We start from the raw sequence: 72,089 nt of genomic DNA, 5'->3' as shown, positions 1-72,089 counted from the left end.
CAATAATGCATGAAAGATGACTCTTCTTTCATACGATACCAAACTGCATCATGTCAACTTCTCAAGTGGATGAGAAATAAAGTCATGTCAATTTCAAGAGGAAAAAGGGAAATTCCTACACGGTGTTGCTAATATTTATTCTCAATCAAAACTACTAAATAAAAATATCTGGTAATTTATCCCTGCATATTTGGGGTACTGTGTGCAGTTCTGGTCGCCCCAATGCAGGAACGCTGTTGAGGTTTTGAAAAGGGTGCAGAAGAGGTTTCCCAGAATGCTGCATGGATTAGAGAGTATTCACTATATAGAAAGGTGGGACAATCTTAGATTGTTTTAAATAGACAATAGGTGCAGGAGTAGGCCATTCAGCCCTTCGAGCCAGCACCGCCATTCAATGTGATCATGTCTGATCAACACAATTAGTACCCTGTTCCTGCCTTCTCCCCATATCCCCTGACTCCGCTATCTTTAAGCGCTGGAGCTTCGGAGGCTGAGGAGAGACCTGATAGAGGTTCACAAAATTATAAGAGGCATGGATAGGGTAGACATTCAGAACTTTTTATCCCAGGGTGGAAAAATCAAAGACTATTTCCGGGGAACTTTACAGTGAGAGGAGCAACTGTAAAGTGAGGAGTGAGAGGTACCTGCAACGCGCAGCCAGGGATGGTGGTGGTGACAGATACGATAGTGGCATCTAGGAGATAGGTATAAACATGCAGAAACAGATGGGTACGGAACATGTGGAGGCAAAGGGATCTAGTTTAATTTGGCATCATGTTCAGCACATACACTGTGGGCTGAAATGTAGAAATAGAAACATAGAAATTAGGTGCAGGAGTAGGCCATTCGGCCCTTCGAGCCTGCACCGCCATTCAATATGATCATGGCTGATCATCCAACTCAGTATCCCGTACCTGCCTTCTCTCCATACCCCCTGATCCCCTTAGCCACAAGGGCCACATCTAACTCCCTCTTAAATATAGCCAATGAACTGGTCTCAACTACCCTCTGTGGCAGAGAGTTCCAGAGATTCACCACTCTCTGTGTGAAAAAGGTTCTTCTCATCTCGGTTTTAAAGGATTTCCCCCTTATCCTTAAGCTGTGACCCCTTGTCCTGGACTTTCTTAACATCGGGAACAATCTTCCTGCATCTAGCCTGTCCAACCCCTTAAGAATTTTGTAAGTTTCTATAAGATCCCCTCTCAATCTCCTAAATTCTAGAGAGTATAAACCAAGTCTATCCAGTCTTTCTTCATAAGACAGTCCTGACATCCCAGGAATCAGTGTGGTGAACTGTCTCTGCACTCCCTCTATGGCAATAATGTCCTTCCTCAGATTTGGAGACCGAAACTGTATGCACTACTCCAGGTGTGGTCTCACCAAGACCCTGTACAACTGCAGTAGAACCTCCCTGCTCCTATACTCAAATCCTTTTGCAATGAAAGCTAACATACCATTCGCTTTCCTTACTGCCCGCTGCACCTGCATGGCTACCTTCAATGACTGGTGTACCATGACACCCAGGTCTCGCTGCATCTCCCCCTTTCCCAATCGGCCACCATTTAGATAATAGTCTGCTTTCCCGTTTTTGCCACCAAAATGGATAACCTCACATTTATCCACATTATACTGCATCTGCCAAACATTTGCCCACTCATCCAGCCTATCCAAGTCACCTTGCAGTCTCCTAGCATCCTCCTCACAGCTAACACTGCCCCCCAGCTTAGTGTCATCCGCAAACTTGGAGATATTGCCTTCAATTCCCTCATCCAGATCATTAAAATATATTGTAAATAGCTGGGGTCCAGGCACTGAGCCTTGCGGTACCCCACTAGTCACTACCTGCCATTGTGAAAAGGACCCGTTTACTCCTACTCTTTGCTTCCTGTTTGCCAGCCAGTTCTCTATCCACATCAATACTGAAACCCCAATGCCGTGTGCTTTAAGTTTGTATACTAATCTCTTATGTGGGACCTTGTCGAAAGCCTTCTGGAAGTCCAGATACACCACATCCACTGGTTCTCCCCTATCCACGCTACTAGTTACATCCTCGAAAAATTCTATAAGATTCGTCAGACATGATTTACCTTTCGTAAATCCATGCTGACTTTGTCCAATGATTTCACCACTTTCCAAATGTGCTGCTATCCCATCTTTAATAACTGACTCATGCAGTTTCCCCACTACCGACGTTAGACTAACTGGTCTGTAATTCCCCATTTTCTCTCTCCCTCCCTTCTTAAAAAGTGGGGTTACGTTTGCTACCCGCCAATCTTCAGGAACTACTACAGAATCTAAAGAGTTTTGAAAGATTATTACTAATGCATCCACTATTTCTGGAGCTGCTCCCTTAAGTACTCTGGGATGCAGCCTATCTGGCCCTGGGGATTTATCGGCCTTTAATCCATTCAATTTCCCCAACACCACTTCCCGGCTAACCTGGATTTCACTTAAATCCTCCAACTCCTTTGATCCGCGGTCCCCTGCTATTTCCGGCAAATTATTTATGTCTTCCTTAGTGAAGACGGAACCAAAGTAGTTATTCAATTGGTCCGCCATATCATTGTTCCCCATGATCAACTCACCTGTTTCTGACTGCAAGGGACCTACATTTGTTTTAACTAATCTCTTTCTTTTCACATATCTACTAATCTCTTTCTTTTCACATATCTACCAATCTCTTTCTTTTCACATATCTACTAATCTCTTTCTTTTCACATATCTGAAGGGCCGGTTCCTGTGCTGTACTGTTCTACATTCCATTAATCTTATTGTAGGTTCTGTGACCTTATCATACATAAAGAATTTGCTACATTTGCCTATAAGAAGGAAGAAACCATCTTTTCCAAAGTATGTCACTGTTTAAGACTGATGTTGCCGTAAGCAGTGAACTGGTCTTGCTTGGTGTTGACCTCAAAGAAGACTACCCACAAAGATATGTGGTGAGGATTTCAATCTTCTCACTTTAATTTCACTTTAATTGAAGCCGTATGTCACTTCACAAGTATCTGTGATATTCAGCAACAGCAACTTCATGTGATTTAATTATCGTCACACTAATTTTAGCCCAACAAAATTGATGTATTTTTCTCATTTTTCAACACAAAGTGCTGGAGGAACCAAGTGGAAGGAATGGACAGACAACATTTCAGGTCAGGAACTGTGCTCAGAATGATGGAGTAAAGGGGGGAAAGCTAAAAGAGAGAGTGGGGTCATGACACAGCCTGGCAAGTGATGGGTGGATACAGGTGAGGGGTGTTCAATTGACAGATGTGTGTCAGTGGCAAAGGCTGAAGTTGAAAAGACTGATTCCTGGGATGTCAGGACTTTCATATGAAGAAATACTGGATAGACTTGGCTTGTACACACTAGAATTTAGAAGATTGAGGGGGGATCTTATAGAAACTTACAAAATTCTTAAGGGGTTGGACAGGCTACATGCAGGAAGATTGTTCCCGATGTTGGGGAAGTCCAGAACGAGGGGTCACAGTTTAAGTATAAAGGGGAAATCTTTTACGACCGAGATGAGAAAAACATTTTTTACACAGAGGGTGGTGAATTTCTGGAATTCTCTGCCACAGAATGTAGTTGAGGCCAGTTCATTGGCTATATTTAAGAGGGAGTTAGATGTTTAGCCCTTGTGGCTAAAGGGATCAGGTGGTATGGAGAGAAGGCAGGTACAGGATACTGAGTTGGATGATCAGCCATGATCATATTGAGTGGCGGTGCAGGCTCGAAGGGCTGAATGGCCTACTCCTGCACCTATTTTATGTATTTCTACGTTTCTATGTTTCTAATAGGAAACAAAAGATAAGGAGAGAAATGGATCAGAGGCATGAAAAGTCAGAGAGAGGGATATGGATGGAAGGGGATGGGGAAAGAGAATACAATGGCATAGTGACTCGGGGATGGGAGTTGAACATACGGAGGAGATGAGAGGAGGGTGGCTGGGGGTGTTGGAGATGTGGGAAAAGTGTATGCCTGCCAGGGATGGGGCACAGAAAAGGGAGGGGGGTAGTACTTGAAATTGAAGAATTCAATGTTCATACAGTTGGGTTGCAAGCTGCCTATGTTGCAATCAAGTTTGCCTATGATTCTCACTCTGGCAATAAATGAGGCTACGTCCAGAAAGGTCGATATGGGAAGGGGAAGGGGATTTAAAATGATTTGCAGCCGAGAGATCCAGCAGGATTTGGCAGATTGAGCGCAAGGATTTGGCAAAATGTTTGCCTAGTTTACACTTGGTCTCGCCAATGTAAGAGGAGGCCACATCAGGAACACTGAGTGCAGTTGACAAGGTTGGAAGAGGCGCACCTGAACCTCTATCTCACCTGGAAGAGCTCCTAGGATTCCTGGGTGGAAGTGAGAGAGGAGGATTAGGGACAGGTGTTACATCACCTGCAGTTGCTGGGGAAGCGCTTGTTTGGGGTGGATGTTACTTCACCCCAAGTTATTTGCGTCCTGATTAATGAAGCATGATTTACATCCAACAGTGACAACCTCCTTCCTCTGTGTCATGTGTGACTCCAGCAAATGGAGTGTTTTCTCCTTCATTTCTACAGGCTCGCGTTTTACCGGGACTCCATAATCCCACACTCTATTAAATGCTATCTTGAAGTCAAGGAGTGGTCTTCACAGGAATGCAACTCTTTCATTCGCATTTCCACGGAATCCAAACCAAGCCTTGTTGTTCAGGTTCCTGCCGCAAAAGTGCAGCTTTAACACCACTGTTGATGGTCCCTACATTGCTCTTAGAAGATGAATAGGCAGATGGAGCAGCTGGATTAGAAACATAGAAACATAGAAATTAGGTGCAGGAGTAGGCCATTCGGCCCTTCGAGCCTGCACCGCCATTCAATATGATTATGGCTGATCATCCAACTCAGTATCCCGTACCTGCCTTCTCTCCATACCCCCTGATCCCCTTAGCCACAAGGGCCACATCTAACTCCCTCTTAAATATAGCCAATGAACTGGCCTCAACTACCCTCTGTGGCAGAGAGTTCCAGAGATTCACCACTCTCTGTGTGAAAAAAGTTCTTCTCATCTCGGTTTTAAAGGATTTCCCCCTTATCCTTAAGCTGTGACCCCTTGTCCTGGACTTCCCCAACATCAGGAACAATCTTCCTGCATCTAGCCTGTCCAACCCCTTAAGAATTTTGTAAGATTGGATTGGTCCTTCTCTTTGTAGACATATTGAACGTGATCAATTGTTTTTCGTTCTAGGCGGACTATATCAACATGTACTAAAGATGAAGGCCATCATTGTCTCAATGGAAAGGGGGTTCTGGTTAAAGTTCAATCACAAAAGGATAAGCATAGAGGTACCCATGACCATTAACACAAAGTAGAAGTTCTGGAAATATATAAACACCATGGAATGCCATATTCCCAAATGACGTTTTTAAAAACACAAATTTAAATGCTCTTTTTCTCCCTCAAGAAATCCACACTAATTTAACGCATAGGTTTTTCAATTTTAACTCCACTCTCTTCTTGCTTCCCTTTAATATTCCACATTTCCAACTTTGTATTTTGGCAGCAAACCACGCTAACTAATCAATGTGGATTCAGATTCTGTTGTAAAAGTTAGGTTATCCTGAGCGATAATAAGCCTCCTTGTAGACAACATTGCTATGTGGCATCGCATAGCAATCGGACACCCCCTTGTTTGATGCCAACTCAAACAAGTGGAGGTCTGCAGGCAAAGACATAGCAACATGTTTTCAAAGGTCTGTCAATAGATTTGCAGACTTTATATTATGAAGTGACACTCAGTTTATAATATTCTCCATTCCCTTTGTTCCTGGATGCCAGAGCACCTGCTCTGTGGCTTTTTTTTTAAAAGATGAAAGGCAGGCATTTATAAGTCATAAAAAAAAGACAAAATGAAAACTCTGGTCTTGTTTCTGGCGGCTCACAGGCACAGAGAGACAATGTTGAACTTGTACAGCTTCTTTATTGGGCTGCTGTTGGAGGTTCTGTGTGCAAATCGGAGCACCTTGTTTTGGAAATGATTCTGCATCAATGTGCAGTGTAGAGTCACTGTTCCCAAAGAAGAGGAGGGACTTGAGAATTTACAGATCTTCCACAAGAGATGCAACGTTTAAAGCATAACCTAATCAAGGTGATCGTCACAGGGTGATGGACAAGCTTTTCCCTTTGAGAATAGGGAGGATTCAAACAAGAGGACATGACTTCAGAATTAAGGGACAGAAGTTTAGGGGTAATATGAGGGGGAACTTCTTTACTCAGAGACTGGTAGCGGTGTGGAATGAGGTTCCAGTGGAAGTGGTGGAGGCAGGTTCATTGGTATCATTTAAAAATAAATTGGATAGGCATATGGATGAGAAGGGAATGGAGGGTTATGGTATGAGTGCAGGCAGGTGGGACTAAGGGGAAAAAAAATTTGTTCGGCACGGACTTGTAGGGCCGAGATGGCCTGTTTCCGTGCTGTAATTGTTATATGGTTATATATAAGAAGCAAAACAAAACACAACTCCTTTATCCAGAGGGTAGTCAGATTAAGAAATACTCTCACACCAGCATTTGTTGAGACAATTCATGTTAAAACACTATTGTGAGTTCATCCAACAACTGATCCTCTAAAGTGTGTTTATGGCAGGTGACCATAGATACATCCCTCCCTTGTGAGTTTTATTAACAACACTACTATGCAAATTAGTAGAAATAAAGAACTGCACATGCTGCTTAATATACAAACGGACATAAAGTGATGGAGTAACTCAACAGGTCAGGCAGCATCTCTGGTGAACATGGACAGGTGACGTTTCGGGTCATAGAGTCATACAGTGTGATAAAAGGTCCTTCAGCCCAACTTGCTCACATCGACCAACATGTCCCATCAACACTAGTCCCACTTGCCGGCATTTAGCCCATATCCCTCTAAACTTGGCCTATCCATGTGCCTGTATAATTGCTTCTTAAATGTTGGGAAAGGGTTGAGACCCTTCTTCGGACTGATTGTAAGGAGAGAGAAGCTGGAAAAGGGGAGAGGCAAAACAAAGCGTGGCAGGTAATAGGTCGACATAAGGGAGGGGGGGAGGTGTCAAAAGGCAGATGGTTAGAACAAAGGGCAGAGATAAGAAAAGATGTAAGACAGGTTTAATGAGTTGTGGATTATGAAGCCAGGGCGAGGAAAGTAGTGGGGGGGGGGGGGGGGGGGAAGATATAGGTGATACTCCAGGTGGGGTACAGAGGAGGGGAGGGGGGAAAGAAAAGGGGTGGGGGTTAGGACACACTTGGTCTGCCAGGTCTCTCAGTTGCTAACTATTTTAACTCCCCTTCCCATTCTCATGCTGAACTTTCTATCTGGGCCTCCGCCAATCCTTGAGTGAGGCCACCCGCAAACTGGAGGAACAACACTTCATATAATGATTCTATAACTTACAGCCCAGCAGTATGATCATTTGCCTTTTGCCAGCCATCTGTGTGTAATCCCCCCCCCCCTCCTTTCCTATTACCTGTCATGCTTTGTCCTGCCTCTCCCCTTTTCCAGCTCTCTTTTCCCCCCCCCCCCCCACCACACCACAACCAGTCTCTACCCAAAATGGCACCTGTCCCAAATTCTCCTGAGTTGCTGCCTGACCCGCTGTGTTACTCCAGCACTTTGTGTCCTCCATGCAAAGTAGGTGGGCTTAAGATCACATTGGCTTTTCCAATTCTCTGATATGCTTCAATTCAATACATTTTTGACGTGGTTCTATTCTTAATTAACCATTCTTTCGGTAACAAAATATTTTAATTAAAAATAAAAATATTAAAAATATTTTGTTTCTTCCCCATCATATTAAATACATTGGTGGAAGACATGGGGGAACTCCCCTCCTGCCTCCCACATGTTTGAGATGCCCATTAAGTAAATGGTTAAACCATTGCCTGTTTCAAATCAGGGAATGTCCTAGCCACCACTCAGTGCAAACACTGTTTATGACCTTTTCTGTCTGTGCCAGAATATGTTTTTGCACAGTTCTTTCTTTTGGAAATATCTTGTAAAATTTATAAATAATTTATAATAATGTGTTTCCGTCAGTTGTCTTTCTATGTGGCTGTGATGCTGCTGCAAACACGATTTTTATTGAACCTGCGCCTCACTGTGTAGGTAGGAACTGCAGATGCCGCTCAACACCTCATATTGCGCTCGGGCTGTTAACAACCCAGCCAGTGGCAGACTGGGTCTAAAAATATTGGTTGCCAGGAGACAAAGGGGGCCCACTTGATCAGGGGCCCACTTGATATAGGGGGCCCACTTGATCAGGGGCCCTCTTGCCATCGGGCAAACTGACACCCTGGCCAGTCCGCCACTGAACCCAGCTATATGAATATTGATTTCTCTAACTTCAAGGAACCCTTGCTTTCCCTCTTTCTCCGTCCATCCCCCACATTGGTTTTCCAACTAGTTTCACTGTCCTTCTGATTAATTTTACTGAATGTATACCTCCTTGTCACCTTCCCCTCAGCGAACAATGAACCATTCTACATTTCCTTATCATCGTCTGCTTTGATCTGTTGTTTTCACACCACACCCCTCCACAGCCTCTGACCTGACTCTCAGTCTGAAGAAGAGTGTCAACCCGAAGTGTCACCCATTCCTTCTCTCCAGAGATGCTACCTGTCCCGCTGAGTTACTCCAGCATTTTGTGTCTATCCTCACTGTACTTGTGCATATATTTGTGACAACAAACTCGACTCGACTAATACATTTAATGGTAATTAAAAATCAAAGAGTGGCAGATGGTGAAAACCTGTGTGTCAATAGTGGATTAAATAAATGTTTAGGGTGGTGGTTGTGGGCTGCATTGTTCTGGATGGGTAGTTGTTGGTGCAGCACAAAGGCATAACGGTCTTGACTTGTGCCTTGTAGATGGTAGAAAGGCCTTTGGTGTTATGAGGTGCATGATTCAACTCAGATACCCAGTATATGAACTACACTGGCCCCCAGGGCTATTGATGGTGGGGGATTTGCAATGGCAATGCCCTCGAATATCGTGTAGATGATTTGATCAAGTGTAGATGATTAGATTCTTGTTGGATTATTGGGCTTTCTGTCTCACTGGCTGGATGTGGAGGTCAATATTTGAATCAGTAGTTTATACAAATATCCCAAACAGCTTCTGGAATGACCTTTATAACACCCATAATGATGCTTGAGATAGCATTTAGAAAATCAGCACATATTCTAGACTACAAGCCTGGATTATGTACAGGAATGGATACTCACTATTACCAAAAAGGATTATAGAAATGAAGGGCATGACTAAAAGAATGCATGTGACAGTAGAACATAATATTTAATGGCATTATCAATACAAAGGGCAAGATAGATAATCACGATCAATATTACAGTCCATTATTCAACTGAATAATGCACTGAAATCTGACTGAAGGAAAAAAGGCAAATGACCCATTTTACAAGCAGCCCACTCGGCTCCTTAATCAAACCATGTTATTTAAACACTTGTTTAAAGTGAATAGTTATAGATTGTCATGGTGACTGCAGTTTACTCTTTGCTTGAAGTCCTTAGGCAGCCAGTACTTGTTCGTGATACCATATTTTTTAAACCAAGATAGAGAGAATCACCCGATCCTCTCGCACGAATTTGAATGTAAAGTTAACCAGAAAATGTTTCCCTAATGGAGTTTATAATGTGTTTATTGCCCCCTGTGAGAAAGAATAGGTGTAATGGAAGAGGTTAGAATAAGGTAAATTGACACATTTACAATTAAACAAGAACATTTAATTATGCAGAAGAGCTTGGAAGATTGTTAATTAAAGGTCTGTTTGTTTCTCAGGCAGAAGGGGATACTTGTGAAATGAGAAATACAGTTCAGTTCAGTTTTATTTGTCATATGTAGGTTTACACAGGGTCGACGGTACAATGAAATGCGTTTGACAAGACAATGGCTCACCTCAGCAATGATATTACAAGAATAAAATTAAGATTAAAAAAGATACGATAAAAGTGACATTGGTAGGTAAAAGACAAAATAAATAAAAGAATCAATATATATGATGGGTTTATGAGTTCAGAAGCCTGATGGCATGATGATAAAACTGTTCTTAAGTCTCACAAAGCTGCAGTAGACATACAGGTGCACAACCTTTTATCCGACAGCCTTGGGACCAGACACTTTTCGTAATTCGGAATTTGTCGGTCTTCGGAATGGAATTTTTTTTGCATAGATTTTAATGGCTGGCTCAGTGGTAGAGTGCTCGGCATATCTGCAAGGTCGCGAGTTTGCGCCTTGATCCCGGCAGTTCCTCGGTCGCGAGTTTGAGTCTTCAATGTAGTTTTTTCTTGCAGAATAAATGTCTGTATGAATTCCTGAATTTGTAAATGTGACCGCAGCATTGAATCACCTCTTGCACTCATGTCACCCTAGCGGGGTTACATGCCCTTAGGCGGCCTAAGGCGACATTTTCACACTCTTATATCCGTGTGCACCAGAGGCGACGTGCGTTTGGCGCCAAACGTGAGCTTTGGTGGCAGACGACATCCTGGAAAAAATGAGTTTCTTTCTTCCAGGTAGGCGATATACCCTCCCGGGCCTACCCTCCACTTCTCTTTTATGAAGGGGATTTAGTTCCCATTTCTGAGGACCGACCGGAGGTTCCGCTGTCACCTCTGGGTGGTGAACGTGCCTCAATTTGTCTTGGGATTCCTACTCTCACAATGTACCCGCAGAGTGTGGGGATTTAATTCCCCTTTTCACCATCCCGCTGTCACCTCTGCGGGCTGCCCTCGGTGAACGCCCTGTCTCCCTGTCCCTGGGATAGCAGGGGGCGATCAAACAGCACAATACCCCCCTCCCCCTCCAACTCCAGAGGAATCCGCTCCCCGATGGGCCGCTATGGCGACAAGTGGCAGTTCACCCACAGCCCGAGCTGCACCACCCCAAGAACAAGACGTACCTTGCACACCATCAGCTTCTGCCCATACGGGGAGCGTGTTCCTCTGGAGTTGGAGCGGGGCTGGGCTGGAGTTGCTGATCTGGGATCTCCGTGCTTGCAGTGGGCCTGGGGGTCGGTGTCCCGATGAGGGGGCACAGCTCGGGCTGTGGGCCAACTGCCACTTGTCGCCGTAGCGGCCCATCGGGGAGCGGCTTCTGGTGGTCCTGATGTCTCCCGCTAGTTTGCAGTTTTCCTCTGGAGTTGGAACGGGGCTGGGCTGCTGCTGGCTGTGGGTCTCTGGGATCTCCGTGCTTGCAGTGGGCCTGGGGGTCGGTGTCCCGTTGGTCCTGATGTCTCCGGTGACTGGCATTGTATGCTGGCATTGCCGACATGAAGACAGTGCAAAGCCCCCACGCCGGTGCAATGGGCGGGGAGCTGGAGAGGGGAGGGAAGGGGTCACACACATGGCCGGGAAGCAGAGGGGTGTAGGTGGGGTGAAACTGAAGGGAGCGACAATCTGCTGCTCCCTGCCCGCTGAGTTAAAAAGTTCCCACGCAAGACTCACGATACATTGTGTATCGTGTCTACCGTGGGAACTTTTTAACCTCAGCGGGCAGACAACAGCATATTGACAATTATTAACCCTCCCGCGCAATATACCCTCACCTTCTCTTTTATGAGTGGGGATTTAGTTCCCCTTTTTTCGAGGACCGACCGGAGGTTCCGCTGTCACCTCTGCGGGCCGCCCTCGGTGAACGTTTTCAAGGACCTTTCTTCAAGGACTGAAAAAAATGTCGCTATTCGGAGGTTTTCGTTATTTGGATCTTCGGATAAAAGGTTGTGCACCTGTAGTACCATGGCTTCCCACATCTTTATAGATACCAGAGTTAAAGGGCTAAATGGCAAAAATTATCCCCAGGAAACCCTGAAGCCGCGGTCTGCGGAGCTTCTAGCCGCGGGCGCAGTGTGGTCTTACCATCCGGAGGTGGGATTCCTCACCAGGGATCGCCGGAGAAGAGCTCCGACCGCCGGCCTGCGGCCTATAACATCCTGAAGCTCGGGTAGGAAAGTGCCGAGTCGGGACCTCCAAGCCGCGGAGTGTGTTTCACCATCCCGATGTCAGAGTTTAGATCATCCCGACGAGAGGGCCTGTACATCAATGGCCATCTGTAGGGGCGACTACGGAGGGTCTATTGCCCCGACCACAGGTGAACAAGGGAGGAGGACTGGCTGAACTTTGTTGCCTTCCACCACAGTGAAGAATGCTGTGGTGGATGTTTGTGTTAAATTTTATTGTGTATTGTATGTTCTTTTTAAGTGTATCGCTGCTGGCAAATTCATTTCACTGCATGTGATGTGCATGTGACGAATAAAATTTACTTTGACTTTGAAATACACTTGCAACAACAACTAACATTAACTATCAACAGCTAGTATTTATATAGTCCCTTGAATGCAGTAAAAGGCCCATGAGAAAAAACTGTATTTGCAAACAAAAGTTGATAAAATTAATCAACACATTTTTATAGGGATGAGCCTTATGCAGGTGAGACATATAAGAATAAAGGTAGACACAAAATGCTGGAGTAACGCAGCAGACAGGCAGCATCTCTGGACGTTTTGGGTTGTCACTTGGTTTATACTCTCTAGAATTTAGAAGATTGAGAGGGGATCTTATAGAAACTTACAAAATTCTTAAGGGGTTGGACAGGCTAGATGCAGGAAGATTGTTCCCGATGTTGGGGAAGTCCAGGACCAGGGGTCACAGCTTAAGGATAAAGGGGAAATCCTTTAAAACTGAGATGAGAAGAACTTTTTTCACACAGAGAGTGGTGAATCTCTGGAACTCTCTGCCACAGAGGGTAGTTGAGGCCAGTTCATTGGCTATATTTAAGAGGGAGTTAGATGTGGTCCTTGTGGCTAAGGGATCAGGGGGTATGGAGAGAAGGCAGGTACGGGATACTGAGTTGGATGATCAGCCATGATCATATTGAATGGCGGTGCATCGAAGGGCCGAAAAGAACTCCTGCACCTAATTTCTATGTTTCTATGTTTCTATGTTTCTATGTCACCCATTCCTTCTCTCCAGAGATACTGCCTGTCCCGCTGAGTTACTCCAGCATTTACTCCACTGTCTACCTTCGATTTAAACCAACAACTTTCCTGCAGTTCTTTCCTACATATAAGAATAAAGATATTTCATGTTTGCAGCTTGTGTCAGCAGATACATTTTAAAAGTAATGGATACCTTATTTCAAGGCAGATACATGCTTAATGGCCTTGTTTTGTCTTTTGGACTATTTTGCAGTTTTAAGGAATAAAATTTGGCACTGACTTTACATGCATCTAAATTGATTTTCCTTAAGACTGAAATGTAATTATAATTGCTCCTTGGTTAAATTGCATCACACTGGAAATGTAACCAAGCTCTGCATGTTATGAACTGCATTTGGACAGATTAACAGTTTGTGCACACATGATCATTTTCTCATACACCACAGGGCTAATGGAATCAAGGGATATGGGGAGAAAGCAGGAACGGGATCCTGGTTTTGGATGATAAGCCATGATCATATTGAATGGCGGTGCTGGCCCGAAAAGCCGAAAAGAAAGGAAAAAGGAAGGTTTGTATTCACACAATCCACAATACACAATACACAATACAATTTATTTGTCACTTGAACCTCATAGAGGCTCAAGTGAAATGTTGTTTCTGCAGTCATACATACAAGAAAAAAAAGACCCAAGACACAACACAATTTACACAGACATCCATCACAGCGCATCTCCACCTCGCTGTGATGGAAGGCAAAAAAAAACGTATCTCTCCCCTGCACTTCCCTCTCCCCCCGATGTCAGAGTCAAAGTCAGAGCCCCCGGCGGGCGATAACAATTGTCCCGCGGCCATTAACGCCGCGCCGGGTGATGCTAGGCCGCGCTCCGGGTCTTGTTGTTGGAGCCCCGGGCGGGCGCTGGCAAAGTCCCGCAGCCGTTGAAGCCACGCCGTTCCTGCTGGAGGCCGCTCCACGGTGCAGCCCCAACGACAACGGAGACCCGACAGGGAAAGGTCGGGTTCTCCGTGCAGGGGAAAAATTTTAAAAGTTTCCCCCCCCCACCCCCCGCCCCCCACACACACACACATACCCCATCAAAAAAATAAAAACTACATTAAAACGGGACAAAAAATAACAAAAAGACAGACGGACTGCAGAGGCCGCTGCGACGTGAGTCGCGCCGCCCACCGGTATTCTCTGGAGTTTAGAAGGATGTGGGGGATCTTATAGAAACATATAAAATTATAAAAGGACTGGACAAGCTAGATGCAGGAAAAATGTTCCCAATGTTGGGCGAGTCCAGAACCAGGGGCCACAGTCTTAGAATAAAGGGGAGGTCATTTAAGACTGAGGCGAGAAAAAACGTTTTCACCCAGAGAGTTGTGAATTTATGGAATTCCCTGCCACAGAGGGCAGTGGAGGCCACGTCACTGGATGGATTTAAGAGAGAGTTAGATAGAGCTCTAGGAGCTAGTGGAGTCAAGTGATATGGGGAGAAGGCAGGCACGGGTTATTGATAGGGGTTGATCACAATGAATGGCGGTGCTGGCTCAATGGGCCGAATGGCCTCCTCCTGCACCTATTCTCTATGTTTCTAGATAGCAAGGAAAATGCTTATTCTAGGTGATTTGTGTTTTATTGAGAGAATTAACCACCTGAGGGCAGGAGTAAACCTAATGAACTTCTGTCACCTGCTCGTGCATATGTTAATTCAAAGTTTGTCCAAAGATAGATTTGTTTCAATATACATCATATTTCCAAACCAAGCTGTGGTGTAATCCGACGGTATGCTTTCCATGGTGCATCTGTAGAAATTTGTAGGAGTCATCGGAGACATGCTGAATTTCTTCAGTGTCCGGAGGAACTAAAGGTGTTGGTGTACATTCTTGGCTGTTGGTTCAATATGGTTGGTCCACGACAGATGATTGGTAATATTAATGCCAAGAAACTTGAAGTTCTCAACCATTTCCACTTGGGATGATTGGGCCATGTACTCCACTATGCTTCCTGAAGTCTATAACTACCGCCTTTGGCATACTGTCATTGAGAGAGAGGTTGGTGTCCTGTTACTAAGTTCTCTCCACAGCTTTGACTATCCAACTCCATGACTCAAAACCACTCAACCAATCCAAATATTCTTCCCCAAATTCTATAACAACCAAAGAGCCGTCCTCCCCAATGTCGCCACCATAACAAACTGCTACCAGTTGCATTCCCCTAAACACACCAGTACCTTACCCACACTCTGTCTCCCTTACTGAACCAGGACCCTTTCCACCATCCCTGGCCTTTCTCTGCAGGCAACCCAATTGTTGTCCGTTACTTATCCTTTTTCCTTTTTGTTTGTTGCACTGGTTCATTCCAGACTGGAGTAGTACATGCTGAGGGATAAACTTAAGGTCAGTGCCGCCAACACGAATGTCTGTGGAGAAGGACCACAGACTAGGGTCCTTTTGTTGCCGGACATTGAGGAGCAGATAACAGTGCGGACACCCCACAAACAGATGATCGCCCCAGGGAGCCACATGAGAGAATGGTGTTATGTGTAAAGAGAGATGCTAACACTAATTATGAAGCTGGTTCCATCCTGCTGTTTTCTCCCAGGTCCTCTTCACAATGAAGATAGACACAAAAAGCTGGAGTAACTCAGCGGGACAGGCAGCATTTCTGGAGAAAAGGAATAGGTGATGTTTCAGGTCGAGACCATTCTTCAGACAATATCTTCACAATATTGTGCGTACAGACACACTAAAAATGTACAAAGGGTTTTGCAATTTTTTTGTTTTGTACATATTTTTAATTACGAATAAAATTTGATTTTGAAATTTTTATGTGCACTGATGAAGAAAAGCTCATTCAAAATTCTATTAATTTGCAAGTGACAAGCCTGTGACTAAAACAACATATTCTGCAGTGACTGATCCACATCTCTCTGCAAGTGCCAATGAATTACAAGGACACTATGTTCTTTCTCTGTGCAAGGGGATGATGCAACTCATATTTAAATTTTGAAGCGTGACAGATAGAAATGGGGATCTTGCACTGTTTCATGCTCGTAATAATTCTCCCTTACGCCATATTCCCCAGTGTGTCAGTGTCATGTGTTTAAGAAGGAACTGCAGATGCTGGAGAATCGAAGGTACACAAAAAAGCTGGAGAAACTCAGCGGGTGTAGCAGCATCTATGGAGCGAAGGAAATAGGCAACGTTTCGGTCTGAAGAAGGATTTCGGCCCGAAACGTTGCCTATTTCCTTCGCTCCATAGATGCTGCTGCACCCGCTGAGTTTCTCCAGCTTTTTTGTCAGTGTCATGTGCTGTTCTTAGGCCACTAAGCATAACATACAACTGAAATTTTCAATAGTGTCATCAAGGCATATATTGCACAATATTTGATATTGTTGTGTATATGTGCAGTCTCCAAGTATATAGATATTAAATGGAAGGATGATTTGAAACAAATTTTTGAAACTGTGTTATCCAAACACAAAAACCTATTTTGTTACCTAGTATTAATACAATTTCATTGCATATTAAAAAGTTTAAATAGCACATATTTCTTCATAAGAAGGTAAGAATAAGGAGCAAGATAAGACCCTTATGTCAATTAGATTTGTTCCCCAATTCAATAATATCACAGCCATTTGATCCACATATCCCTTGACCTGCTTAGTTTCCCAAAAAAATCTATGGATCTCAGACTTGAATGCACTGAGTCTGAGCATACACAATACTCTGAGTAAAACAAAACACTTGCTCACCTCAGTCCTGACTATCCCCTGGACTTGACACCACTTCTCTCAATTAACAGCACACCCTGAGGAAATTGGCTTCCTAACATCTGCTCAGAATTTGACTATTCTTCTCAATCTCAGTGAGTGTAGCTTCATCTTGCTCAAGATAGGCTCAAAATGCTGGAGTAACTCAGCGGGACAGGCAGCATCTCCGAAGAGAAGGAATGGGTGACGTTTCTGGTCGAGGCCCTTCTTCCACTACTCCATCTTACTCAATCTCTTCTCCCAGGACTAATCACTCATCCTAGGAATCAACATTAAATAAATATTGCACTGTCTCCAAACCATGTAAATTGTTCGTTAGAAATTAAAAAAGGACTCTGCTCAGTGTCCCAGGAGAAGTCCCATGAAAGTCCTGTAGATTTGCAGTAAGACATCCTTAAACTTCTTTTCCAGCCTCTTTGCCTTCAAATGATTTGGTCTCCATGCAAGTTAACTTTCTACATGTCGACACAAACGATGTCGGAAAGAAGGGGATGAATATTCTGCAGCGTGACTTTAGAGAGCTCGGAAAAATGCTGAAAAGCAGGACCTCCAGGGTTGTTATCTCTGGTTTGCTTCCAGTTCCTCGTGCTGGTGAGAGCAGGAACAGGGAGATATGGAACCTAAATGTGTGGCTGAGGAACTGGTGCAGGGGGCAGGGATTTAGATTCTTTGATCACTGGGATCTGTTTTGGAGTAAGGGGGAACTGTACAAAAGGGACGGATTGCATCTTAACAGGTGGGGGACCAGCAATCTGGCAGGCAGGTTTGCCACTGCTACACGGGTGGTTTTGTACTGAATAAGGGGGGTGGGGTGCCAAATGGGATAGTCAAGGACGGAGTGAAAGGGAAAGGGAGTAAAGGGATAGCTAATGACTCCAGAATTACCGGGAAAGGAAGCTGACAAAGGGATAGGAGAGTATGGCCAAGTGCAATAGGGATTGATGTGAAAGGTGAGATGCGTAAGGAATTAAAAGTATTGTATATGAATGCGAGAAGTATAAGAAGTAAAGTAGATGAGCTTGAGGCTCAGTTAGAGGTTGGTAGATATGACATTGTGGGGATTACTGAGACATGGCTGCAGGAGGGTCTGGCCTGGGAAATTAATATTCAGGGTTATATATCCTATAGAAAGGACAGGCAGGTGGGCAGAGGAGGGGGGTAGCTCTGCTGGTGAGGGATGGAAGTCAGTCCCTTGCGAGGGAAGACATAGGGACTGACGAGGTAGAGTCACTGTCGATTGAGTTGAGGAATTGTAAAGGCAAGAAGACACTAATTGGTGTTATCTACAGACCCCCAAATAGTAACCCGGATGTAGGGTGTAAGTTGCAGCAGGAGTTAAAACTGGCATGTAACAAAGGTAATGCCGCTGTGGTGATGGGGGATTTCAATATGCAGGTAGACTGGGAAAATCAGGTTGGTTCAGGACACCAAGAAAGAGTTTGTAGAATGCCTCCAAGATGGATTCTTAGAGCAGCTTGTAATGGAGCCGACCAGAGAAAAGGCAATTCTGGATTTAGTGTTGTCCAATGAACCAGATATGATAAGAGAACTCGAGGTAAAGGAACCGCTTGGAGGTAGTGATCATAATATGATTCGTTTTAATCTTCAATTTGAGAAGGAGAACGTTAAATCGGAAGTATCAGTGATGCAGTTGAACAAAAGGGACCATGAAGGCATGAGAGAGGAGCTGGCCAAGGTAGACTGGAAAGGGATCCTAGCAGGAATAACGGTGGAACAGCAACGGCAGGAATTTCTGGGCATAATCCGGAAGACAAAGGATCATTTCATTCCAAAAAGGAAGATTCTAAGGGGAGTAGGAGGCAACCGTGGCTGACAAGATAAGTTAGGGATAGAATAAAACTAAAAGAAAAGATGTATAACACAGCAAAGAGTAGCCGGAAGCCAGAGGAATGGAAAAAGATGAAGTACGAAGGGAAGCTGGCCAGAAATATAGAGAAGGACAGTAAAAGCTTCTTTAGATACATTCAGGGAAAAAGAGTAGCAAAGTCAAATGTGGGTCCCTTGAAGGCAGACACGGGTGAAATTATTATGGGCAACAAGGAAATGATAGAAGAGTTGAATAAATACTTCGGATCTGTCTTCACTAAGGAAGACACAAACAATCTCCCAGATGTACTGGATGACAGAGGATTTAAGGGGGTAGAGGAACTGAAAGAAATGTTCATTAGGCGAGAAATAGTATTGGGTAGGCTAATGGGACTGAAGGATGATAAATCCTCTGGACCTGATGGTCTGCATCCCAGGGTCCTCAGGGAGGTGGTTCTAGAAATAGTGGACACATTGGTGATCATTTTCCAATGTTCAATAGATTCAGGATCAGTTCCTGTGGATTGGAGGATAGCTAATGTTATTCCCACTTTTCAAGAAAGGAGAGAGAAAACAGGGAATTACAGACCAGTTAGCCTGACTTTGGTGGTGGGAAAGATGCTGGAGTCAATTATTAAAGAGGTAATAATGGGGCATTTGGGTAGCAGTAAAAGGATTAGTCCAAGTCAACATGGATTTATGAAAGGGAAATCATGCTTGACTAATCTTCTGGAATTTTTTGAGGATGTGACAAGTGAAATTGATGAAGGGGTGCCAGTGGATGTAGTGTATCTAGACTTTTAGAAAGCCTTTGATAAGGTCCCGCACGGGAGACTGGTGACTAAAATTAGAGCACATGGTATTGGGGGTAGGGTGTTGATGTGGATAGAAAATTGGTTGGCAGACCGGAAGCAAAGAGTAAGAGTGAACGGGTCCTTTTCAGAATGGCAGGCAGTGGCGAGTGGAGTGCCGCAACTGTTTACCATTTATGTTAATGATTTGGAAGAGGGAATTAGGAGTAACATTAGCAAATTTGCAGATGACACAAAGCTGGGTGACAGTGTGAACTGTGAAGAGGGTGTTAGGAGGTTGCAGGGTGACCTGGGCAGGTTGAGTGAGTGGGCAGATGCGTGGCAGATGCAGTAGAATATAGATAAATGTGAGGTTATCCACTTTGGTGGCAAAAACAAGGGAACAGATTATTATCTCAATGGGGTTAGGTTAGGTTAGGGAGGTGCAGCGAGTGACTTTGTCACTCGCTGCACCTCCCTTGCACCAGTCACTGAAAGTTGGTGTGCAGGCACACCAGGCAGTGAAGAAAGCTAATGGAATGTTGGCCTTCATAACAAGAAGATTTCAGTATAGGAGTAGAGAGGTTCTTCTGCATTGTATAGGGCTCTGGTGAGACCACATCTGAAGTATTGTGGACGGTTTTGGTCTCCTAATTTGAGGAAGGACATCCTTGTATTTGAGGCAGTGCAGCGTCGGTTCACGAGATTGATCCCTGGGATGACGGGACTGTCATATGAGGAAAGATTGAAAAGACTAGGCTTGTATTCACTGGAGTTTAGAAGGATGGGGATCTTATAAAAACATATAAAATTATAAAAGGACTGGACAAGCTAGATGCAGGAAAAATGGTCCCAATGTTGGGTGAGTCCAGAACCAGGGGCCCATAGTCTTAGAATAAAGGGGAGGTCATTTAAGACTGAGGTGAGAAAAAACATTTTCACCCAGAGAGTTGTGAATTTATGGAATTCCCTGCCACAGAGGGCAGTGGAGGCCAATTCACTGGATGGATTTAAGAGAGAGTTAGATAGAGCTCTAGGAGCTAGTGGAGTCAAGGGATATGGGGAGAAGGCAGGCACGGGTTATTGATAGGGGATGATCACAATGAACGGCGGTGCTGGCTCAATGGGCCGAATGGCCTCCTCCTGCACCTATTTTCTATGTTTCTAGATAGCAAGGAAAATGCTTATTCTAGGTGATTTGTGTTTTATTGAGAGAATTAACCACCTGAGGGCAGGAGTAAACCTAATGAACTTCTGTTACCTGCTCGTGCATATGTTAATTCAAAGTTTGTCCAAAGATAGATTTGTTTCAATATACATCATATTTCCAAACCAAGCTGTGGTGTAATCCGACGGTACGCTTTCCACGGGTTATTGATTGGGGACGATCAACCATGATCACAATGAATGGCGGTGCTGGCTCGAAGGGCCGAATGGCCTCCTCCTGCACCTATTTTCTATGTTTCTATATATCAACATTTACTAATTACTTGTCCTGTAACAAATGTGGTTTTTCTGATCCTCCTTCCAACGTCAATAACCGCATTTGCCACAATGTGCTTCATTGCTATTCCTGTCCAATCATTTAACGTATCCACATTTCTCTGACCACTCTGCATCTTTATCATGGATGCTTTCCCCACTTAGCCTAGCCTTGACAGCGACCACTACAAAACGTGGCTAACCAGTTTGGGATTGATTAACAGCTGACAACAAAAGAAGCCTGAATGTTCCAGTTTCTGTGCTCAGTCAATCCGGTAATGCTGCTTATTGTTAAACTTTACATTTAGCTGATCAGCTATTGACCAGCAGTTTATCAACTATCGTTCTTTCATACAACAGGTTTTTTTTTCATAAAGCACTTTTGGGTAAGCCACCTTTTGCAAAGGGTAATTTGACTGATTGTAATAATTAAATACTCTTAATTATGTAGACTCTAATGTGTTAAAATTGAATAAAAATTGTTTATTCATTTATTTTATTCCGTTATACATTCCCACTTGAGCATTCAAAGCAACCACAGCACAGGACTACAGAGTGAAATGTCTTGGGGCGGTCAAATAAACGAAAGTATTTAACAAACAGATTTTACAGTTCAGTAGGCACAGGATAATTATTAACAAATTTTCCTGTGCATTATTCTATCCACCAGCATAACCTACGGTTTTTACTCCAAGATCAATTAATAAACAACCTATGTCTATTCAGAAAATGTTAAAAATGCATGGCGGCTGAGATGTTAGCTGAGAGAAAAATATTAGTAAACCTTCGGAGGGGAAATGTACTCAACAGATGGAACAAGCTAAAAATAAAGATGGGAGAAATGTTGAGTAACCTCTGGGAACAAAATGGTCACAGATTTAGCTTTTTAGCAATCTATCTTCAGAAAGGGACTAAGCAGAAAATATACCACAAACAAATATTTTTTTAATATCGTATCATGGTCATCTAAACCTCTAGATGGGACCACTCATGTCCTACAGAGTTAACATACGATCAGATACGATAGAACTTTATTTATCCCAGGAGGGAAATTGATCTGCCACCAGTCATTAAACACAAGATACATGAAACATGAAATTCAAGTAACTAGTGGAAAGGATTGGGGATGTGCAAAGATTTGGGAGGGGAGAGGGGAATCAGTCTACCCCACAACAGAAGGGGGAGGAGTTCTACAGTTTGGTAGCCACAGGGAAGAAGGATTTCCTGTGGCGTTCTGTATTGCATCTTGGTGGAACCAGTCTGTTGCTGAAGGTACTCCTCAGGTTGACTAGTGTGTCATAGATCCATAGAGTTGTACACCATAGCAAACGGCCTGGGGTCTTTTTGCTCATCTACACTAAATGTTGCTATGCTTTCTCTTAACTCCTTCATCTGGCCACAATACCTTCAGTGTCAGTGATTTGGCTGCAAGTTTTACATCAGAATAATGGAGAAAATGGAAACACAAGAGACTACAGATGCTGAAATCTTGCACAAAAATCAACTGGAAGAATTCAGCAGGTCAGGCAGCATCTATGGAGGGAATGGACGGACAACATTTTGGGTCGGGACCCTTGATCAGTCTGAAGAAGAGTTCTAGTCTGAAGTGGTGTAATCTTCCACATTTTTTATCAGCATTTTTTTTTTCAAGTACAGTAAGTGGTTATGAAGTCCATCAGAAAGCAATATTTTGAGTGAGTGATTATTTGATCCTTTCATATGAAAAGCGACCGTGATTTGTTTTTTTTTAAAGTATCCAAGCGGGAACATTCACCCTCCCCAACCCTCCCCTGCCCCCCTCACTACCCCCCACCCCCCACGCCCACCACCCCAATCCCCCCCATCCCCCCCTCTTTACTCTGCACTTCCTCTAGAACTGCCAAACAGTTGTGGTTTTACATAGTACACAAAATGGAACATAAATTGGCAGAATTCCATTATTTCAACACTATGACCAATTGTTGACCTTGGACAGCTGGATTTACACCCCTTCAATAGGGCAACCAAAAGCAGACAATGCATGCTTAAGATATTAATTTTACAAACAAACCAAATAGCTACATTTTGGTCGATGGGTTTAGAACGAGCTTCTATCAGGGAAACAAAAATCCTGGAAAGTTGTAAAAAAAAAACTATGGGAGGATGGAGAGACCTGCAAGCATGGAGTTTACAGCACAAAATCCAATTATTTACATTTAAGTGAGAATTTATTTTAGTTAAGTTTAATTTGTTGCAGACAAAATACCATCTGTAGAATCTTTGCAACTTTTATTATTAGCACTGATTCCAACAGTTTCATGTTCTAGTTGCGGTTCTATAAATAGATAGCTTCTCTCAAGGAAATGTTCTTGCTGTCCATTATGCTGGATAAGGTAACACTCCTGCGAATGGAAGAAAAGACTGAGTTTAAACTTTTAGATTACTGTTCCACCATACTGATTGAGTTAACGGGCTAACGTGATGTTCTTAGTTTCTTAACTTGCAGCCTGCATCCCAGTTGCTCTGAATCACAGTTTGTGGTTATTTCCTGACACAAGGCAAAGCAGACACACCAGAGGTAAAGGTTCATGAATACAGTTAGGATGGGGCTCTCCGCAGAACTTATGAAATCTTGTGTCCTTAGCTTAAACTTTAACAAATAAATTCGGTTCAGACACCTCTCCTGCTTCCATTTCCACATGCAATTGAATGCGGCAACACTACTCACCCTGATCATGCATTCCACACCCCAATCACTCATTCATCGTCTCACACTAACAGACCTAAATAAAAATAGCCATAGGACCTCATTGACAATGGATATGTTTTTCTCAATAAGATGAGGTAATGCATAATGCTAGGAAGGTCAGTGGAGGTTAGATTGTGTCAGTCTATATCCATTTCAGACAGAAAGGGTATGGTGGCATCAATTCACTGACGCATGATGCTAAACAACTTTAAAAGATGGTAAAGGGGTGGAATTTATCCACTGATTCTGTTGCCCTAGTGTTGTAAAAACAAACTGAATGAATGGCTTTGTCATTGAACTCTGGGATGCCTCCAGTCCCAAGAAGGAATGCACAAATCTTCACAGAGAGAAAATTCAATCATTTACTATCAGGATCCCAAGCAACAGTTACAAAAACCATGAAAACACAGCTATTTAAAACAGGCTAATAAAAATCCAGTAAAAGGGATGATTCTAAGATTTTCCCAACAAATGTTACTGGTTTAACAAAAGATAATTTGCAAACAAACCAAGTTTCTAAATATACAGTATGATTTAAAATTAACAACTTTGAAAATATAAATCAATACACATCAATAGTTATTCTTCAAAAAGTGTGAACTTGGATGAAACATTTGGGAGCTCAATGGTACCATTGTAATACGTATGTTGCTGACATGATTTATTGGCAGCTACAGTCAGCTATAGCTGGAACTTGACATGAAAGTGGAAAACCTATTATGGAAGCTTTTACAGGTAGACAAACATGCAGGAGATTATATGATGCCTTTGAGATGCTGCACATTAAAGATGGAATGCAACCATCCAAAATATCGTAGTGTAAACTTGTTGACTCAATTATCCCAGATAGGCAAATCCAGGCCAAAAAAAAGTAACTGAAAAGTTTCCCCAGTCACTTTTCAATTACATTTACCTACAACATTACAAAACTTGGAGAGATGCCAGTATCCATATTCCTTTTACAAACCTCATGAAAGTAGATTTTACAAACCTAAGAATGAAGTACATGAGACTGTGTGGTTGCAATGAAACATAGAAACATATAAAATAGGTGCAGAAGTAGGCCATTCGGCCCTTCGAGCCTGCACCGCCATTCAAAATGATCATGGCTGATCATCCAACTCAGAATCCTGTACCTGCCTTCTCTCCATACCCCCTGATCTCTTTAGCCACAAGGGTCACAACTAACTCCCTCTTAAATATAGCCAATGAACTGGCCTCAACTACATTCTGCGGCAGAGAATTCCAGAGATTCACCACTCTCCGTGTAAATGAAAAATCACTAAGTCTACTTGCTTTCCACTGTATTTTTTTTTTTCTTTCAATGCAACAAATAATTTCCAATGATTCATGCCTGGCATGTTCCTTAACTCTATTCACAGAATCAAGTTGAGTACTTAAAGTCTCTCAAAACTTTGCACTCAGACCTTCTAGACGGAGAACAAAAAACCTCCTGAACAACAGTGCAAGCTTAGAATTGGCATGAAATGCTTAAAAGTTGTTGTACGCCCATATATGGTTTTCCAACAAAATCCATGTCTCCAGGTTAAAACATAAACTTTACTTGAAAGCTGAAGTTTGTCTGGTAAATTACCTTTGACTTTTTATGCCATATTTCAATTATAATGTTGATGTCACTTACTCTGAACAGATGAAATTGATGTGCAATAATTCACCATTTCCTCACCTAGCTCTATAATGTTATGAATGAAAAAATACCATGTGACTTGTTGATCGTGTCTAGAATTCTGACAATGTGTGAAATATTTCAAATAATCGATTTGGAAATTTCCTCCAAATATGTCAATAGGGTGTAAGTTATGTCATGAGGCCATATTTGGAAATACTGTTCACGAGGCCATACTTGGAAATACTGCACATGTGTTTGACCCCTTTACCTAAAAAGGGATGTAGTAGCATTGGTGGCTACCCGAAGGTGATTCAGAAGACTAATTCTTGGGATGATAAGGTTGATCTTTCATGAGAGACTTTGTGGTTTCGGTCTGCATTTCTCAGAGTTTAGAAGGGGACTCCTGCACCCTGCATATTCTCACGATCTTCTGTAAGTCCCCTAAGGGAACTTGACAGGGTAAATGCTGAAATGTTTTCACTGAAAGGAGAATCACAAACAAGGGTTCATAGTTCCAAAATAAGGGACCAGTCATTTAAAATTGAGGCGCACAGGCATGTTGTTGTCTCTTGGAGGTTAGTCAGTTTCTGAAATTATCTGCCCTCATGGGGGTTGGAGAACAAGAACATTGTCTCTACCCTCTGCGCCATTGCAAACATTGGACTTTGTCCAACAATTAACTATATTCTATATTCTGTACCCCCTTTGTTCTATCTATTGTTCGTGAGTTGGACTTGATTGTATTTCTGTATAGTATTATCTGATCTCATTGGGTAGCATGTAAAACAAAGCTTCGCACTGTCCCTTGGTGCACGAGACAATAACAACCCTGAACCTAATTAGACATATTTAAGGTGAAGATAACTATTTGAAAGAACAAGAAGTTACAGGTTTTGAGAACTGCTAAAGAAAGGGAGTTGAGACCATGATTATTTTAACTGGTGAAGCAGGCTCACGGGGCCTGGTGTCCACTCCAGCTCCTATATTCCGATGTTTTTGTGTTTGTTATAAAAAAAACCAACTTTATCATTAAATAAAAGAACCAACAAATGAAGAAATGACAAAGATATTGCATTCCAGTGAAGTGATTTTGTTCCTCGTCACTAATTATTGTTAAATATGCAATGTTTACCATACGCTCGAATGTTACTAATCAACATATTTTAACCCATGAGCAATGCTACAACAGGTATTTTACCAACTATGATTCTCAATTTAGCTCCGTTTGGCTAAAGAAACGACCTCAGATTAAACTTTCGCACCAGGGTTGAATGATAAAGCCTGAAGTTGTTTGCCAGCCTGGTGTGTTACAGGAATACTCGCAATCAACTTAGTCTTGGCAGGATGTAACATTTTTAAATTCATTCACTTACATGGATCTCGGCCGCTTTTAATGGGAATTCATTGTGGATCCGGATTCCCGGTGGAATGCGAGACGATGAGATGCAGAGAGTGCAGGATCAGGACACTGTCGAACAGCAAGCGGCACTTTCCTCACCGTTGGGCCAGTGGTGAACATTGACATGTTGGAGATGTGGTGGGGAAGGGATTGGGCTGCGTTATTGTTTTTTTTCCCTGCTGCCTGTCCCGCCCTTGGGCTGGATTGGTGAGCAGAGACTGACGTCTTGCGGTTGTGTTAAATATTTGTTCCCCCGTAGAAATCCTCCCACCCACCCACCAAAAGTCAAATGTGGAGGTGGGAGGGTGGACATTCAGGGAGGGAGATTGCCCGGGGGCAGTAAGTGAAGGGTCGCGCCCAGCCGAGGCAGGGGACGGACACACGATGGGCGGCGGCGGCAGTAAGTGGAGGAAGGCGGCGGTGGGACCCCCGCTGCCAGCCGCCGGAGAGAGGGAGTTGGGCTGCAGCGAGGAGGGAGCGGGCGGCGAAGGTCTACAGCGGTGGGACGGAGAGGGACGGCATCGCCTCTGGAGCAGCCGCGCCGGGACGGCCGGAGCAGGGGACTGGCCGCCCGTGATGGAGCGGGAAGCGGGCAAGGCAGCGGCTGAAGGCGGGGACTGGAGTATACAAGCCGATCCTCTCGGCGATCGCAGCCTTCCACGTGGAAGTTGCCGAAAGCGCCCTGTGGCGACTGCACGCCTTCCATCCAGTGCCTGGCCGGGGGACAGCGCGGCGCCGGTGGCGGCGGCAGCAGCCCGGACAACCCCCGCCCGCCGCGGGCAGCCGGAGCCTGGCCCTCGGCGCTGAGCGGCTGCTCCCTCAGCACCAGCCGCAGGAGCCCCGGCTCCGCACATGTGAGTCTGTCCGCAACCTCGCAATGTAAACAACAACACCGGAGAGGCGCTTCTAAACAGTCGCCTTTCAACATAACATGTAACATTTCCAATCGTGCATGAATCTTGCTCTATCGTATGTTTCTAAGCAATGGCCTTAAGAGGCTTTTTTTAAACTTTCAGAGACATTCATTTAATTTTAGGTCATAATTCATTACTTTTTGTAAAAATGAAACCCATTTGTAATGGATATTCCGTCTGCAGTCTAAATTGGACTGGGGCGCAGAGACATTCTCCAAAGAAATGCTTTCCCCACAAATACAGCACAGCGCAGGGTTTAATTTAATACAGTTAGTCCATCAGTAACTCATAACCTCAAATTTTATCCAAGGATCTTAAGGATTGTTTCTAATATCTCTATTTTCAGGGAAATGTTCTGCCGTCTGAATTCTCGTCATCCCTGCTGCATTTGTGCATAGTTAGTTTTAAACTTTCTTCTGTGAAACTTTCTGTCCGTATTAGAACATTAGGGTTCGGGATGGTAACTGGATTAAGCAACAACAACATTCTCAATTATTTTCTATCCCGCTCTAATTGTTTTCGAACCAAGCGAATGTTACGAAGCTGAAGAGCTTGCAAGTAAACGGCAAATGTAAAGTTCAAACTTGAATAACTAACCGGTCGGTTTAGGGCAGGAGGGGGTGGGGTGGGTAGTGAACTGCCAGCTCCCGTTTATTACTAGAAGCAAGGTGATGGGCATCGTCGAGGCGGGGGTTTCTATGTTGCTCCAGTGGGCAATTGCCGGAGGTCGCTGGCAAAGCACCGTCGCCGCTTCTCGCCCTCTCCATCGCGGGCCTGTGCCACTGTGAGCTCTCAAGCAAAGATACTATTATCTCCTACTATCTCCTCTAGTATCCCTGCTCTCAAGGTGCCGATGGTCCTTGGCGGCCTTGAATGTGTACTGTACTGTACTGCCTGTGGACTCGGTGGGCTCCAGACTGGGTTCAAACATGTAACAAAGCGGTCATTGTGAAACGCAGCCTGTCAGCACTGTCGTTGACCTTGAACTGAATGGCTATCTAGGCTATCTCAGGACAACATTGCAGCGGGTCAGAGATTACATATAAAGTTGGGACAGGGCAAGAATGATACACTCCCTTCTCTGAACCTACTAGTGGACCAGGCGAAATGTTATTTTTTTTTAAATTCCAGATTTATTTAATCATTTGAGTTTAAATTCCCCAGGTGGGATTAAAACTTGAGATCATTAGTCCTAGCTAAGAAATATTAGCCTAATTACTTAACCAGCTGTTATAACCGTTCTTCCAATAAAAATACAGGATAGCATGGCATTCCTAATGAGACAACTATTGCATCCATTGTAAAATAGAAATTATTGGTGAGAAGTGGGAACACAAAATCTCAAAGAAGACACAATATGTGTTTTAAAAAGAAAACATTATACAATTTTGAAACATTTCACTCGCTGAGCCTTTTAATATACTTGTGTATTTCCTGTAACCATGCTGGATACCTGTCATAAATGAGAATGATTTGCATCCTTTGGTGAAACAGATATGACACAATGTTATTACATCATTACCATTTCATTAAAATATTTGCTGGTGCTTGCATTGATAAATAAAATGCATTGTGATGTGGGCAAAATGTACACCAGGCTAAACCCCCGCCACCAACTCAACCAGAAAGGGCAGTAAACAGGCAACAAATTGCAACTTTCATGCTCTCAAAAATCCACTGTCCGGTGCTAAGTCTGCAGTATTCTCCAACCCTATAACACTGGATTTTTACCTTTCTGGATCATAAATCCTGCATTTTATTCCCTCTGTTTCCACTCTCTTCCATAAAAAAATGTTCCCAAACCCTTCAACCAAACATTTTATCAACTGACATAGTGTCAACTCTTTGCTGGCTATTACCTTTTGTTTAATAACCATCCAGGGAGTTTTCATACATGTTGTTCCTTTAATAAATGCTATATAAGTTGTGGTATTGTAGAGCAAAGTCAAGGCAAAGAGTGTGCAAAGCAGTCTTACAAATAGCAAATAAGAAAACACAAATGGGGATGGAAAATAATTTTATGTGATGAATGTTCGAAGAGAAATCTACTTAGACACCAAAATAATCTTGCTGCCTTTCTTCATATGGGCACTTGGTATATTTGCAGGTACGTTCCATGTAATATATTTTTTAAAGTTGCCTTAAATCATAATTCTGCCCTCCTGGCTCTTTTGAGAATCTGATTAAAGTCTACAAAATGGACCATGTTCTTGATACTCCCGATATCTCCCCAAGAGATTCACAGTCCATGTGTACTTTGTACCCGGTATAGCTCTTCAAAATGTGTTACTACAATAAAACTACAATTAAATACACTTTGTATAAATTGTGGATATTTAAAAACATTATCCAACTTATTAGTAACCTCTCTGTTCATCCCGCAGGATGTATTCATGATAAAGACACGACACGTAGAAAATAACAACTTGGCAAATGGGTGAGTTGTGTATAAACAAGCCAACCTGTATTATTGCTACTGCATCCCAAAAGCTAAATATCTTGCTTGGTTTCCTTTGATTTGGATGTGGATATTGTCCTCCAAGTTTTCTTAATTGGTTAAGCAACAAGTATACTAATAATGGAGGGTTTTTTAAAAATCTCTACAGCCTTCTAAGCAGAAATATTTAAATATTCAAAGGTGGTTAGTGTAGGTTTTCTGTAAGAGATTATATAGAATTATATGTACCTATGGAAAAAAAAATTAGTTAGGGAACATAAATTTTAGTGCAAAAACAAATGGATGCTGCGGATGCCAGATTCAGCAGTATCTGGAGAGAGAAAATGTCAATGCCCTTTCATCAGGTCTACCTTCGGATTATAAACATCATTCTCTTGTGTTATACATTTTGAGGAGCTTACTATTAAAGTTTAGCATATAGTTTTATTTGGGCTATTATATTTATTAAGGTAGAACACAATGTCTTCCATTTAAGAAATGGAATTCACATGCCCAAAAATGGTATGAAACAATAACTCCCTTTTATAATTGCTATTATAATACATCTCTTAGTCAATGATTTTGTAGTAATGGAATTTCCCATAGCTAGTTTAATATAGTAATTCCCATTACAAAGAGCTTTGAATTCATAATCAAATAAGCATAGGTGTAAATATTCTGTAGGCATGCAAAAAAAAGTTGCAAGGGGGGACACTCCCAATTTATAGCCATGTATTTTTAAAGATAATGTACTTGATCTCCGCTTCATTAATCCTTCTGTCTCAGATTTATTTATCCATTATGATATTGGTAGGAGTGAACATGGGATAATCCATGAGATCACATTTTCCTACTTCACTGAAAATTTCCTTTGGTGTATTTTTCACTCCTGTGCTAAATGGAATAGATTCATAATGGTTCTAGGAGCTCAAAATAGAGTTGTTTATAGACAACACTGCCATCTACTTGATAAAGTGGAAAATTGCCTGGTAATTTCCTGCCTGCTTAAAACAAACGGGGCATCTCCAATCCTTTTGGGAACAGTTCCCCAAATCATCACCATTAGGTCTGCACCGTAAAAGGACTGGACAAGTTAGATGCAGGAAAAATGTTCCCAATGTGGGGCGAGTCCAGAACCAGGGGCCACAGTCTTAGAATAAAGGGGAGGCCATTTAAGACTGAGGTGAGAAAAAACTTTTTCACCCAGAGAGTTGTGAATTTGTGGAATTCCGTGCCACAGAGGGCAGTGGAGGCCAAATCACTGGATGGATTTAAGAGAGAGTTAGATAGAGCTCTAGGACTGGTGGAATCGAGGGTTATGGGGAGAAGGCAGGCACGGATTATTGATTGGGGACAATCAGCCATGATCACAATGAATGGCAATGCTGGTTCGAAGGGCCGAATGGCCTCCTCCTGCACCTATTTTCTATGTTTCTATGTAACATCTGAAAAATGATGAAATATATCGTCAATTATCCTTTTAAGCAGGACTTGTTAATAACATGTTTACCTCTGGTCGTTTGGCTTCACAAATGAATTCTGAAGCTGAGTTGAGAGTGACTGCTTTAGATGTAACTACAAGGGAACCTAGTAAAATTGACGCCAATTTTTATCGTGATTGGATGAAGTGTACCTCATCATGGATGAAGTGTACCTCATAAAGAAAGATTACACTTTTACGTTGTTTAAAGTGTTTTAAAATAGTTTTGACAGGTACTTGGATATAGACAATAGACAATAGGTGCAGGAGTAGGCCATTTGGCCCTTCGAGCCAGCGCCGCCATTCAATGTGATCATGGCTGATCATCCCCAATCAGCACCCCGTTCCTGCCTTCTCCCCATATCCCCTGGCTCCGCTATTTTTAAGCCCTATCTAGCTCTCTCTTGAAAGCATCCAGAGAACCTGCCTCCACCACCCTCTGAGGCAGAGAATTCCACAGACTCACCACTCTCTGTGAGAAAAAGCGTTTCCTCGTCTCCGTTCTAAATGGCTTGCTCCTTATTCTTAAACTGTGGCCCCTGGTTTGGATATCAACGGATATGGGTCCAATGTGGGTAAATAACACGAGCAGAGGTAGGCATTGTGCTTAACACGATCGAGAAGGGCCGAAAGGGTCTGTTTCTGTGCTGTATGTTTCGATGTTGGTACCGTGAGGTGAGAAGAAACAGAACATCAACAAAAAAGTCTATGTTGGACCTGATGACTCTGAAGATTGCAATTGATGGAACCTATTCCCTTCCATTTCATTACCGCTTTAAGGATACCTCACCTAGTGTTCGGGGCTAAGGCACTTTCATCAGTAACCTTTTCTGGATCATCAGGTCCAACATAGACTTTTTTGTTTCTTCTCACCTCACGGTGCCAACATCAAACAAGACCTGAGATAAATATTCTGATGCCAGGATTATTAATCATTTGGAAAGCTAGAGATAGCCCGCAGCTTTGTCAAAGGCGGATCCTGTCTGACCAAAGTGGGTTAATGAATGCAGTGCAGTAGATGTGCTTAGCATGGACTTCAGTAATGCCTTTGACGTGGTTCCAAATGGAAGACCAGTTCAAAAGATCAGGGCCCAGTGAGTCAGGGCAGGTTGCAAAATGGATCCAAAATTGGCTTTGCAATAGAAGATGATGGTGGAGGGTTGTTTGTGTGATTGAATGTCTCTGTCTGATGGTATTCCAAGGGGAGCAATGGTGTTTGTATTGTGTTGCAGTTTGTAATGTATGAATGTAGGATGCATGATCAGCCTTTTCATAGGAGTTGTAATTTTGAGTTGAATCATTTATTAACACATGTGACAAGTCACAGTGAAATTTGTTGCTTGCATACCCAAGGTATGCAAATAGTCGCCCATAAAGGGCGCTCAGAAAGTTATTGGTGAAATGGGCTGAGAAATGGCAAATGACATTTGATCCAGATACATGTGAGGTGATGTGATTTGAGAGCAGTAATAAACATTGGACATACTCCGTGAACGGTGGGGCTCTGGGGAGTATTGAGGAACAGAGGGACTTTTGGTGTACATAGATCTTTGAAAGTGGCAGTGCAGTTAGATAATGTGGGAAAGAAGGCATATGTGATACTGCCCTCATTAGTTGGTACATATTTCCATCTTATTGGTCTCTGCCTCAATAATGTCAATATATAATTTATATTATAATACGTTAACATTGATAGTTTATTATTTATATTAATTTGTATTTTAGATGAATAATTTAAATATACTGTAATTTATTTTTGGTATTTCTTATCGCAAAGGAAAAAAACTCCAATTGTTGAAAATCTGATATGAAACAGAAAATGTTGGAATTACCCAGCAGGTCAGGCAGCATCTCCGAAGAGAGAAACAGGGTTAATGTTTCGGCTAAGCAGCGGAAACTGCCTGGCCTGCTAACTATGTGGAAATGTTCTTATTGCATTTATTACTTTATTTTCATGCTATGACTTTACTTTAGCTCCTAGTGGATTTTTCTTCTTGTCTTTTAATTTCATTAAATTAATCATCAACAGCAATAGCAAAATCTTGACTTCCTTGGAACATGAACTAATACCAAAAAATTAAATCCTTGTGTTGAAATAGCAAGTTAAATCTGTTCTTTTACCAAGCCCTTCCTTTCCAGTATGAGAAATGCTTATTTTTGATTCCAGACATTCACATATGCTAAGATCTTGGCCTGTGGTGATATCAGGGGAGAATGTCTATATTTGAGTACAAAAACTAGGGTGTTCACATGGTAACAATGATCTCATGTATGATGATGATAGGATTTTACTGTGCTTAAGTTGCCAGTGGCTTAACTCAAGTTACACAGAAAAATCTGCACAAAATTGTTTTGACACTAACTTGGCTTTGGTAAGACGACAAATTTTCTTGTGATCAAGTTGTGCCTTAATTAAATAATTCATGTGACATTCCACGCGTGCTTTAGACTTTATCCTCTTTCTACACTTATCATGATTTGATAATATTAAAAAAATATCATGATTTGAAATTTTTTAAATTGGCATAAATGGATGGAAATGTGCACATCTCGAATTATGTCTGTTTGTTCACTTCCAGATTCCAGATGAGTGGCAAAAATATGTCAAACAACTTGACTCCAATTCTGTACGATTATTCCGAAGAGGAACTAATGGCCAGCATTGAAAAAGAATATAGCTGACCAAAAATGAAAGGTTGTCCATTAGACAGAATCCATGCACTTTGCCGAAGTGAACAGGAATGCCTTTGAACATATTTAGCTATTTGCAGCAGTGTTGCAAAATATATTAGTAAAGCAATTGCTTTGTATATAATTTTTTAATAAATAATTGGTGTACAGAAACTATTCATTGATTGTTCACAATTATTGGTTTCAATTTATTTTATCAAAGCTGAATTATTAAGGGAAGGGGTTAGTGGGTTTATGGGGTACAGGCAGGACTGGATACCTTGAAACGGATGTAAGAACATGTTGCTGAAAATTTGTACTCACAATCTACCGGCAGTCCATAGTCAACAGTTTGATATTATAATCTGAAAAAAGTAAGTTCTCTGCTGCCATTGGAGTCTGCCCAGGAAATAATGTTTAAACTCTGATAATAACCACGAATAATACAACAATTTAATCATTATCTACCATTTTAATATTTACTTCAGAATAATTCTCATTGGGGCCATCATGCTTCAGATGACCCCGACAGTTCGTTCAGGTTAAGCAGAGGTTCACTTGTACGTCCTCCAACCTCATCTACTGTATCCGCTGTTCAAGATGTGGACTCTTATACTTCAGCGAGACCAAACGTGGACTGGACGATAGTTTCGCTGAACACCTTTGCTCAGTCCGCCTGAACCTACCTGATTTCCCGTTTACTGAACATTTTAATTCTCCTTCCCATTCCTCCACAGACCTTCATGTCCTAGGTCACCTCCGTTGTCAGAGTGAGGCGAAACGCAAAATTGGAGGAACAGCACCTCATATTACGCTTGGGCACGTTACAGCCCAGTGATATGAATATTGATTTATCTAACCAGATACCCCTGGCATTCCCTCTCTCTCTATCCCTCCCCTACCCCAGTCTCACTAGCTTCTCGTTTTCACCCAACAAACAGCTTACAATGACCTGTTTCCTTTATCATCATTACGTTTTTGCATATCTTTCATTCATCGTTCTTTATCTCTCTACATCATGGTCTATATCTCTCGTTTCCCTTACCCCTGACCAGTCTGAAGAAGGGTCTCGACCCGAAACATCACCCTTTCCTTCTCTCCAGAGATGCTGCCTGTCCCGCTGAGCTACTCCAGCTTTTAGTGTCTACAGATAATCAATAATCAAGCTTCAGCTTGCATTCTCTCTGCACCCATGCAAGTTTCTCCCTGGAGCTCTGCTTCCCTCCCACATCTCAAAGGCATGTTCATGGGTTAATTAGCAACACTGTTGGCTAATTTATAATATGGGCTAGAAGGAGACTCGAGAGTATAAATTACAGGGAAATGGCTCGGAAGAACATTGATACGATTGCTCGTAGAGCTGGCATTAGCTCAATGGGTAAAATCACTTTTTTCTAGATAGCAAGGAAAATGTTTATTCTAGGTCATTTTTGTTTTATTGAGAGAATTAACCACCTGAGGGCAGAAGTAAACCTAATGAACTTCTGTCACCTGCTCGTGCATATGTTAATCCAAAGTTTGTCCAAAGATAGATTTGTTTCAATATACATCATATTTAAAACTTGCTTGAAATCAAAGTTTACACTTGGGACAAGTCCGCGACTGTTTGCAGAATTGTCTTTTAGGATTATCTGCAGAATCACTAAAACAAAAGTCAGATTCCATCCAGATCAGTCTTGGTGCGGTGGTTGACACCCAATTCTTATGTACACATTTAAGGAGGCAGTAGGGGAGGGAGGGGAAATTGCAGGTTGAGCTAACGGTTCTAGTTGTTGGAATGTTAACCAATTTGCACAGCAAGCTTTTGTAAACACCTTTGGGAAAATGACCAGGTAAACTACATTTGTGATGTAGATATAGAGGAAATGATTGACTCCATGAACAGTACTGTCACGTATCCGTCATGCCCAGTTAAGATGGTAGATTGGGCCGTCTCTGAAAGATGACACACACGTTATCATAGCAACCCCTCAGCACTGCATTGAAGTGTCAATGTAGACCTCTACATTTAAAGTCTGGAACAGATCTTAAACCACCCAGTAACTGATCTACAGCTAAAAAGTGGACACAAATTTCTTTCACTGTGGCTGCTTTTGAGAGGAATCAAGAGGTCAAAGAGTGACTACTCCCAAGGGAAACAGCTTGCTCAGCTTTTTCAGCACAAATGCGCTAATGGATTTGACGGTAGGGCTGCTGCTTCATGCCAGCAGATACCTGGGTTCAATCCTGACCATGGGTGCTGCCTGTGCGGAGTTTGTATGTTCTCTGTCACCACGTGGATTTTCTCTGTGTGCTCTGGTTTCCTCCCATATCCCAAAGACGTGCAGGTTTTGTACGTTAATTGCCTTCTGTAAATTGCCCCCCAAGTGTGTCGGACATAGAACTAGGGTGATCAATGGTTGGCACGGGCTCGGTGGGCTGAAGGGCCTGTTTCCACGCTGTATCGCTAAGCTAAGCTAATTATCACATAAGGCCCAGACACGTGTAGAAGAAAAAAGCTAAATATTAATTTACTTAACTTTTTTTTTGTTTATTTTTTGTTTGTTTATTTTATTATAAGTTAATACAGCACAAAACAGTACAGTGGAACCTAATTTTAGGTGCCAACTATGTAATTCCGTAATCCATTCTATGTACAACCTCTAGTTTTATGTTATGAGAAGGAATAATTTACTTAACTTTGATCGGAATTATATAAGGTAACGAAAGGGTGTGCAGACAATTGGCATCTTTCGTTGACCAGATGCAGAAGATCATGGGAATTTGGCAAAGCAAGTTTCAGACACATTATCCCTTCTAGAATTGTTTTCTCTTGGCTGGTAATGCATAGCATTGGTGAATAAAGCACATCAAATTAGGACAGAGATAAGGAAGCCTGTTTCTCACTGGAAAGTTACTGAATGCTGGATCACAATAGTTAGCCCTGTAATGTCGGTAACAATTGTGATCAAAAACACAACAGCATCAGCTGAGTAGACCACCCGCACCCCCTACCACTAGTAGCGCAGAAACATTGCAGTAAATGGGGGCTTATGATTGGCTCGGAGAGGGGGCAGTGGTGCAGTCTGCTTGAAAGATGACAGAATAATGTCAAGAAGTCCTTGTATTATGTTTGACTTGTATTAACCTTCCGTTGTTGAATAAGATTAACATAAACAAAATGTGTTTTATCACTAATGAAATGATTAATACCCATGTAGTAGATAGTAATAACAGGAAAACATATAGCCAAGGACAAAGGATATTTGCGTATAATTGTATCTAACAAAAAAAAAGTTGTTTACTGCACTGTATATAACTGTCGGCTAATTCTGCTGCAAAGACTAGAGACTGGTGAGCATTTAACTGCTGCCATCTCTTCATGATACTATGCAATAAAGCCTCTTGAAGCATACCTAGAAGTCTCAGTTTTTTCCTTTAATTTTCCTCTGTCAATTTCCTCGACACCCAGTGAGTACGACAGCATTCTGCCTCGTGGATCATGAAACATATGTGGGTAGTTTCAGGGTCATTGTTACTGAAACAAGCTGTTTTACCCCCTTTTAAAAGGAAATTTTAGATCAGTTGCTTCCTCTTCTTGCGTAGGGCATGCACAGCCTAAAGTTGCAGGACAACTTGTTCTATTTGATCTTATTTGAGTGTGCACACCAGGTTGATTGCATTCGTCGAAACAGGGCGGACCACGTGAAGGTTGCAATCTCCCACCCCAGATCAGTTGCTGAATTTAAATTGCACAGCCTGACATATGGAACCTGAACTCAGTTTGTTAGCATGATCTTCTAGATTATGAAACAAATAATTCAACCATTGTGCCATTATCATCCCTCCATACCTATCTGACGATGAGGCTTGATGGATCCTGGACATGTCCAGCAACTGAGCCGAGGCAGTACAGTTCAGTTCAAAGCCCCCATCTCTAGAGTGCCCCAGCAGTGCAGTGCAGTGCACAGTCCCTGTCTCCAGTGGGCCCAGCAGTGCAGTGCTGTGCAGTGCAGAGACCCGTCTCCAGAGGGCTCAGCAGGGCCGGGGCAGAGCCTTTGCCACTGTGAAACCTGTCAAGGAATTTAACAATAGAAATCTCACTGGCATCCAACGATTAACATTTTTTACAAAATAATTAAAAATTTAATTTCTTAAAAACACAATCACTTACAAAATATGAAAAATCATTTTCATGAAATGTTGTCAGATTCCACTATTGTCTTTTGCACCTCCAGCTTTGCTTACTGTCTCCACCCCTCACTCCCTCACCTGAGTCAACAGCTAATCATCCCGTCCTCACCTAGGCCAACATCAGTTGCTGGATCCTGGATCAGTCTGAGGAAGGGTCCCGACTTGAATCATCGTTTGTCTATTTGCGATCAAATCCTCTGAGTTCCTCCAGCAGATTTTTGGTAAAGATTCTGGCATCTGTGGTCCTTTATGTCTTCATGAAAAAGTTCTTAAACTGACTAATGTAACTGTTAGAAAAAAGTAATATTTTCCATTTCATGGGCTGAGAGTGGGTAAATGGGTGGTTGATGGTTGGTGTGTACTTGCAGGGGCGGAAAGCCTGGGGGGGGGGGGGCCAGAGGGGATACGTTCCCCCCCATGTTTTGAGAGGTGGGGGACATCCCCCCCAATCCGGATTTTAAAATCACTGCTTTCCGCGAGACAGTGGAGGTGGGACTGCTGATTGAGAGCGCCGATTGGACGAGAGAGATGTCGGTCAGGCAATGGGGGCGGGACAAGATGATTCAGCGCGATCATTGGAGGAGGGAGGAGTGGGGGGGGGTGGAGTGTGATGATTGGAGGAGGGGGAAATGGCACAGACCTGCACCTCGTCCGCAGCCAGGACCGATCCTGTCCCGTCCCCACCCGAGTGCCCCCCCCCACGGGTAGTCAGAGAGGTCGGCTAAACCCAGCTCAACTATGCCTGTCCCGCCAGGTTAACCTTCAGTCCAGCCTGGGCTTGCAGGATATATGGTCAGCGCGCAGAAGCAGCGCTGGTGTCCCGTCAGCCCAGGCAGGGCTGCAGGTTAACCCGACGAGACAGGCATAGTTGAGCTGCATTTAGCGCTGGATTGAGCCTCTTAAGCGCGTGTGTGTGTGTGTGTGTGTGTGTGTGTGCGTGTGTGTGTGTGCGTGTGTGTGTGTGTGTGCGTGTGCGTGTGCGTGTGTGTGTGTGCGTGTGTGTGTGTGTGTGCGTGCGTGTGTGTGTGTGTGTGTGTGGTGTGTGTGCGTGTGTGTGTGTGTGTGCGCATGTGTATGTGTGCGCGTGTGTGGGTGTGTGGGTGTGTGCGTGTGTGTGCATGTGTGTGTGTGTGCGTGTGTGTGTGTGTTGTGTGTGTTTGTGTGTGTGTGTGTGTGTGTGTGTGTGTGTGTGTGTGTGTGTGTGTGTGTGTGTGTGTGTGTGCGTGTGTGTGTGTGTGTGTGTGCACATGCGCACCCGGCCGCCAAAAAATTTGTGTGCCCCCTGTCCCCCGGTCCCCTCCATATTTTGATAGCGAGTTCCATGCCTGTGTACTTTGTGGGCCGAAGGGCCTTTGTTTTATATGCCATTTAAACTATAATTGCCCATCTGGCTACTTCAAAAGGGCGGCATGGTGATGCAGCGGTGGAGTTACTGCCTTTCAGTGCCAGAGACCCAGGTTTGATCCTGACTACAGGTGTTGTCTGCACAGAGTCTGTACGCTCTCCCCATGAACTGCATGGGTTTTCTCCAGGAGCTCCAGTTTCCTCCCACACTCCAAAGACGTACTGGTTTGTAGGCTAATTGGCTTGGCAAAATTGTAAATTGTCCCTAGTGTTAGTGTGCAGGAATCGCTGGTCGGTTCGGTCTCAGTGGGCTGTAGGACCTGTTTCCGCGCTGTGTCTCTAAATTAAACCTAAACTAAAAGACCCGAGGATGTGCAGGCCCTTTGTTCTTCACTCCATTCGATATCTTCCCATTTATTATGAATTACCTCATCCTGTTGCACCTCTCCAACTGCATTGTCTCGTGATTCCTGGGTCCGTTCTGCTCATCTATCTACCATCCTGCATTCTAAAGCTTTTCTCCGCACTGTAAACCTCATGGCCCACTTCTACATCTTCCACAAACTTACTTATCATGCCCCTACTCTGAAGTATAAATTAATATCGTCACAAAGAGTGCAGAGCCTGATGACAATCGATAACATCCTTTCAGTCACAAAGACAACCATCAGCCACTACCCTTTGCTTTCTACCACTGAGCCAACATCAGATCCAGATGAACCACAAGACCTTTTACTTTTTTGGGCAGTCTGCCTTGTGGGTTCTTGTCAAAAGCCTTACAGGAATGGGTGCAGACTGGGTACATCAAAGGCACGCTCCTCATGCAGTCTCCTTGCTATTTCCTCAAAACATCCAGTCTGCCCAGAACTTCCTTTCATAAAGTTATGTTGTCTGTCCCCGATTAACCTCTGCCCTTCGAAATTAAGATTTACATTCCTGGAATTGATTCCAAAAATTTGATGTCTCCAATACCAAACTAACTGGCCTAGAATTACTCAGTTTATGCCTTCATTTTTGTTAAACGGTACAATGCCAGCAAATGTAGGGCTTGTCCATTCCAGTTTAACGGCCTGTTAAGCATTTAAGTACAGGCACTGCCAATAAAACTCTCTGGTACTGAAAATTAACTTTTGCAAATGTTAATATTTAATAATGTTTTCATTCCACTCTTTTCATCTCTCACTCTGACCCAGCTTTCATTCTTTCAATTTATTCCCCATTTTGTACATTACTTGGGAATTGTTCTTACTTAAACCTCTATTTTCAGTCCAGTTAAATGCAAGAGTAATGGATTGCATTGAGAGAGGTTGGAATATGTTTCATGATCCAGCAGAGAATAAAGTAGAGGTCCAATGCTGGTTTGGGCGAGTGTGATTGCATTGGTTGTCGGCTACAAGAAGAAAATCCAAGTCCACATTCTAGTTCAAAAAAGACTAGCTGATGTAAACATCTGCTCAGGTTCAGAGAGATTCAAGTTTTTAATTGCCATATGTACCAACAACAGAACAATGAAATCCTTACTTGCAGCAGCATAGGATTGCCGTGCTCTGCTCGAGAGAACTGTTGGTGATTGATCACGAAGCATAACTAAGCCTGAGATCAGTGGATTATAGTTTGATAGTTTAGTTTAGTGTCATGTGTACCAAGGTACAGTGAAAAGCTTTTGTTGTGTGCTAACCAGTCAGCGTTATGCGTACTTAGGGAATGCTGGATTTTGCAGGAAAAATGGAGTTAATGAAAGTAATCAGCCCTGGTTTTATTGAAATATGGAGCGTTCTTGAGGAGCATCTTAGTCTATTCATGCCATTTTAATTTGTTATTATGACTTGACCTTTAACTGATTACATGGAAGGTCAGAAAGAAGGTACCATTGGATGTAAAGAGCCATCCAGGGTTGTAATAGGAGGAGTTAATATTTGGCATTTCTACCATCTGCTCTGAGGCTTACAGTTCTTTACAGTGCAAACAAATGTGCAGGATAATGGAGACACTCAAATATTATTGAATAATATTGCTCAGATGACATGGCAAAGACTCGAGAGGTTTAGTGGGACAGAACAGGAGGACAATTTCCCAGCACAGGTCAGAAAAACCTGGCTCCAAACTGCGAATAACTTAAAAGGTGGAAGAATGTACAGCGTCAGGAATGGATTCCTTTGGTAGGAATATGTTGCAAACTCCAGGACATTGAGCCCACTGAAGGAGCAGGTAGAAACCCAGGCTAGGTTACAAATTAAGCATCCAGACCACCTCCCATCCAAAAATCTGAATCTGAGGCAATATGCTGCAATGAATGAATGGAGCGACTGGGCTTGTATTCACTGGAATTTAGAAGGATGAGAGGGAATCTTATAGAAACATATAAAACTATTAAGGGATTGGACACAATAGATGCAGGAAACATGTCCCCGATGTTGTGGGAGTCCAGAACCAGGGTCCACAGTTAAAGAATAAGGGGTAGGCCATTTAGAACTGAGATGAGTAAAAACTTTTTCACACAGAGAGTTGTGAATCTATGGAATTCTCTGCCTCAGAAGGAAGTGGAAGCTGATTCACTAGATGCATTCAAGAGAGAGTTAGACATAGCTCTTAGGGCTAGCGGAATGCATGGGGTACTGATTGTGATCAGCCATGATCACATTGAATGGCTCGAAGGGCCTACTCCTGCTCCTATTGTATATGTATCCATGTATCATTCACCCTGGAACTCTCACGCCACTTCCTTGGATCAGGATTTATTGAGCAGTGTTTAGATCTCTCAGACATACGGCTTTAGATAGGACAAAAAAAGGCATTCTCGAAGAACAATATACTGCAAGCACACATAGGAAAAACACATCAACTGGGAGCAAAAGAACGATCCCTCCAATTCACTGAGACAGTAAAAGTAATGTTCATCCAATTGTATTTTGTAGCTCAGGACGTCAATGCAGGCAGTATAATTTACCCAAGGTACAAACTCCCTGTAGTTTTCTCTGCAATCTGCCATCATTACTGCCATCCTGGGTACATCTGAGACTAAAATGATGACTAATCTGTGGTTGATTGCAGCCTTGTTCCATCATTTCTGAACCGTAAACCACTTCGCAAGCACTGTGTCAGCTTGCTGAAGCCAGCAAGTACGTCATGCACATTATTCCTGGCACTATCATGGGGTGTGGTCTCTCTGCAAGGAAAACAGTTAGTCACACTGTGTAAACCTCTGCTGAAAGCCCAGCAACCACCTCAAAAGCATGCTCTTGGGCTGAACATTGTTCAAAGTCCTGACACATCATTAAAGCCAGTAAAAATAGGCTGATTGCGGGGGGAAAAGAAAGGCCCATAGGAACATAGTCACAAATGTCTTGGCGTTATACTTGGCTCACTTGAACATTAATGGAGCTCGCAGACTTTAAGGCATGAACTGCCGACTAAATGTCTCTCTTAAATATTCCATTGCCCTAATATAAACCATGGGGAGAATCCACCTCTGACTGAGAAGATCAGGTTGAGAAGGATGAGGCTCGCTGGTCACCTCCACCGCCACCCAGAAATGTCAGCAAACGAGGTTATGCTGTGGGAACCCACCCATGGAACACGTGACAGCCAATCAAGACGATGCTGAAGACGTTGATGGAAGACGCATGTGTAGAGACAAAAGAGGAGCTCGCCAGCTGCATGGAGGACGGAGATGTGTGGTGCTTCCGTCACCGTGCCCGTCGGAAACCAGCGCCACTGCGTGGCTAATGTTTTCAACGGTGATGAATGAATGAATGAAATTGCAAGCAAAAAATACACTACAACATTTTGAAAAAGATATTTTTTTCACTATTTTTCTACCCGTTTCATTTAAAATCCCTGATCATAAGCATTGGTTAAAACTTACTTTCAACTGAATATTTATTGGTGCCAACATTGTTATTATAAATATACAAGTAACAATCTTTGCTTCTTACAACAATACAGGGAGGCCTTTCAGCCCGTCGGGTCTACACATACTCCCGCCTAAGCAGTTAAACAAAGTTTTTGATCAGCCTGGTTAAATAATTTGACCATCCATTGATATATAGACACCAAACAATTCAACCAATACTTGTTTTTCCATGAATTTCTATGTGACATGGAAGAGTCACAGAAACAAGAAACAGAGGAGTCACAGGAACAGAAACAATGGTTCTGAACTTAAAGAAAGGTAACTTTGAGGGTATGAGACGTGAATTGGCCAAGATTGACTGGCAATTAATTCTAAAAGGGTTGACGATGGATATGCAATGGAAGACATTTAAAGACTGCATGGATGAACTACAAAAATTGTTCATCCCAGTTTGGTAAAAGAATAAATCAGGGAAGGTAGTGCATCCGTGGATAACAAGGGAAATCAGGGATAGTATCAAAGCGAAGGATGATGCGTACAAATTAGCCAGAAAAAGCAGCATACCGGAGGACTGGGAGAAATTCAAAGACCAGCAGAGGAGGACAAAGGGCTTAATTAGGAAAGGAAAAATAGATTATGAAAGAAAACTGGCAGGGAACATAAAAACTGACTGCAAGTTTTTATAGATATGTGAAAAGAAAGAGATTAGTTAAAACAAATGTAGGTCCCTTGCAGTCAGAAACAGGTGAGTTGATCATGGGGAACAAGGATATGGCGGACCAATTGAATAACTACTTTGGTTCCGTCTTTAATAAGGAAGACATAAATAATCTGCCGGAAATAGCAGGGGACCGCGGGTCAAAGGAGTTAGAGGAATTGAGTGAAATCCAGGTTAGTCGGGAAGTGGTTGGGTAAATTGAATGGATTAAAGGCCGATAAATCCCCAGGGCCAGATAGGCCGCATCCCAGAGTACTTAAGGAAGTAGCTCCAGAAATAGTGGATGCATTAGTAATAATCTTTCAAAACTCTTTAGATTCTGGAGTAGTTCCTGAGGATTGGCAGGTAACAAATGTAACCCCACTTTTTAAGAAGGGAGGGAGAGAGAAAACGGGGAATTACAGACCAGTTAGTCTAATATCGGTAGTGGGGAAACTGCTAGAGTCAGTTATTAAAGATGGGATAGCAGCACATTTGGAAAGTGGTGAAATCATTGGACAAAGTCAGCACGGATTTACGAAAGGTAAATCATGTCTGACGAATCTTATAGAATTTTTCGAGGATGTAACTAGTAGCGTGGATAGGGGAGAACCAGTGGATGTGGTGTATCTGGACTTCCAGAAGGCTTTCGACAAGGACCCACATAAGAGATTAGTATACAAACTTAAAGCACAAGGCATTGGGGGTTCAGTATTGATGTGGATAGAGAACTGGCCGGCAAACAGGAAGCAAAGAGTAGGAGTAAACAGGTCCTTTTCACAATGGCAGGCAGTGACTAGTGGGGTACCGCAAGGCTCAGTGCTGGGACCCCAGCTATTTACAATATATATTAATGATCTGGATGAGGGAATTGAAGGCAATATCTCCAAGTTTGTGGATGACACTAAGCTGGGGGGCAGTGTTAGCTGTGAGGAGGATGCTAGGAGACTGTAAGGTGACTTGGATAGGCTGGGTGAGTGGGCAAATGTTTGGCAGATGCAGTATAATGTGGATAAATGTGAGGTTATCCATTTTGGTGGTAAAAACAGGAAAGCAGACTATTATCTAAATGGTGGCCGATTAGGAAAAGGGAAGATGCAGCGAGACATGGGTGTCATGGTACACCAGTCATTGAAAGTGGGCATGCAGGTGCAGCAGGCAGTGAAGAAAGCGAATGGTATGCTAGCTTTCATAGCAAAAGGATTTGAGTATAGGAGCAGGGAGGTTCTACTGCAGTTGTACAGGGTCTTGGTGAGACCGCACCTGGAGTATTGCGTACAGTTTTGGTCTCCAAATCTGAGGAAGGACATTATTGCCATAGAGGGAGTGCAGAGAAGGTTCACCAGACTGATTCCTGGGATGTCAGGATTGTCTTATGAAGAAAGACTGGATAGACTTGGTTTATACTCTCTAGAATTTAGAAGATTGAGAGGGGATCTTATAGAAACTTACAAAATTCTTAAGGGGTTGGACAGGCTAGATGCAGAAAGATTGTTCCCGATGTTGGGGAAGTCCAAGACAAGGGGTCACAGCTTAAGGATAAGGGGGAAATCCTTTAAAACCGAGATGAGGACAACTTTATTCACACAGAGAGTGGTGAATCTCTGGAACTTTCTGCCACAGAGGGTAGTTGAGGCCAGTTCATTGGCTATATTTAAGAGGGAGTTAGATGTGGCCCTTGTGGCTAAGGGGATCAGAGGGTATGGAGAGAAGGCAGGTACGGGATACTGAGTTGGATGATCAGCCATGATCATATTGAACGGCGGTGCAGGCTCGAAGGGCCGAATGGCCTACTCCTGCACCTAATTTCTATGTTTCTAGTATTTAAGCCAAATCTTTGTCAAGACCGAGGTGCAAATCCTTACCTCATCTCAAGCAGCCATTAAGGGATAGGAAGTGAACATCCAACGGTTCTCAATTTGTGCCCCATGATCATATTGAATGGCGGTGCAGGCTCGAAGGGCCGAATGGCCTACTCCTGCATCTAATTTCTATGTTTCTATGTTTCTAAACTCACTTAAAAATCCCTTCCTCACAATTGTGATTTTTCTCTCCATCCCCTTCCCAGTTCTCCCACTAGTCTTACTGTCTCCGACTACATTCTACCTTTGTCTCGCCCCCTCCCCGGACATCAGTCACAAGAAGGGTCTCGACCTGAAACGTCGCCTATTCCTTCTCTCCAGAGATGCTGCCTGTCCCGCTGAGTTACTCCAGCATTTTGTGTCTACCTGTGATTTATCCAATGTACATTTAAAATATCGTAACGCAAAATCATTACAGGTTAAATGGAAAGGAATCTCCAGCAATAGCGTAGTATACGCAGGAAAAAGATTCTGTAGTTTTGGTGTTTGTTCCTTTCGTTCCAGTGTGTCAGTGGCTGAGAGGCAATGCAGAAATAACAACAACAACCGCACCTATTTAGATTGAGAAGATAACGTAGCAAAGAGGTAGATTTCAAGGAGGAAGGACAGGCAGGAAAATCGGTAGGTTTGGGATTTGCACCTGAAGACACTGGAGGAATTAAAAAACCACAGATGCGTCAACTTTACAAATGGCATCAAACAGCAGCAACATTGTAAAAATAATTTTTTGGCATGATGATTACGTTTGTGCTGGCTAACTTTAGTGACTTTTAAAAGGCAAAAACATATATTTGCACAATTATGAACTATACAGGAACCCAGCTGTAATCTCTGCTTTTCAAGCACACAAATACAAAGAGCAATTATGAATCTAGGTCTCTAAATCTTTGGTCTGAGCCTGATAACACCTACCCTCGTCATCACACAATTAAACCAGTTCCTCTAATTCCCATGAAGGATACACAATTATCTTATGATGGAGTTAACCCTGATTAGAATAGAATAGAATAGAATGCCATTTATTGTCACTTAAACAACAAGTTTCAAACAAAATTTTGTTCCTGCAGTCACAACAGCAAAAAACCAAAACACACAATTAACACAATTCCACACAAACATCCATCACAGTGAATCTCCAAACACTTCCTCACTGTGATGGAAGGCAAAAGTCTGATCTCTTCCCTGTTCTCTGTTCTTTATTCTTCTCCCACAGTCAAGCAGTCAGACTGCTGCATCGAGCCGATCGAGGCTCTTGATGTTGAGTCCCCGGCAGGCGATAGTAGGTCCCGCGGCTGTTTAAGCTGCTCTGGGCGGTGTAAGGCCTTGCTCCGGATCGGTTTTAAACCCCTCGATTCGGGCGAGCGAAGTTGTCGTTGCGGAAGCTCCGAAAAGCAGTCGCCCACCAGGGACCCACGAGCTCCTGATGTTACCGTCCACAGGGCCTGCAGCTGAAGCCTCCGAAGCACCGAAGTCGGGTCGAAGCCGCGCGCCACCACAGCGAAGTCAGCCAGCTCCTCAATGGTGAGTCCGCAGGCTCTGCGACTGGAGCCCCAGGTAGATTCCGGTTGGAGGCCGCCGGCTCCACGATGTTAGGCCCCAACGACAACGGGGACTTGACAGGGAAAAGGTCGCGTCCCCGTACAGGGAAGAGATTCAAAAGTTTCCCCGCCCCCCCCACATATACACAGCTAAAAAATAAAGTAAAACTTAAAGCAAAGACATACACCTAACAGGACAAATAGAAAGAAAAGACAGACGGACTGCAGGCGAGCCGCCACATCTTGGGATCTGATTACTTTATAGGTCATAGAGGCAGAATTAGGCCATTCGGCCCATCGTGTACTCTGCCATTCAATCATGGCTGATCTATCTTTCCCTCTCAACCTCATTCTCCTGCCTTCTCCCCATGCTCATCACATTTTCACTGAACCTGTCCCTCTCATTAATAAAGCTGCTGTAAAATAGTTTTTTTTTTGTTTTTTATTTATTTTATTAGAAGTTAATACAGTACAAAACAGTACAGTGGAACCTAATTTTAGGTGCCAACTATGTCATACCGTAATCCATTCTATGTACAACCTCTAGTTTTATGTTATGAAAAGGAAGTAAGCAAGACAAGAAAAAGAAAACAATAGAAAGAAGAAAAAGTGGAAAAATAGATGGTAGAGAGTAGAAAAACGTGAAGTGTGTATATAAAAAATAAAAATAAAAATAAAAAGTGGAAAGTAGAAATAGGAGAGGAGGCCCCTTAAAAGAGAATTTTTCAAATCTTTATTCGGAGATGTAGATCTATCCACGGCATGAACTGAAATCAGCAATCTTTACGGTACCGCTGCATCACCTGATTCCAAAAAGTCGATGAAAGGAGACCAACTCCTTAAGAATTGGTCATATTTATCTATTAGTCGGAGTCTCATTTCTTCAAGGCGTGCTATGTCCATCATATTCCTAATCCACATTTTAACAGTTGGTATGGTTGTATTTTTCCAAAATTTAAGTATCAATTTCTTTCCAATTATTAACCCATAATTAAAAAAAACATTTTGGTCTTTATTTAAATTGGTATCTTCTCCTATTATTCCAAATATAATCCATTCCGTTTTGGGTTCTATTCTTGACTTGAAAAGCTTTGTAAATATATCAAATATATCACTCCAAAATTTATTCAACTTTGTACATCCTACAAATGAATGTGTTATATTAGCGTTTTAAAACAAACATTTATCGCATCTGGGAGAGACGTTTGGATAAAATGTATTCAAACTCGTTTTTGAATAATATAGTCTATGTGATAATTTGAATTGAATTAAATTATGTCTTGCATTAATAGAACAGTTATGTGTATTCATCAAATACTTTTCCCATCTATCCTTTGAGATCTTTATCATTAGCTCATGTTCCCAATCTTCCCTTAGTGCTTCTGTTGAGGGTGATTCTCTATTTAATATATTATTATAAAGGTATGATATTAATTTTTGTGAATGCTGCTGTAAAATAGTTTCCAGCAATTTTTAACTTCAGATTTCCACAGATACAGCCTGACCTGTTGAATGTTTCCAGCATTTTCTGTCTTTATTTCAGATTTCCAGCATCTAGTCATTTTGATTTTCATCACCCAATTTCTATTGTGAACCATTGACTTTATAAAAAGATACAGCCTATCCAGTCACCATCGTTGATGTTTCACACAGCCTCACGCAATGTGCAATATACAGCCTACAGAGGCAATGTAGAAATAACAAGCGCTGCACCTATTTAGACTTAGTGTAGTAAACACATTTGTTAAGATTCACAGAAAGATTATTTCTGCCAGGAGGAAATAAAACTATACATTTTGCCATTTAGTATAATGGGCAGAGTTCCAAGATGTGAATGATATTAAATAAATAAAGTGTTTGCAAAATAGTATGCGATATGTAAAAATTAGTCATTCCAACTCTTAGCCTGTCGGTTGTGAATTGCAGTGGGTTAGAATGTCGAAGGGGGCAGCACAAAATCATTGCTTCACAACAATAAGAGTTTACTGTCGTTCTTGTATGGGGAAAATTGCCAGACGACAAAAAATTCTCATTGGTCATACATGAAAATTATTTTATTAAATAGAGGAAGTATACAATGTGCATAGCAAATACTATTTACAATACACTTAAAATGTTTAGAATATAATGAGGATTTTCCATGATAGAATTTCCCTGTGCTCCGTGCATTACAAGTGAGGAGAAATCCAACCTTATGTGCGCCAGATTTTGATGTTCATTCAACCTGTTTATAAAGATGTCCTTACCACTCGCATACATCGGAAAGATAAAGTTATACTTTGAGAGTGCGGTAAAGCATATGGCGGTCAGAGATACGCGAGCACTCATCAGACATCAGTCAACAGCTGCTTCAGTTCCTGTTGATAACTCACTTAGTGCAAATTTTGTCAGCAAGTCATCTCATTCAGGTGGACGTTGTTGGAGGAAGCAGTACGTTTTTCACAGAGATGGCCGAAGGTGCGGAAATAGCTATCTTGTTCAGCTTGTTGACCTCGGCCTGCCAGTTGGGGACTTTCTTTGTGGTCATGTGTCGACGTGCGTGCTTGGTGAGATGATCGCTGCGCATGAAGCGCCGATCACAGACGGGGCACATGAACTTCTTCTCTCCTGTGTGAGTCCTGCGGTGGCGTGACAGTTCATCTGAGCGAGCAAACTTTTTGTCACATCCTTCCCAGTTGCAGTTAAATGGTTTCTCGCCTGAAAAGATAAAGCCTGGCATTAGAATTGTGCTTCATCAATAGTTCTACAAGACGCAGGTGTGGCCACACTTTATATTAATACAAACAAAAGTAAGTTTATTTACAGGTATATAATAATGGCCATAACACTATTCCAAGAAGGTGTCAACCTAAAAAGATATACACGTAGCAAAGCTGAAAGTTGTTACTTTAATCCAGGGCTGTGGAGTCAGAGTCATCGAGTTGGAGCAACTTTGGTGCTGCTGGAGTCAGAGTTGGTAAAAAAGTCCTGACTCCGACCTCAACATAAATTTCAGAGACTAAGCAAATCGGAAAAAATCCCTAATTTCCCAAGATAGCAAGTTTGAAATCTAAGCCCCTTTCTCAACGGCAAAGAAAAGTCCAACCAGATCTGCTGTTTTTGAATATTTTACAATAACTGCAGACGAAAAACATTTTGTGTGTCAGTGTATAATAGAAGATGATGATGGTGAAAGATTGTGTGAAACAAAACTCAGTTGTTTCTCTGGCTCTGATAAAAATGCTCCAACAAGAGCTTCAAATTTGAAAAGACATTTGCAGCGATTCCACCCGAAAATTTGAGAAGATGTAAATGAGAAAGATACAAGATCCAATAACAATCTTATAACTACATTAAAGTCAGCAAAAAAACCCCAAATCTCCTGAGGGACAACCCGGACAAGCATCACTTACAAGGTTCAGGGGTCAGGTTCAAGTCAGGCTGTCACTCTACTCAACAACGTACCTCGGTGACTGCCAATCACCACCCCCCCCGGACACTTATTATTATTTATTCAAATCATTTGCTATGTCGCTGTTCCAGGGAGATGCTAATTGCATTTCGTTGTCTCTGTACTGTACACTGACAATGACAATTAAAATTGAATCTGAATCTCTGAAGTTCAAGTGAGTGAGTTTATTGTCATGTGTCCCTGATAAGACAATGAAATTCTTGCTTTGCTTCAGCACACAGAACATAGTAGGCATTTACTACAAAACAGATCAGTGTGTCCACATACCATAATATAAATATATTACTACAGACAAAGTAACTGTAACAATGACCACAGAAATGTTTAAGAAACACTTTCATGAACTTGTTGTAAGAAATGGTGTAGCCTAAACTTTATTTTCACCACCAGCCTTTCTAGGCCTAAATGGAGAAATTAGGCCTACAAACTCTCTGGCAAGGGAGAGCATCACAAAACTTATACTTGAAGAAGCCAAGAATGAAAAGAAAGCTTTGAAAAACTCTGAAGGGGATGATTCATGTTCATTAAAATGGATGCCACCACTCGTCACAGAGTTAACTATGTTGCCATCAATGCTAGATTTGTTGATGAAAACGATAAAACAATAATTCGGACATTCGGAGTAAAGGACATCAAGGCACATCATGAGAGCATTTATCTCCCGAACTAAGTGGAAGAAATTTTGAAAGATTTTGAAATGAAGAAAGACCAGATTCTATGCATCGTCACTGATAATGCTTCAAATATGCTAAGCACAATAGAAAAGATGAATAAAGTTGAAGAAGAAAAAGTCACTACTGAAAGGGAGATCTCTGGTGCTGATTCTGAAACTGAACAGAACAGAATGATGAAACTTTAGATGATATTGTTGAGGAGGCATCTCTGCTCTGCCTAATCCAAGATATGCACTGTGCTGTACATACATTGCAACTAGCAATAAGAGATGGATTGAAAGAACGCCATGCAGCTACTCTGATAAGGGAAGGCAAGTAGCCACAGCAACCAGGAGCTCTAAAATTGATGCTATCCTCCAGAGGAAAGGGAGTTATTTTGGACCAAACAACTCGCTGGGGCAGCACATATATGATGGTTAAGATTTGCTTGACCTAAAATCCTTTCTAGAAGACTTGATAATCCCAGTGTCTTACTGACTAAAAGTCAATGGAGGTTGGTATCACAATTAGAAGCTCTGCTTGCTCACCCTTATGCAGTCACCAAAAAGCTGCAAGCAGAGGATTTATCTCCTGGTACATTCCCATGGGAGTGGAAATTTTTTATATTTCACCTATCCAAAACTGGAGGATTCATTGCTGAAGGAATTGTGTCGTCAATGAAGAAAAGAGAGGGTCTGCTACTTCAAAATCAGATCTTGTTAGCTGCTGTCTACGTAGAGCTAATAGGACTTGATGTTTCAATCCCTGTAGTAAGACGGCTCTCCTGATATTTGCAGTGGAATAGGAGTGGTGAAAGGTAGGGTAGGTACGTCATCGGGGTCATCAGGTGGGGACCCTCCTTCTTTGACGTTTCATTGATAAGCCCACAACATCTCCAGAGAGCTCAACGGTGATACCTGGCGTCCCAGTTACACCCCCTCAGTTCCATACCCTCCTGTCTTCATCTTGCAGACCAATTGTTCTCTCTCCTTGTGATCCAAATCCAATTGCTGCTTTTTTCTGCAGAATTTGATAATGACTTGATTGCTTGTTGGAGGGAGTGACCCCTCACCCCCATTTTCTTTAATAGACTGGTCATAGATGTAGCAACAAATCCCCTGCATCCCACTTCGACAGGGAAAATCTTGGTCTTCCGGGCATTCTGGGAAGCTTCAGTTGCCAGAATACTTGGTCTTTTTCCTCTCATAAGCTTCTTCAACACCATCTTCCCATGGAACTGTCAATTCCACAACGTATGCCAACTTGGCTGTTGTGGACCACAGGACCATGTCTGGCCTGAGTGTTGTAGCCACAATGTCTGGGGGAAACACAAGCCTTTTTTCCAAGTCCACTTAGATTTTCCAATCCCGAGCAGGCTGCAGAATGCTTGCATCCATTGATGTTATCTTGTGCTCTGGAGGTTGGCCTGCTGGTACAAATGTTGTGAAGTAGATATTTCCTGCCGATGTGGGTGGGGAAACATTTGTGATCGTTCGCCTCTGTTCCAGGATTGATGCCAGCTGTCTGAGAACTTGGTTATGCTGCCAAGTGTAACACCCTTGGCTGAGGCTCATAGTGCATCCTGTTAAAATGTGCCTTAGTGATGCAGGTGTTTGACAAAGGGAGCAAGCGGGATCTTCTCCGAACCACTGCTTCAGGTTCTGGGGTGATGGTAGAACAACATAAGTGGCTCTGATGACAAAACTTAGTCGAGATCCATCCATTTGCCAGATGTCACGCCAGCTGAGTTTCTTCTTTTCCAGGCTCTCGCAGTTGGTCCATTGGCCCTGCTTGGCCATTGAGACGGCCTTGGCGTGTCGTTCTGCCTCCTCCCGTCTTCTCACCTCCTCCACCATGGGCCGTCTCTTCTGCACTGATGTTGCCTTGTGTCATTAAGGAGCTTTTCGGACGAGCCCGAGCCCGGCTCTCCCGTGTTGGACTTGGCCAACCACATCCTGGAAATGAAGAGCAGACTTAGCACTCTGAACGGCTTCAGATGGGGCCCACTTCCTCCCCGTTGCCACACGGGGGCACTGTTTGAATAACAGTATCTTTAGATTAATTGAGGGTCATGAACCAACCTTGCGTTAGAGCATTTGAACTCTTCCACAAGCCCTGCAATGGGTAATTCTAATTCGCCACTCCCGTACAGCCCAACAGCACTTAAGCATCGTGGAAGTCGAAGCCACTGTTTCATATGTGTGCTGATCATTCTTTCCAGCTTGATAGGTATTTGATGGTAACATGATGGTATATTTTTTTGAGTTGATCAAACTGCTCGGTATCCTTGAGCTTTGCATCATACCATCGGCCCTAACTCTTCACTGGCATTTCTGAAGCATATTCGTATTCCGTCAATGTGAAATCTTTGATCCTTGACTTGACCTTTGACAATGGAGATGCTTCTGCACTTGCTGGGTTTCATCTTCATCCTTGCCCATGTGATGTTTTGATGAAGTTTTTCCAGAAGTCTCTTGGTGCAGGGGACAGTTGTCGTTAGTGTTGTTATGTCGTCCATATCGGCTTGTATAGGTGGTAACCGCTAACCACACTGTAGCTGTTTTCCACCCACAACCCATTTTGATAATGAGCTCCATAGAAACATAAACATAGAAACATAGAAATTAGGTGCAGGAGTAGGCCATTCGGCCCTTCGAGCCTGCACCGCCATTCAATATGATCATGGCTGATCATCCAACTCAGTATCCCGTACCTGCCTTCTCTCCATACCCCCTGATCCCCTTAGCCACAAGGGCCACATCTAACTCCCTCTTAAATATAGCCAATGAACTGGCCTCAACTACCCTCTGTGGCAGAGAGTTCCAGAGATTCACCACTCTCTGTGTGAAAAAATTTCTTCTCATCTCGGTTTTATATCCTTAAGCTGTGACCCCTTGTCCTGGACTTCCCCAACATCGGGAACAATCTTCCTGCATCTAGCCTGCCCAACCCCTTAAGAATTTTGTAAGTTTCTATAAGATCCCCTCTCAATCTCCTAAATTCTAGAGAGTATAAACCAAGTCTATCCAGTCTTTCTTCATAAGACAGTCCTGACATCCCAGGAATCAGTCTGGTGAACCGTCTCTGCACTCCCTCTATGGCAATAATGTCCTTCCTCAGATTTGGAGACCAAAACTGTATGCAATACTCCAGGTGTGGTCTCACCAAGACCCTGTACAACTGCAGTAGAACCTCCCTGCTCCTATACTCAAATCCTTTTGCAATGAAAGCTAACATACCATTCGCTTTCTTTACTGCCTGCTGCACCTGCATGCCTACCTTCAATGACTGGTGTACCATGACACCCAGGTCTCGCTGCATCTCCCCCTTTCCCAATCGGCCACCATTTCGATAATAGTCTGCTTTCCCGTTTTTGCCACCAAAATGGATAACCTCACATTTATCCACATTATACTGCATCTGCCAAACATTTGCCCACTCACCAAGCCTATCCAAGTCACCTTGCAGTCTCCTAGCATCCTCCTCACAGTTAACACTGCCCCCCAGCTTAGTGTCATCCGCAAACTTGGAGATATTGCCTTCAATTCCCTCCATTGCCATAGTGAAGGCCAATGGGGACATGGTGCACCCCGCCATGATACCTACTTTTCATTTCACTGCACATCTCGTATGTGTATGTGACAAATAAACTTGACTTGACTTGACTTCCAGTGGTTGTACGCTGTGGTAAAGTTTGACGTTGTGAGACAAAATTGCAGATCCTGGAAGTAGTTTTTAAAAAAAAATCAGGTTTGTTATTATTGCAGGCACCTTAAAGAATTCAAAAGCAGTCCACAGTAGCGAATGAGGAACTGATCCATAGGCGTTAGCCAGGTCGACGAACAAGACATAGAAACATAGAAAATAGGTGCAGGAGTAGGCCATTCAGCCCTTCGAGCCTGCACCGCCATTCAATATGATCATGGCTGATCATCCAACTCAGTATCCTGTACCTGCCTTCTCTCCATACCCCCTGATACCTTTAGCCACAAGGGCCACATCTAACTCCCTCTTAAATATAGTCAATGAACTGGCCTCAACTACCTTCTGCGGGAGAGAATTCCAGAGATTCACCACTCTCTGTGTGAAAAATGTTTTCCTCATCTCGGTCCTAAAAGATTTCCCCCTTATCCTTAAACTGTGACCCCTTGTTCTGGATTTCCCCAACATCGGGAGCAATCTTCCTGCATCTAGCCTGTCCAACCCCTTAAGACATGCAGATTCTTTTGCTCTTTCTTAGCAGTCTGGATTTGATGCCATATGACGCTGGTATGTTCAAGGCATCACGAGAAGCCTGCTATGCCAGACTTTAGGATTGACGTGTCAATGAAATGGTTTTGTTTCAGATACTTTGTAAGTCTTTTCATCACCACACAGGTGGGCCTGCTTCCTATTTGACAACATGACTAACGGTTGTTACAATCGGTAAGAGCAAAGCATGATTTGGATTAAGGGGCTTAATTTTGTTTGCTGAAATATACTGAAAATTGATTTGTCCCCAATGTCACCAATTACAACGTAAAAAGAATGACCACAGTGCTTCCGTGCAGTAACATCTGGCCAGAATTCAACTGGGGCTAATAGTAGATAAATAGATAAATGGAGTTTAGAAGGATGAAGGGCAATCTTATAGAAACATATAAAATTATAAAAGGGCTGGACAAGCTAGATGCAGGAAAATTGTTCCCAATGTGGGGCCAGGCCACAGTCTTTGAATAAAGGGGAGGTCATTTAAGACTGAGGTGAGAAAAAACATTTTCACCCAGAGAGTTGTGAATTTATGGAATTCCCTGCCACAGAGGGCAGTGGAGGCCAAGTCACTGGATGGATTTAAGAGAGAGTTAGATAGAGCTCTAGGGGCTAGTGGAGTCAAGGGATATGGGGAGAAAGCAGGCATGGGTTATTGCTAGGGGACGATCAGCCATGATCACAATGAATGGCGGTGCTGGCTTGAAGGGCCGAATGGCCTCCTCCTGCACCTATTTTCTATGTTTTTATGTAACACGTGCCATTTCAATGCAGGCTCCAAGAATTTCAATCTCCAAGAAGAGAGAATCAATTCAATTCCCCATGACATTTAATGGCAACAGCATTGTTAAATACCTTGCCATCAACATCCTGAATATCATCACTGGCCAATGGTCAACAGGAGGAGCCACATTACACGGTACCGCTTCAGGAACGGGTCCAGAGGTCCTGCGATAAATGATTCATTACCCGATTTAAAAAGTCTTTTCGCCCTCAACAAGGTACATCAGGCCAGTAATGACATGCTCTCCTCGTGCCTGGATAAATGTAGCTTCATTGAGACCTGACACCAATGAAGTCAACCACACTCCTCCTCCCCTTTCTCTCCCACAGCCTTCTTTCTTCCCCCCCTCTCCACCCCTGTGACCCACCTGGACTTGCAACCATTTCTCCCCTCCCTACATTCCTTCCTCCGGCTTCACAATTCACAACTCTTTCATCTCAGGCCTGTTTTCAAACCATCTGCTTATCAGACTCCTCCCCTCCCCATGTTCACCTATTACCTGCCACGCTTAGTTCTGCCCCTCCTCTCTTCTCGTGTTCTTTATCCCACCCCTTTATAATCAGTCTAAAGGTCCCAAACCAAAACGTCACCTATCCATGTTCTCCAGAGATGCTGCCAGCCTTACTCCAGCACTTTGTCTTTTGTAAACCAGCATCCGCAATTCCTGGTTTCTACCAAAGAAGTTACACAATGAATGCAGCCTCAGAATTAAGGGGCGCTCTTTTAGAAAGAAGGTGAGGAGGAACTTCTTTAATCAGAGGGTAATCTGTACAACTCATTGCCACAGAGGGCTGTGGAGGCCACGTCAGTGGATATTTTTAAGGCAGAGATAGACAAATTCTTGATTAGAATGTGTGTTAAGGGTTATGGGGAGAAGGCAGGAAACATGGGATTAGATCAGCTACAATTGAATGGCATAGATCCGATGGGCCAAATGGCCTAATTCTACTCCTATAACTTGTGATTAGCAATGCAATTTTAAACATTTATTTCCTCTACCCCTGCTACTGAGTCATGGAGCTGCACAGATATGGAAACAGGCTATTCAGCCCAACCATCCATGCAGACCAAGTTTGCATTCTGGACTAGTCCCATTTGCTTGTATTTGTCCAGATGAAAGTTGTAATTGTATTCACTCTTATAGCCCCTCTGGAGGCTTCTGAATGAAAGAGTGGCAATGTTTAATAGCCACATGCAGCAAAGCACCAACTCTTCATCAAACCTGTGTGTTCTCTAGTCTCTAGGACAACCGCAGCAGATGCATGGGAATAGCACAACATCCAGGACATAACACCGACCTGGACATATATTGCCCTTTGACCCATGTAGCTGGGTTAACACCCTGGGACTGTGAGAGCACTTTTACAAGATAGTAGGTGACTCACCACCCCCTCTACAACAGAAATCAGGGACTGTCAATATAAAAGGTTCAAAGGTTCAAAGGATATTTTATTGTCACGTGTACCAATTAAGGTACAATGAAACTTGATTTACCAGGCAGCCATACTAAAGAAAGCAACAAGACACACAACTACATAAAAGTTAACATAAACATCCACAACAGCGGATTCCCCACATTCCTCACTGTGATGGAAGGTAATAAGGTCTAATCTTCTTTCCTCTTTATTCACCTGCGGATGGGGCAGTCGAACCATTAGCAGTCGGGGTGATCGAAGCTCCCACACCCGGCGATTGAATCCGCCACGTGGGGGCGTCGAAGATCCCGCGATCAAAGCTCCTGCGGCTTGGAGCTCCCAAAGTCGGTCCCTAACCAAGGGACCGTGAGCTCCATGATGGTAGAGTCCGCAGGCTCCCGCAGTTGGAGCTCAGAGGTCGATCCCCGTCAGACACCGCCAGCTCCACGACGTTAAGTCCTGCAGCCTCCTGCGGTTGGAGCTTCCAAAGTCGACCCCCAGCAAGAGGCCATTAGCTCCTCGATGTTAGGCGGCAGTGAGGGCGGAGATACAATAAGGAAAAAAAAAAGCATCTCCATCGAGGTAAGATATTAAAAAACGTCCCGGGGACGCGAGCTGATCTGGGAACTGCAGAAAACGAATTGAAAAACACGTGAAAACTAGTGCGAAAAACAACACCAAGTGTTACACTGTGGCGATAGATGTGGCCCGCCATCTGCTCACAGACATGGGTCCTGGCCCCTATGCAGAACAAGGTTGCTGACCTGACCCCTGACCTACGTCAACCGGCGTCAAGAGAAGTCAAGTAGCGACAGGCATTGTTTTCAGTTGTCGCCGACAGGGTCACAGCTTGTTGCGGTTGGACGTAGGTTGACTTCAGTTATCATAGTTTGTCGCCTGTGTGGTCGTAGGTGGTCGAAGGTGTGGTCGTCCTAAGTCGCAACGATTGGGGAGCCGGTTGTCGGTAGCTTGATGTCGACTAGGTGATAGGTTGTTGTAGCTTGTCATAGACATTGTCGTAGGGGGGGTCCAGTCACCAGTTTTTCGGAGACCTGCTACGACTATGACAGTAGCCGGCAGTTGCCTAAAAAAAGCCTAAGTGGGACATGCCTTTAACTTCCAACATTTCTGGGGAAAATATGAAAAGCTGTTTTGCTGTGTACCATTTATACAGACCCTTTTTTACCTGTGCAAAAATGAGAATGAAGGAAATAAATGCAAAGATGGTGAATATAGCATTCTTCCAGTTAGGATGTTTTGACTTTGTTTGATATATGTCAGAAGATGTAGATAGTTTGTAATTACTAGAACCATTGGGAAAAGTATTTGACTCGTGTTTTCGTTTTCTTCTGCACATTGAATCGATTTCAGCAATTTTGCTAGACTTTAATTATACAGATAAACATACAAGAACAACATTAGATGAAATTGGTCTAAATCTACTTTAGAAACCTATGAATCCAATTTTAGCATCGCATATGTAAAATAATAATAAAGTGTAATAATTTTTTAGATTAAAATTCGTATGGATAAAAACTTCACAACTCAGATCACATATTCCAGGGAATGGCATCAAATGACACAAAATATGTTTTAAACTTTAAAGTCTACCTGTGTGAGTTCGGAGATGTGCTTTTAAGTGTGAACTCTTGAAGTAGGTCTTCCGGCATCCAGTAAAATTGCATATGTAGTTACGCCGCCGAGAGAAATCCATCTGCGGTGCACAGTTTTGGCCGGACGAGACAAAGACTGGGGCGGGAGCCAGGGGCAGCAGCTTGGTGTTCCCGACTGTCATTATGGCCTGCTGAACAGGAGATGGTGATGTTAGAGTGGGCTGCGGCAGCACAAACATCACGGTCCCCTGTGACACTGACGTCCCCACCAGAAGCCGTTGAGAAACTGGAGCAGTGTGGGAAAACATTGGGTTTGCACAGTTGCTTGGTGTTTGGATCAAGGCTGAAATGATGCTACTTCCTCCTCCTCCTGTTCCGTCTCTTCCTCCCCCCTTCATGGGCAACATCTGACAGATAACAGGAGTGTTCACCACAGCTGGAGGGGGCAGAGACCTGGCTGGGTTTTGCTGTTCAGTTTCAATTTTGTTTGTTGTACAAGACGGTGTGAGGGGGAAGATTGCTGGCCGCAGCTCCTTGCAAGCTAACTTGAAGTTCTGCTGCAAACAGTTTCTGCTCTCAACGCCTGAGGCCGAACGTATCTCCTTAGTGTGCCTGCACTGAATTGCTGCTCTTCCTTTGGCCTTCGTCCCAAGGCTTTGGAGGCTCGTGCGGGGTCTCTCGGTCAGCGGCGGCGAAGGTACGTGACCGCACGGCGAATTGTCGGCTGTGTGCCGGATGACGCTGGTGGCCACTGACCGGCAATGAGGTGTAGTCGCCGCCGCCGCCCCTGACCATTCAACCACCGGAGGTCCCCGACAGGAAAACTCGTGAATGTTCACCAAAGACGGCTTCACGGCCGTGGCATTGACGGCATGGACTCCACCGTTTGCAGTGACAGTCGTGAGCTTTGTGTAGGTCATTTGTGGCACTGGTGGAGCATTTGCTGATTCAACAACACCAGGACTATGCGGTGGTGTCATACACTGTAAAGACACAGGAAACGTGACACTTAGTTTGATGCCAAGTTAAGTTCAACAACCCTTCTATAATAAGAGGTACAGCAATCTGTTCTTATTTTTTCATTACATCTGATCCTAAATAGAATCCATCAACAGCTGCAACTATAGTTACATACCAGTTTTAAAATGTAAATCACTGCCAAGTCTATCATGTTTGGTTTTGACTTCCCGATTACAAATACCGAAATTACATCCTACGAGAGAGCAGTCCTGAACTACTATCTAACTCATTGGAGACCCTCGGACTAGCTTTGATGCGACTTTACTGACTTTATCTTGCACTGAACATTACATGGAAACATAGAAAATAGGTGCAGGAGGAGGCCATTCGGCCCTTCGAGCCAGCACTGCCATTCATTGTGATCAGGGCTGATCGTCCCCAATCAATAACCCGTGCCTGCCTTCTCCCCATATCCCTTGATTACACTAGCCCCTAAAGCTCTATCTAAGTCTCTCTTAAATCCATCCTGTGATTTGGTCTCCACTGCCCTCTGTGGCAGGGAATTCCACAAATTCACAGCTCTCTGGGTGAAAACGTTTTTTCTCAACTCAGTCTTAAATAACCTCCCCTTTATTCTAAGGCTGTGGCGCCTGGTTCTGGACTCGCCCAACATTGGGAACATTTTTTCCTGCATCTAGCATGTCCAGTCCTTTTATAATTGTATATGTTTCTATAAGATACCCCCTCATCCTTCTAAACTCCAGTGAATACAAGCCTAGTCTTTTCAATCTTTCCTCATATGACAGTCCCGCCATCCCTAGGATCAATCTCGTGAACCTACGCTGCACTGCCTCAATCACAAGGATGTCCTTCCTCCTATTATTTTCTTATTTATCTGTACATTGCGAGTGGCCCGATTGTCATCATGCACTGTCTTTCCACTGACTGGTTAGTAAGCAACAAAAGCTTTTCACTGTACCTCGGTACATATGACAATAAACTAAACTAAAAATATATGCATCATTGAGAACAATCCTATACTTACGAGGAATGAAAAAGAATGGTAGTCCCTCTGCAGCATTGGAACAGATTCACAGTGCACAGAATCTGTGTCTGAAGCGGGTGTGAGTGGTCGAATTTTCACGAGATCCCCTTTTTGTGACCGTTGTCCCCAGGAACTCATACAAACAAGAGCCTCCACAGCTTCAATATCATTCTGCTCCAGTGGACTGCCAGAGGATTTTTCACTGTCATGACGTTTCCTTTCTAATATCGACTCATAAATGCCAATGATTTCAACCTGGTGGCAAAAAGCATCTCAATTTTAAAATTAAAATCCATTGTACTCCAATTAAGGCAATCATTGTTTCCTTTATACATCGTTTTATGTTATTCAATTTCTAATTACATGCAAGTTAAAAAAGTGTTCAAGAGGTACAAATTCGATTTTTCCTCAATTTGTCAGAACAGTGATAAACTACTTCAGCGATTTAGATGTAAACACCATTTGTGCATTATCAGTATATTCTCAAATTGAAATGTATGAGAATTTCATACATATCATCACACAAAAATGAAACAAAAGCAACAAAACGTAGAATCGCTCAGCAAATCAAGCAGCTTTTTCCAGTTCTGGTTCTAGGGTCTTTGGCCTGCAATATGAACCATGTTTCTCTCCCCAACAATGACTTGGCTGCAAAGCACTTCCAACATTTTCGGTTTTTGTTTCACATTTCCAGCATCTGCAGTTGTTTACTCAACTGAGAACCTGAAATTGCAGATAGACACAAAAAGTTGGAGTAACTCAGTGGGTCAGGCAGCATCTCATTTGCCTGGGAGATGCTGCCTAACTCGCTGAATTACGCCAGCGTTTTGTGTCTAACTTCGGTTTAAACCTAGGATCTTTGGTTTAAACCAGCATCTGCATTTCCTTCCAACACACGCTTACAATTACTTTATTTTACACTAGTGGATATTTCCAATTAACAACTAATTGTCATATATCATATGCATTTGGTGCTGCCAATGTGGGAAGTTGGTAAAATGCATTAAAGAGATATTGGGCTTTCGAAAGACGCGATGACCCCAAACGCCTCCAGCTCCAATTATAGAAGCATGCTTACGTCACGAAGTAACAGCATGTGAAGTCTGCATGTCTACAGAACTGTTACCAGGAAGTCCCCTCCTACAACATCTCTTTGTCCAAGAGAACAAACTCGAAAGATTGACACAGCAACTTGATATAAAATTCAACATTGTACGCATTGCTCCAAGACAATACCATTACAACTTCGCCATTTGACGGTCTGAAAGTATTTTATCTGTCAAACCCTCCCACCTTGCTACAAACATCCGAGTTCGTTTCAATGAATCATTAATCGCCAAAATATCCAAATCGGCTTAAAATATCTTATTTTCGAGAATTAAATAGCTTTATCACCTTATTTAGAAAGCACTGATTGCAATTTACGGCTCTGGCGTTACATCCAGTACTATGCTGCTCTATGTGCCCTAATACCCCAAAAGAGCGGTCCTTTACCATTGTTGCATTCAAAGCTTTTCATACATTTGCCGTAGCGGTCTAACATCTTTCTTAAAATGCAGTCTGAAGAGCAATACAAACCTTAGGTAAAATGTACAATATTCTTATTGTCATCCACCAGCATTTTAAATGTTATTGTCCTTTTAGAATTACTACAACATTAATATACTTACGTTACGTGATTCTTCCATTTCTTCAACTTGACAGGGAGAATTGCACCGCATTTTTATTATTTTAAATTAATGAAACGTTTAAAAATGAAAACAAAATAACATTGGGGGAGGAGGGAGGTTGTAGGCAAGAAGGGAGAGCCCTCGCAAATGGTAGCAATAAGAATAACAAGTTCTCTCGGGGTTGGACATAAGGATCCAGTTGCAACATGCACAGAACCACACACATTACATTGCAGCTGGCGGCCGGGCAGCGCCGGGCATCGCCGCTCCGCCAGTGGGAGACAAAGGTGTAGCAAACACCGGCCAATCGCAGGGCAGTGAGCGCGTGATCAGAGGCTGATCGCTGGCGTGGGCCCCTCCGTCACCGGCGTGATTGGCGGCAAGGCGGCGGCCGAGGCCCCGCCCTCCCCCCCTCGCCCTGCGCTCAGCCAGGTCCGCCAGCTCCACCCCCGCTGCTGCCCCTCCCTCGCCCTGCGCTCAGCCAGGTCCGCCAGCTCCACCCCCGCTGCTGCCCCTCCCTCGCCCTGCGCTCAGCCAGGTCCGCCCGCAGACGCAGGTCTCCTCTGTCAGCGAGAACCGCCTGAACTCCGCGCTGGAAACTGGGGGAAAGGTCGTGGTGCGTCGGCTCGCCTGCAACTATCACGCCCGCCGCAGTGTCAACAAGAGAGCTGGGGGGGAGGGCGTGGGGTGGGAGGTACCCACCATATGGAAGCTGTTTTCTCTTTTAAAGGATGAAGTCAGCAACTTTGTTTATGCAAGACTGTGATTAATTCTTTTTTTTCCCTCGCAGCCACTTAAAGGCGCCAATCTGTAGCAATTCCAAGGAACAATAAATATATATTTTTCTATTCCGCTGTCATTTCCGTCTTTTTTTCAAATTTTCGCCGAATTTATTATATCCCTTTGGCAAACTAGTATATCCCTTCTGCGCCTGCTTCCAAAAATGCTGTAAATTTCAAGTGATGTTTGTGTAATGTAAATTTCAAGTTCCCGTGCAGTTGAAGAGTCTGAAACATAGAAATTAGGTGCAGGAGTAGGCCATTCGGCCCTTCGAGCCTGCACCGCCATTCAATATGATCATGAAGAAGGGTTTCGACCCGAAACGTTGCCTATTTCCTTCGCTCCATAGATGCTGCCTCGCACGCTGAGTTTCTCCTGCATTTTTGTCTACCCCCGTGCAGTTAAACCTTGGTATGCCTTATGCTCTGGATGAAAGTAACAACCAGTATCCCCCTCTCGTTCTTCATTCCTCCCCCATATCTCTCCCTCTGACTTTACACCCCTCCCACCCCAACTCTTCTCTCCTCATCTAACACTATTTCATCTCCTTTTCGCCGCCAGCCTTTGTCACTTTCTCCACCCATCTGACAATCACCTTCTCATCTGTATAAATTTGTCAGGTTTTGCTTCTCCCCACCTCGATCTTCCAGCTTTCTTCCCACTACCGCATCAGTCCGAAGAAGCGTCCTAACCCAAAACGTTGGCAGACCATTTCTTCCACATTTGCGGTCTGATCTGCTGAGTTACTCCAGTACTTTGTGTTTTTCTCAAGTCAAGTACAAGTGAGTCTGAGAAGAGTCCTATCGATACTTTTCCTCTGGAGATGCTGCCTGACTTGCTGAGTTACTCCAGCCCTTTGAGTCTATTTTATGTACGGTGCGGTCCAGGTACAATGAGTGTTACTTGCCACAACAGCACAGGCACATACTCAGACAAACACAATAAAAGCATAAATGATGCACGAACTACATATACATTTTGCAAAATAGACTGCAAAAAAAGTCATGTGCAAAACACAATTAGAAAGAATCTGAATAGGAATTAGTATTTTGCGCATGTGCAAAACACATTTAGAAAGTGAGAAGAAAACTGAAAGGTGAGGTGAGGGTGGGGCAAAACCTGACAAGTTGACACAGGTGAGATTGGTGATAGATGGGTGGAGTGGCAAACATGAGTGTTCTGATGTCTGGTTCAAGAACCTGATAATTGTAGGAAAGTAGATGTTACTGAATCTGGTGGTGTGCGTGTTCAGGGTTCTGTATTTCCTGCCTGATGGTAGCATAATGAATGCCCACTTGTTGAGGCAGCACCTCATGTAGCTGCTTTGGATGGTGGAGAGGGCTGTGTCTATGATGGACATGGCTGAGTCTGCCAGTCTCTACATCCATTGACATACTAGGTCCTGATGCAACCAGTCAGGATACTTTCAATAATATATATTTAGGTGTTTCCATGAGTAATTAGTGATATGCTGAATCTTTTTACACTTCTACGAAAGGAAAAGAGCTTGTGAGCTTTCTTCATGATTACCTTGTTTTGGTCCCAAGACAGGTTATCTGAGATGTTAATGCCCAGAAAGTGCAGAGTTTTAAAGAAGTCCTAGGGCTGCAACAAGGAAGACTGGAGATGTAATTCCAGGATGCTTTGCTTCCTGGGGGCCAGAGGTAAGGATATCACTAAGCAGCTGTAGATCATTCTGGATGGGGAGGGACATTAGTCAGAAGCTGTGGTGCATACTTGTAATAGTGAGGTTGCAAGTGCAGAGGCTGTTAGGACTCCTGGGCCAACAGTGTAGGGAAACATTGGGCAGGCTAGGACTTTAAAAGACACTTGACAAGTACGTTGGATAGGAAAGGTTTAGAGGGATGTTTTCCAAATGCAGGCAAACGGGACCAGCTCAGTTGGGGCATCTTGGTCAGAATGAATGAGTTGGCTCGAAGGGCTTGTTTCTCTGTTGTATAACTCTGTGTCAGGACCAATCTCATGGGCGGAGAGGTGGCTGGGGTCTTGCAAGCATACTTTAGAAGGACTTTAAGGATGGTGATCTCTGTATGACTCGCTGTACCAGATGCCAGGAGAATGTCTGGCTGAAGGGATGGGAAAGGAGGGAGGACTCTAGACTACGGGACCATCTCTGGGGGAGGTGGGAACTTTAACTTAAGAGATTTAAGAGGCAATTCAGAGACAGCTTTCTCACTCAGAGGGCAGTCCGTATCTGAAATGAGAGGAAACTATAGAAGCAGATATAATTACAACTTTTAAAAGACATTTGGGTAGATATATGGATAGGAACATTTTAGAGAGATATGGGTCAAATACAGGAACATGGGACTAGCCCAGAATCCCAACTTCATTGGCTTGGATAAGATGGGGCCGAAGAGCCTGTTTCGGTGCTATACTGTTCCATTACTATGCTTCTATAAGGACATTTATCCCTAGCACATGAGAGGGCCAGAGTCTGGTTACAGAGAGGGAAGGCAAGTCGAATTTGAGTATAGGAGCAGGGACGTTCTACTGCAGTTGCATAGGGTATTGGTGAGACCACACCTGGAGTATTGTGTACAGTTTTGGTCTCCAAATCTGAGGAAAGACATTCTTACCTTAGAGGGAGTACAGAGAAGGTTCACCAGACTGATTCCTGGGATGTCAGGACTTTCATATGAAGAAAGACCGGATAGGCTTGGCTTGTACTCGCTAGAATTTAGAAGATTGAGAGGGGATCTTATAGAAACTTACAAAATTCTTAGGGGGTTGGACAGGCTAGATGCAGGAAGATTGTACCCAATGTTGGGGAAGTCCAGGGCAAGGGGTCACAGTTTAAGGATAAAGGGGAAATCCTTTAGGACCGAGAGGAGAAAATCATTTTTCACACAGAGTGGTGAATCTCTGGAACTCTCTGCCACAGAAGGTAGCTGAGACCAGTTCATTTGCTATATTTAAGAGTTAGATGTGGCCCTTGTGGCTAAAGGGATCAGGGGGTATGGAGAGAAGGCAGGTACAGGATACTGAGTTGGATGATCAGCCATGATCATATTGAATGGCGGTGCAGGCTCGAAGGGCCGAATGGCCTACTCCTGCACCTATTTTCTATGTTTCTATGAATATAATTAGAAAAAGATATGATCATGTTATTACTGGAAGAAGACATAAAACACTGGTTCAGTGAGAACAGGAGTATTGGATTTTGGATATTGATGGCTTGAGACTTTGACTCTGATTCTCTCTCCACGGATACTGTTTGACCTGTTAAGCCTTTCCAGAATTCTGTTCTTGTTGCAAATGGAACATATATTATCAATCTACTTGTCCTAAAAATATAGGACAGGTTATTATTCAGATAGAAAGCTAGAAATGTGGTGTATCTGGACTTTCAAAAAGCCTTTGGCAAGGTCCCACACAAGAGATAAGTGTGCAAAATTAGAGCGCATGGTATTCGGGGTAGGGTATTGACATGGATAGAGAACTGGTTGGCAGACAGGAAGCAACGAGTAGGAATTAACGGGTCCTTTTCAGAATGGCAGGCAGTGACTAGTGGGGTGCCGCAAGGCCCTGTTATTTACAATATATATTAACGATTTAAATGAAGGGATTATTTTCATTCGTCTACTGAAAAGCTAACATGGATATCTTAGTGTTGGAAGATGTATTTAATAATTAAAAACAGAATAGTCTAACTATTCCCAATAATAATCTCAAAAATATGAGAAAAGAAAAGACTAACATATTTAGTAATGCCCTACTACTTGCAATCTAATCAGAAGATTAGAAGATCAAACAAGTTCTGAGCTCTGTCTCTTGGTTCATTAAGCCACTGAGGTCACTGATCCGGAATTCCATATAATACAGTACTTTATATTGCTGAGTTGTTTAAAAGTTTCCTATCACAATATCCTTATGTGATATATTCATCATGACCTTGAAAAACATGCAGCTTTGTATTTCCAAGCCACAGTATAATGACCAGTTTCTGATTTACAATGATCCTATTGATAGGGATTAAAATGACTCAACCTTCAGTCAACCTGTGATTAGATTTCTTAACTTGTGTAAAACAACCAAATTCCCCATACCTTTCTTTTTGAATCCTCCAATTAAGACATTGAAGTTGGGAACATGGAGAATTAAATCCAGCTGGGACATGCAGGCATTTAGTAAAGACTTCTAATCTGGAAAAATGAGGGCATCCATTTTAGTGGGGGGAAAAATATAGTATGTTGAAAGATTGCAAGTTGGGTGTCCATAGATACAAATCACTGCGTTATCAAGTTGGTACAAGAAGCAATTAGGAAGGCAAACAGTATGCTGGTCTTTGCTGCAAGATTATTTGAGTACGGGAGTGGATGCTTCTTGGTCCAATTCTAAAGTGCCTTAGTGAGACTACATTTGGAATGTGGTATATATGTCTGATCACACCTGAGGTAGGATGTTCTTGCGAAAGAGGGAATGCAGTCTTCTTCTTCTTGCTTATGGCGTGCACAGCCTAAAGTTGTAGGTCAACTTGCACGTCGGGTTAATTGCATTAGTTGAAACAGGGTGGATCACGAGAAGGTTGAAATCGGCCACAGGGAATGTAGTGAAGGTTTACCAAATTGATTCCTGGGATCAGTTGCTTGTCATATGAGGCGAGATTAAGCACACCGGACCTATACTCCCTTGAGTTTGGAAAAATAAGCATCAATCTCATTGAAATATGTAACATTTCTCAGAGGCTTGAGAGGGTTGATGAGGAGATGGATTAAGTTCTTCCAGCTTCTTTGTCTTTGATTGGAAATGTGAGGACCAGAGGTCGTGATCTCAGAGTATAAATTCAGCCGTTCAAGCCAAACTCAAAGACAATGGGTAGAGAACTCCATGGGTTTCATGGGCTATGGGGAGAAGGCAGGAGAATGGGGTTAGGCGGGAGAGTTAGATTGAATGGTGGAATAGACTTGATGGGCTGAATGGCCTAATTCTGCTCCTATGATGGATGACTTTATGAGAAAAGATACAGAGTGGGTAATATGGTTCCAGAGACGGTCCAATATCTGCAAAGGAGTAGAGGAGAATCAGACAATTTCCGAGCTTATTGAAGGACCGTTCAGAAGCCTGTTAACAGCGGGGAAGATGCTATTTCCGAGTCTGCTGGAGCGCACTATCAAACATCTGTGCAATTTGTCCAATGGGAGCTGGTGGAAGAAGGAATGGCCGGGATGGGACAAGACTTTGATTATGTTGACTGCTTTTGCAGGGCAGCGTGAAGTGTAGGTGGAGTGAGTGGTGGAGAGTCTGGTCTGTGTGATGGACTGGGCAACACCCAAAACTCTTCGCAGTTTGGTGAGAGGAAATATCTTCCCCCAGAGGCTAAGGAATCCTTGGAGTTCAATACCCAAGAGGACTTTGGATGCTCACATACATTCAAGGCAGAGATGGAAAATGTAGAGAAATCTACAACTAACACTTGGATGAAGTAATCAACTTTCTTAACTTTTTGTTTTGAAGCCTTCAATTGTGGTTTAATGAGGTTAATAACAGGAAGAATGAAACCCCTTCAGGGCGCATTGTTAGTTGTAGATTTTGTATCCATTTAGCGTGAACCTGGCACTGCACAATCTTGAATTTAGAGGAGACACCCACCACTGGTTGATGTAGTTCCTGTGTGCTGTGGAGGAGACCTATTTGCAGCTTTTTTGTGCAGGGGCTGAGTCACTGTCATCTTCCATGAAGCACACAATGACTTTGCACATCCAGGAGTCTCTGGCACGGATAAGGTCTCCCTGGGATACCGTTGTACAGTTAACTATTCTGGGCTTCACTAGAGTGTTTTATTGCTGAGTCCCGAAACAGAACAATGCAATTCTTACTTGCAGTAGCACAACAGACATGTAAACATAGTACTCAGTAGATGCCACAATAAATGACAATAAATTAGAATAAAACAACATAATATAAAAAAACAAAGCCCAAAGTTTGTAGCATTCAATAACCTGATGGATGTTGGGAAGTAGCTATTCCTGAACCTGGACATTAGTTTTCAGGCTCTTTGAACCTTCTTCCCGAAGGCAGAAGTGAAATGAGTCTTTAAATAAGATAGACACAAAATTCTGGGGTAACTCAGGCAGCATCTCTGGAGAGAATGAATGGGGAACGTTTCGGGCGGAGACACTTCTTCACAGGGGAGCGGGAGATACAGAGATAAGGAAGTGTGACAACGAGATAGCAAAAGGGGTGGAGATCAAGGAAAATGTAGAATGTATCCTTGTTAGCGAGGAGAAGGTAACAACAAAGTAAACTGAGATCATATGTAATTGGGGACAGTCAGGCTGCTGGGAGAACTGGAAAGGGGGAGGGATGGAGAGAGAGGGAAAGCAAAGGCTACTTGAAGTTAGAGAAGCCAATATTCATATATTTGGGACATTGGTGATTGGAGCAGATTCTTTACCTGAATATCAGATGTTTCAAATAGGACCAGCATGTCCTTGGGCATAATTGTTTAAAGGATGTCCATGACTTTGTACTGGGTGGAATGATATCCATTGAAAGAGATCTATCCTGAGAGGGAGATTTGGACATTCTACCATTCATTCCATATTTTTCTTCCATTGACCTAAATTTCCAAAGCTGAATCAGCATCATCCACCCTTTGGTAATCAGCTACACTGAATGTTTTATCATTAGGCGTCATGGTACAGGATTAGTGCCATTTTTACATAATAAGCAATAATCGCCATTTGAACTCTAGCCTGGTTGGTAAACGGGAGCAGACTTAGGACTTAAGATAGACACAAAAAGCTGGGGTAATCCAGCGGGACAGGCACAATCTCTGGAGAGAAGGAAAGGGAATCTCTGGAGAGAAGGAAAGGGTGATATTTCGGGTCGAGACCCTTCTTCCGACTTAGGCTTTATATGCTTAATGCTTAAAGTTACGCACACCAAGACTTGACAGGGAAACATAGAAACACAGAAAATAGGTGCAGGAGTAGGCCATTCGGCCCTTCGAACCTACACCGCCATTCAATATGATTATGGCTGATCATCCAACTCAGTATCCTGTACCTGCCTTCTCTCCATACCCCCTCTGGGGGTAAAGACTGGGTAAAACTGAGTAACATGGAAAAATAAATGTTTCCTGTCAACTTTTGTGGAAAAGTACAACAAAAGGGAGTTGGAAAAAGATGGAGATAAATGAAGCAAAGCTTGCGGGGCTGGAGGGCCTGTAACGATTTCAGTACACCGTTATTGTACCAATTAACTGACTAGGCCAGATCTTGAGCAGATTTACAGATGTGAGCTGCAGACACAAGGATCAGCCTTGTTCTGCTGCACTCCACAATTGTTTCATTCCAGCAAATACATTGTTTGGTAGTCACGGGAAACAGTCCAAGTATTAATTTGTTCTCAGACCTCCCAACAAATTGGTTAACCTTCCATCCAAATGAAAGGCAATACGCCAAATCAGCGAGAATGCAGATGCTGGTTTAAACCGAAGATAGACACAAAAAGCTGGAGTAACTCAGCGGGACAGGTAACATCTCTGGAGAGAAGGAATGGATGATGTTTTGGGTTGAGACCCATCTTCAGATTATATGCCGAAGTGTATATTGTATTCAGTTTATTGAAATCTTTGCATGACCAGGGAAGATGGCTTACCTCTGGGCCAATAAAAATGTCAAATATACCAACACTAACATACCACTGGTTTAAGGGTGAATTAAAAAAATCCTTCGAAATGGATCCATCTGAAAAAGAAAGATGCCAAAAATATATATTTTGCTATTGTGGGATAATGGTGGATTTACTCAAGGTAAACCACGGGCAGTAAACAAAGCTGCTCATTTGATAAATGATCTAAAATGCTCTTATGTTTCTCCCTTGACTGCCATCCCTAATGAGGAATGTTGTTTGCTGTAGTTAATCATTTTCTAAC

The 72,089-nt window shown here is 43.1% G+C and overlaps 2 protein-coding genes across 2 annotated transcripts; one reads left to right on the top strand and one right to left on the bottom strand.

The window, feature by feature from the left end:
• The first annotated feature begins 26,983 nt into the window (after positions 1-26,983).
• LOC129697084 (uncharacterized) lies at positions 26,984-37,492 on the top strand. Its single transcript, XM_055635304.1, is given in 4 exon segments — positions 26,984-27,230; positions 27,233-27,453; positions 29,898-29,950; positions 34,010-37,492. Coding segments are annotated over 4 exon segments (624 nt in total). The 3' UTR covers positions 34,113-37,492.
• Positions 37,493-49,576: 12,084 nt separating this feature from the next.
• klf11a (Kruppel-like factor 11a) lies at positions 49,577-63,666 on the bottom strand. Its single transcript, XM_055635300.1, has 4 exons — positions 63,407-63,666; positions 61,737-61,991; positions 59,730-60,714; positions 49,577-50,264 (listed from the first exon to the last, which is right to left on the bottom strand). Exons 1-4 carry the CDS (start codon positions 63,455-63,457, stop codon positions 49,972-49,974), a joined length of 1,584 nt encoding a protein of 527 aa, XP_055491275.1. The 5' UTR covers positions 63,458-63,666; the 3' UTR covers positions 49,577-49,971.
• Between the last annotated feature and the right edge of the window lie 8,423 nt (positions 63,667-72,089).

This window comes from Leucoraja erinacea, chromosome 5 (genome assembly GCF_028641065.1).
Source record: "Leucoraja erinacea ecotype New England chromosome 5, Leri_hhj_1, whole genome shotgun sequence".
Lineage (NCBI taxonomy): Eukaryota > Metazoa > Chordata > Chondrichthyes > Rajiformes > Rajidae > Leucoraja > Leucoraja erinaceus.
This window is presented reverse-complemented; position numbering and strand designations above follow the sequence as displayed.

Bases quoted from the DNA above. Each gene is read 5' to 3' on its own strand.
- klf11a (XM_055635300.1), bottom strand. From the start codon at position 63,457: ATGCGGTGCAATTCTCCCTGTCAAGTTGAAGAAATGGAAGAATCACGT. The intron at 60,715-61,736 runs GTAAGTATAGGA...GTGTCTTTACAG, and splicing joins ACCATTCTTTTTCATTCCTC to TGTATGACACCACCGCATAG. The intron at 50,265-59,729 runs GTAGACTTTAAA...TTATCTTTTCAG, and splicing joins ACATCTCCGAACTCACACAG to GCGAGAAACCATTTAACTGC.